Source organism: Quercus suber, unplaced genomic scaffold (genome assembly GCF_002906115.3).
Source record: "Quercus suber isolate HL8 unplaced genomic scaffold, Cork oak 2.0 scaffold_87, whole genome shotgun sequence".
In the NCBI taxonomy this organism is placed as follows: domain Eukaryota; kingdom Viridiplantae; phylum Streptophyta; class Magnoliopsida; order Fagales; family Fagaceae; genus Quercus; species Quercus suber.
The window spans coordinates 1,403,225-1,473,200 of record NW_027069552.1 but is presented as its reverse complement, the minus strand read 5'-3'; the positions used below and the strand labels follow the sequence as shown (position 1 = coordinate 1,473,200).

The following is a 69,976-nucleotide window of genomic DNA, read 5'->3' as shown; positions in this document are numbered from 1 at the left end:
ATAGCTGAGATGACCTTCTTGCTGCTGAGGTGTGCCGAAGACCGCGCACCTGGTCCCTTAAGCTGGAACTGGATGATGCCCCTATTCCCTGGGATACATCCATCAGAAATTATCATAGGGGGAGGGTAGGTTTAGTTGCTGAAGCCTTAGAGCAACCACTTCTTATTCCGAAGGACATGGAGTCTTACAGGCGCTTCAGCTAATATGAACTTTTCTTATCCCTCAAAAGGGATTTAGCCTTGGTAAGTGAATTAATCCACTTCTTTAGTTAAAATATTGATCTTTTTATTCGCTCCTTTTTCTTTGCTTTATATTGAAATTCTTCATTCTACTATGTAGATTACCCAGCAGGTTTATATGGCCGAAGAGTGGAATAAGAGGACTTACAATGAAGCCCAGGCCGAGGCCCACACTCGGTTTGAGGTTGAAAAGTCTCTGGCAATCTGAAGGAAGATTACTCTTAGCTGTCTGAGCAGCTGAAAGAGGTGACAAAGGACAGGAATAGCCTTAATGCTAGCCTGAAGAATGTTACAAAGCAAGCCGAAAACCAGCGCAGCCAGATACACATGCTTGAGACCAATCTGGAGACAGAGAGGGAGTTGGTGCAAGGTCTTCGAGCTGAGCTTTAGAAGGCTAAGGAAGCTGCTTAATTGGCCGAGAAGAATGCCCTGTTGGCCAAGGAAGCAGTGGAGGCTGAGAGAGAGGTAGCATATAAGCTTGGGGGTGGAGGAGATCCAGATCAGACTTACTGAGGAGTTCGCAAAGGTCTGTAGAGAGTACTGTGAAGTAACTTGGGATAAAGCCCTCGATGCTGCTGGGGTCCCTTCAGAGTCCAACTTGAGGCTGCCTGGGGGTGTTTACTATTACCCTAACATTTGCGAACTCCTAGAAAATTCGGAGCAGCGTATAGTCGACTAGATCCTTCCTGATCCTATTGAAGCACCCAAGGAGTTTGGTCAGGCTGGTGGGACGGGTAAGCAATCTGAGGAGGTTCAAGAAGAAAGTAAAGATCAAGCCCCAGATGCTGCTGTTGCTCAGCCTAACTAGACAGTTGACTCTTTGGCTCCTCAAACGAAGACTTAGATGTCTAAAAAAATTTTATTTCGTACTTGAATTAGTTTTTATTTTTTATTTTTTTTATTTTTTATTTTTTATGTAAGGGATTGTAATGTGTTTTCTTTTTAATCAATGGAATTGTTCTTTCATTTTCTATCTTCGTTGTACATGTTATGAAATTTACTATTATTGCAAATGACTGACTTGTAGTTAATATAACATAGGCAAACTTAACAATGATATCATATTAATGACGCAGACAATTTACTCAAATACTGGAAGAAAATGATTGTATAAGAATTATTAACAAACACTAAAGGCAAAGAATGATATGAAGATCTCACAGTTTTGCACGATGAGATTTATCGTAAGCTAGCATTTATTCAGATACTTAAGTTTAAATACTTAGGAGAATTGTAATGGAGTGTTAACTAACCCAAATCGTTTGGTCCGAGGACTTCAGGCAAGATTGGATTTAAGTTTAAACACTTATGAGAATTGTAATGAAGTGTTAACTAACCCAAATCATCTGGTCTAAGTACTTCATGCATGATTGGATTTAAGTTTAAACGCTTAAGAGAATTGTAATGGAGCGTTAACTAACCCAAATCATCTGGTCCGAGGACTTCAGGAATGATTGGATTTAAGTTTAAACACTTATGAGAATTGTAATGGAGTGTTAACTAACCCAAATTATCTAGTTCGAGAACTTCAGGCATGATTGGATTTAAGTTTAAACGCTTAGGAGAATTGTAATGGAGTGTTAACTAACCCAAATTATTTGGTCCGAGGACTTCAGGCATGATTGGATTTAAGTTTAAACACTTAGGAAAATTGTAATGGAGTGTTAACTAACCCAAATCATCTGGTCTGAGAACTTCAGGCATGATTGAATTTAAATTTAAATACTTATGAGAATTGTAAAGGAGTGTTAACTAACCCAAATCACCTGATTCGAGGACTTCAGGCATGATTGGATTTAAGTTTAAACACTTAGAAGAATTGTAATGGAGTGTTAATTAACCCAAATCATCTGGTCCGAGAACTTCAGACATGATTGAATTTAAGTTTAAACACTTAGGAGAATTGTAATGGAGTGTTAACTAATCCAAATCATCTGGTCCGAGAACTTCAGACATGATTGGATTTAAGTTTAAACACTTATCCAAAAACTTTATATAATAAATTGGCATATTGATCAAAGAAAAGATTCGATTAATAATAGTACCTTTTAAGGTTGTTTACATTCCAGGGGCAATTTTTTTTTTTTTTTTTTTTGTTGAGAAAATGGGTCATTTTGATTTTAGTAGCTGGAATTTAAAATTTTTGATTTAATTTCCTTATTGCTATGAATATTATCTTTCCATCTATTCCTACAAGTAATGTTACCTTCGGAAATTATTTTACAATATTTTTACAAATGGTTGATGTGGACAACTTCTTATTGATTTTCATCTAAATTCATCTTTAACATCACTTTTTTCATTTACTAATAATTACTTACCACATCCAAATGAATCATTTTCCAAACTTTATGGCTAGTACTATATGATGAAATCAGAATAAAATGTAGTATATTCTCTAAGTTGGGGTAATTTTGATTTTGATTTTTTATTTATTTATTGAGAAGATGGGTAATTTTGATTTTAGTAGCTGGAATTTAAAATTTTTGATTTAATTTCCTTATTGCTATGAATATTATCTTTCTATCTATTCCTACAAGTAATGTTACCTTCGGAAATTATTTTACAATATTTTTACAAACGGTTGATGTGGATAACTTCTTATTAGTTTTCATCTAGATCCACCCTTAACATCATTTTTTTTTCATTTACTAATAATTACTTACCACATCAATAATTTGTAAAAAATTTTGTAAAAAACTTTGCGCCTTTAGTATTACTCTCATTCCTACTCATGACATGACCATTAAATGCTAATTAAACACAAAATACGCCATGTAATTAATGTCCTAAAATTTGAGCACTATGAAATTACTTTGAAATTATTTATTTACAGTTTATTCCTTGCTTTTAACCTCTTTTTTTTTTTCCTTCCCAATTTCATAACCTATTTCTCTCTCACCTAAAATCCTAATAACCAATGTCTGTTCACAGCCATGGACACAATCCAAGTATCCAACCACCTCCTACAACAACAACTGAAATTTACTTTAACCTTCACCTTAAAAAACTATACCTTGATTACCTTCACCTTCCAAAACCTCCTCTTCCTCACCAAATCACATATCTATCTCCCTCTACTTCTCACCATTATTATCACTACCTTCAAATTTATTGACTTAATTTATTAGAATGTCTTTGTTTGTGTTTAGTTGGTATTTAACAACTGCATTATTTACTAAAAGTCTTAAACAAGCTTATAAGTTATAAGCTTTGTTTATGCAAGGTTGTAGTACACACATAATATTTATACCTAATAAGTAATAGACGTTACACATTTATAATATTACATAAATCTATGATGGATTTGAAATGAGTATTTTACATTTTCTAGGTTTAGATACATGAATTTACCTTCTAAAAAAAGATAATTGAATTTACATATAAAATACTTTACACATAATTAACGTATAATTGGAAGGATACTTGGTGTGAAATGGAGTGCAGTTAAAATATATATATATATATATAAGTGTAGTTAAAAGATAGAAACAATTGGTATCAAATAATAGAAAAATTAAAATGACATTTGGCACAAAATTTGAGTTCAATTAGAATCTAATTATGATTTTTGATTGATCTTTCTCTCAACTTTCACTTTACCGTAATATATATGATGGGCAAAAGGACAACATTAAAAACCATCACAAATGTAAAGGACTAAAATAAAAATTTTAAATTTTAAAAATCCAAAATCAAAATGATCTCAAACTAGAGATTATAATTTGTATTTTAGTCATGAAATTACGACCACATATTGAATTAGTGATTAAGTTTAATAAGTAATCACATCAGTGAAAGTCTTACATGAAGGATAACTAAAGAATTTAAAAATTAAAATAATATAAATGAGTCCAAACCTTTAAAACTCAAGGTTTAAATACATTTTTGCAGACATCATACATTATTAATTAAGACCTTTTATACCTATATGTACAAGATATTTAAAAAAAAAAAAAAAAAACTCTAAGTTTCATTTTTGCATTTCCTATTAGTGCAAGCACTTATCTATTCAACTTTGTACCACATAATTCACATAAGTGTTTTTTATATTAGGAAAACTTATATTTTTAATAGTTTAGGATCGTAATAACAAATTAAACCTTATACCTTAAAAAGTAACAAATTAAACCCTAAAAATTTTTAAAATATCAATTAAACCCTATAATTTGAAAAGTAACAAATTAAACACTAAAATTTCGAAAAGTAATAAATTAAACCTTTAATCCATCTTAAATTACAAATTCAATGCAAATGTTTCATTTGTTACTTTTGAAAATTTTGGATTTAATTTGTTATGTTTCAATATTTTTGAAACTTTAAGGTCATTTAAACTATGGACAAATTAAAGTTTAGTTACAAAATTGGTTGTAAGGCTACAACCTTATTTAATATCTTTTTATTGGAGGTGAGTTTTGACAAATCCACCAATAAATAACATCTTCTTCTTATATCTTCTATGTTCGCAAAATTTCTAAAAAATTAAAGAGTAATAGTTATGTCATCAATAAATTGTTTAAATTGTAAGTTTTTGTAGTTTAAATTTATCCATAAGATATAAACTTATAGATGATATAGTAAACAATATGCGATTGATACAAAATTTGACATGTGTATTAAGAGCATAACGAACATACAATTCAATTGTTAGATTTTCATAATATATAGTAAATTTATTTTATTGAGTAAGATTGTGTTCTTAGGTTACAACTAATTTTGTAGCTAAATTTTATCTTTGAACTATAGAGTTTAAAATATAATTTATCCTTGATAATATTTTTAGTGACCCTTGCCAGTAATTTTCCATTGAAAATGCCTATAAAAGGTAGGTGCATGTGTGGTGCTTGCTAAGAATATAGAATTAAGAATACAAACTTTTTATGGTGCGTTTTACTTTTGCATTGTTTTGGCTTCGTGGTAATTAACAATGGCCAAAGTTTTCATGATAAAATATTTTTTGATGAAAAGGTTTTCACAATATATGTTCTTTAAACTTATACCATCCATTTCATCCTTTTCATAATAATGATCATCCGACACCAAAGAATTTTTTAAAGTGGAATTCAATCATGAATTTGAGTTCCGATGAAATTTACTGATTAAACTAATTGAAATACACAAATTTTTATAAAATAAAAAATAATTAGCATAAAGACACGAAATTCAAATAAGGAGGGTACATTGCCAATAAAGGACTAAATTAAGTTGGTTTATGACTAAAATATCATATATTCCTTTGCTATATAAAAATGTATTAAGCCTTAATTAACATGTGGGGATCAATTAAGTGATAATTTGAAGACCATTATTGCATTATTTTAGTGATAACACTGTGATATCAATTATTCAAGTTAGCAATTAGCTGGCATCCAACTAAATTTAAAATAGGCTTAAAAAATAATACACAAGCTCCAAAAATGTCAATGAGAGATTCCCTTTTCATGGATAAGTACTCTCTTCCAAGGATCATGTCAGAATTGACATGCAGCAAATGTTTTGTAACTTTGTTTGCATTCAATAGTATTATCAGTTCTTCTCTCTAGGTCTCCCTGGAAACCCAGAGGTGAAAAAAGCTTTGCTTGGTGCAAACCTTTTCTCCGGTACGGTAGAATCTTTGAGTAGACATGGATGCGATCACTAATAGGTGTGCTGGGTTACGATTGTCGGCGAAGGAAAGGGCAGAAGTTGAGATACAAACCTAGGAAATGGAGGCTGGACCGATCCTAGTTGGAAAGTTCTACACAAAAAGATGGGTAAACTTGGAATCGGTAGCGAGGATTCTGAAACTAGCATGGAAAACGAAGAAAAACTTTGAGGTGAGTGATTTGGGGGAGAATAGAGCTCTGTTTCTCTTCAAAACGATGGATGATCTAGATAAGGTATTGCTACAATGTCCCTGGTCGTATGACAAGTATCTACTCGTTCTCCATAAACTCCAAACCGGTGAATCTACTCGGAAGGTGGGTCTGGATAGGGTGTCGTTCTGGATTCAAATTCATGGACTGCCCATGATGAGCCAGACCAAGGAAATAGGAATGAGAATCAGGGAAACGTTGGGGTTGGTGGAGAAAATGGACGTGGACGACAAAGGCTTATGTATGGGTGGGTGTTTGTGCATTTGCGCATCGGTAAAAACTACCGAACCATTGTGCTGGGGTCAAAAAATATGATTAGGAAAAGCAGCACCGATATGGGTAGACTTCGAATATGAATGGTTACCCATTTTCTGCTACTGGTGTAGATTGATGGACCATGACGAAAAAGATTGCTTACAGTGGATACGAAGTAAGGAGTCCCTAAGACTGGAGGAAAAACAATTTGGTGTGTGGCTGAGGGCCACACCAGAAAGGTCCCAGAAGGCTCAGCTGATTAAGGTGATGAGAAACGGTGGTCGCAGGGAGGATGGCGATGTTGACAAGACAGGTGATAGGATGGTGAGCATCCCAAGGAAGTCTATGTAGGGGTGGCAGGGGGCTAGTGGACTTCAGGTAGATACATCAGAACCTACCATCCTCGACTGGAACGATGCGGAGAATATGAGGAAACTAGAGATTTGTGCTGAGCAAGTAAAGCTGGGTTTGGCACTGGAAAAAGATTTCAAAAAGCAACTTGTAGAGATTGATGCAGAAATTCATGATAAAGTCGCCAGATTGATGAAAGAAGAGGGGGCTGAGTCTAAGGTGATGGAAAGTAGCATATGTCAGGACTCAATAATCATGCACGCCCCTTTGAATGAGCTAAGTAGTGAGGTGTGTAACGGGCCAACTCAGCAGGCCCTCGTGGGCTTACCTGAAGCGCACAGGCCCAATATGCAGTGGGCCATGGATTTTAATTCTAAACAAGCCCAACTCGAAAATAGTCTTATCTTTGCTTTAGTTAGCCCAGTGCCTATAAAGGACACCAACTCAACAAAAAAGCAGGTAAGGGGCCAGAAAAAAACAAAGACATCGTCTTTGGCAAAAGGAAAAGAGAACATGACAGGGGTGTGTGCAAACTCTTGCATGGCTGTCAAGACAGTTCGGGGCATGGATATGGAGGTTGATAAAGAGGAGGTAGGTAACAAATGAAGATGTCGCACACCTCTGATGGAGCTAGAGAAAGAAAATGGGAATGGTAAGAGAGTGAAAGTGGAAGGGGAGGTTAAGGAGCTTGGAAAAGTTCTGAAACAATATCTTGGATCAGTGGAGGCTGCAGGGCAGCCTCGCCGAACACAATGAGTGCTTTAGCTTGGAACTGTAGGGGGCTTGGGAACCCTTTAACAATTAAAACACTCCAAAAAATCATTAAGGAGGAAGATCCCATTTTAGTCTTTCTAATGGAGACTAAATTTAAGATTACGGAGATGGAAGGAATTAAAAGAAAGGTTGAGAGACAACATAGCCTGATGGTGCCAAGCCAAAATCGAGGGGGTGGATTAGCTTTACTTTGGAAGGAGACTCTACAGGTGGAACCTCTGACTTACTCACAGAGGCACATTGATGTGATAGTTAATGAGGAGGGTAGGAATAAGAGATGGAGGTTTACTGGCTTTTACGAAAATCTGGAGATGGGTAAACAGGAGGAATTGTGGTCACTGATAAGGAATCTCAGTAATAGATCGGATTTCCCTTGGGTGATTATTGGTGACTTCAATGAGCTGCTGCATGCAAAGGAAAAATAGGGGGGTAACGCACGACTTGGGGGTCAAATGAAGCTGTTTCGGGACACCATTAATAGCTGTGGATTACGTGACATGGGCTACTGTGGGTCGGACTTTACATGGAGCCAAAAACTTGGCACAAAAGGGTGGGTCCGTGAATGCTTGGATAGAGCCTTTGTTTCAACGGATTGGACAGGAATGTTCCGTACAACTAAGATTTTCCATGTAGCCAATTCGGTGTCCAATCACAGCATGTTGATTCTCAAGAATGCTAAACCAAACGGATGGCGGAAAAAGAGGAAAAAGCTGTTTAGATTTGAGTCGATGTGGCTAAGGGATGAATGGTGCTCAGGGGTGGTCATTGATGCGTGGGAAAAAGGTAGAATGTCAGGGACTGACTGGCCGCTTCTTTAATGCTTGGAGGAGTGTCGTGCCTCATTGACTGAATGGATCAAACACTCCTTTGGCCATGTAGGCAAACAAATTTCCAAGTTGCAAAGGAAGCTTCAGGTGTTGAAGAATATGAGGGGCGGAGAGTCGACCCTTGAAGACATTCATGCCTTAAAGAAGGAGTTGAATAGGTGGATGTTGGTGGAGGAGGATATGTGGCACCAACGGTCATGAAACAATTGGCTGAAGGCTGGTGATAGAGACACCACTTTTTTCCATACAAAAGCTTCTAATCGGTGGCAAAGGAACCTCATAAATAGGGTGTTGGACTCTGATAATTTTTGGTAGGAAGACTAGGAGCAAGTTGGCAGGACCTTTCTTGATTATTATTATGTGCAGTTTTTTACTTCCTCGCAGCCAGTAGTGGAGAATGAGCTACTTGAGGCCATTCACACAAAAGTCACTGACAAGATGAATGCTTCCTTACTTAGAAATTTTAATGCTCAGGAGGTGGATAAGGCTCTTTAACAGATGCACCCGTTAAAAGCGCTCGGTCTTGATGGTATGCCCCCTCTCTTTTACCAACATTTCTAGCCTACAGTTAAATCTATTGTCATTACTACTGCTTTAGATTTTCTTAATCATGGCACTGCTCCCCCTCACTTTAATGATACCCACATTGTAGTAATCCCTAAAACTAAGAATTCGGAGAGGGTTACAGATTATAGGCCTATTAGCTTATGCAATGTGGCATATAAGCTAGCCTCAAAGGTGGTGGCAAACAGAATGAAATATGTCTTGCAGGAAATTGTTCGTGAGAATCAGAGCGCTTTTGTGGCAGAAAGGCTTATCACCGATAATGTACTTATGGCCCATGAGATGATGACCCACATAAGTAGAAAAAGGAAGGGAAAATGTGGTGAAATGGCTCTAAAGCTCGACATGAGCAAGGCTTATGATCGAGTTGAGTGGGTTTGCTTGCAACAAATAATGAAGAGGTTAAGGTTTCATGATGACTGGATTTCCATAGTGATGAGATGTGTGACTTCGGTGACTTATGTAGTGAGAATTAATGGACAACCTTGCAGTAAGATACAGCCAACTTGGGGGTTAAGGCAAGGTGATCCACTGTCTCCTTACCTCTTCCTTATCTGCGCAGAGGGCCTCTTTGCACTCTTACACAACGCTGTCCAACAAAAGAAGCTGAAAGGGGTGGCTACCTCAGCAAAGGGTCCTAAAGTCTCGCATCTTTTTTTCACCGATGACAGCATCATTTTTGGACGAGCAACAAGGGAGGATGCTGCTGAGATACAACGATTATTACAGGTCTATGAAGCCTCTTCTGGCCAGCAGCTAAATAGAAATAAGACTTCAATCTTTTTTAGTTCTAACACGGAGATGGAGGTAAAGGAAGATGTGAAAAACATGTTCGGTGTTGATGTCATCAAACCCCATGAATCCTACCTCGGATTACCCTCGTTGGTTGGGAGATCTAAGTCTAATACCTTTGCTCACTTGAAACAGAGAGTGGCAAACAAGGTGTCTGGATGGAAGGCAAAATTATTGACTAATGCTGGTAAAGAAATCTTGATTAAGGCAGTGGTACAGGTGGTGTCATCTTACACCATGAGCTATTTTCTCCTGCCAAATAATCTCTGTGATGACCTTGTCGGGATGACTACACAGTTCTGGTGGGGCCAAGCAAATAAGGAGAGGAAATTAGTTTGGCTAAGCTGGAAAAAGCTGTACATGCCAAAAGATAGAGGGGGTCTGGGCTTCCGCGACTTAAAACTCTTCAATTTAGCTCTCTTAGTGAAACAAGGATGGAGGCTGCCAACAAACACCTCCTCCCTATTCTGCTAAGTCTTTATAGCTAAATACTTTCCTCATGGTAGCTTTGTAGATGTTGACATAGGAATAAACCTGTCCTATGCGTGAAGGAGCCTTATGGTAGCTCAAGGGGTGGTGCGAAAAGGCATCAGATGGTAGGTGGGTGATGGAGCTAACATTAGAGTGTGGTGTGATAAATGGATTCCAAGACCGAGCACCTACATGGTGGTTTCTCCTGAAAAGCCGAGTCCATAGGTTGCTCTGGTCAAAGATGTCATAAACAGAGGAGCATTTACATGGGATGTGGAGCTGGTCAAACAATGCTTCAACGCTGAGGATGCTTCAACTATTTTGGGTATTCCGCTTAGCGTGACTGGCAGACATGATAGGTTGATTTGGGCTGTTAATAAATCTGGGAAATTCTCAGTTAGATCGGTGTATGCGTTAGCGTATGAGGAAAAGCTAGAACAGAGCAGGGGAGATTGTTCAAACGCCTCAATGCGCAAACGGGTGTGGAGAAGTATTTGGCAGCTGAAACTCCCTCACAAGTTGAGACATTTTGCATGGAAAGCAGGCCGGAATATACTTGCCACCAAGGACAATCTCATACGAAGGAAAATCACGGAGGATAATACATGTGTCTTATGCGGTCAACCTGAGGAAACAACCTGTCATTTATTATGGTTTTGCAAGCACGCCCATAAAGTATGGGAATCCAGCAAGTTGGCTCTTCCATTCGTCATTGATCAATCATGGACCTTTTTAGATATTATACAGAACCTGCAAGACTAGGAAGTAACAAAGCCCGGTTTGTTAGAGAAGGTCATCTCAGTTTGCTGGGGAATATGGAAGGACCGAAATGAAAGAAGGATGGGGGGCTCAGGCAAACCGGGAATAGTGATTCTGAAAACCGCTTTGCACCTCGTGGAAGAATACATCACTGCAAATGATATTAGATTGGGAGATAACCTGGGTGTGGGCCCAGTGAAAATTTAGAAGCCACCTAATCCAGAACGGTGCAAGGTAAACGTAGATGGTGTAGTTTTCAAACACAGGAAAAAAGTGGGAATAGGAGGGTGATTCGGGATGAAAGTGGGAAGGTAATCGCAGCCTTAAGCAAGATAGTGAACGCTCCGTTGGGGGCTGTGGAGATTGAAGCAAAAGCAATGGAGGCCGGGGTTTCTTTTGCAAGAGACGTGGGCATTAGGGAGGTGGTGTTTAAAGGAGACTCGTTGATCATTTGCAAGGCTCTTCAGGGAGTTGGGGGAGCACCTTCGTCCATTCAAAATGTGCTTGACTGAACAATGGAACTTGCATTAGGTCTTAGGAGCTTTGCTTTCTCTCATTTGAAAAAACAGGGAAATGTCCCTGCTCACTTGTTAGCACAGTATGCTAAAGAGCTTGATAACTATGTAGTTTGGCTAGAGGAATGCCCTAGCTTTTTAGAGCACGCGTGTGCTCATGACATATCTGTAGTTTCTCACTCTTGTCTTTAATGGTATTATTTAGTACTTTCCTATCAAAAAAAAAAAAAATAGTATTATCAGTTTTATCTTATTTGATTTATTCATATTATACAGTGCCCTGGCCCAGTGACCCTAGCCATAAAATTAATTTTATTTTATAGTGATAGTTCTATTTAGAAATAATACACCAAACAATCTTCTTCATTCAACAAACACCAAAAAAATAATTGAGCATAAATCTGTTTTTGCATGAGTTGGAAAAATAAAAATATTGTGTAAGCATAATATTGGAAGATAGATATTTTATTGAGAAATATGAAAATAGATATCCTTATCCAGAATAAGAGTTGTCTCTATAACGACCAGTTTGGATTAAAAGGAAATAGAGGGAAAGTAGAGTTGGAGAGAAGGAGACTCGAGTAGAGTAGAGTTGACCAAATTCGCCCTAAGTTCCATCTAAGAAATATTTATTTGAGATTAGGGAAGCAATTTTTTTTTTCACTTTTTTTTTTTTGATAAATTTTTATTAGAGTAATATCAATAACAACGTAATATTATTTTTTTATTAAAAAATATTCACTAGCAAAAGGAAGCTACACTTCCACTACAAATTATACTCAATGGATAAGGATGAGTGTCCTCATCCTAGCTTGTCCAATGTACAGATGTACTAGACACAATCTCAATCCATATTCAATGTAAGTGAAAAAAGTTATACAAAATTTTATACCCATGAAAGACTTATTGATATTTATCACTTGTGCCATAACACCAATGGCTTATTTACTATAAGCTATAGCTTAGTATTCTCTTTGATTTCAATGTTGTGTTGAAACTTGAAAGTAAAATGTCCCATGCATTAGAAAATGGGATAAGAATATTTCTCAGCAATGTCTTGGAGATGAGCCCAAAGCTCAATTGGCTTAGACATCATGACCATGTGATCGGATCCTTTGATCTCCACCACATCATTGGGTGGATTTCTCTCAATCATCCACAATTGAAGATCTCTCCTTGCCACCTTATCTTTTTCGGATATGATGTAAACCCGTTTAGCCGACCCATAATTCTCAAAGGACAACATTAGCTGCTTTGATAGGTCTTCATCACTAAATAAACGTAATGGTCTCAACAACAAGGTAGCCAGTGTCAAATCCTACAACAATTGTAACATACAATGTTGATCATGATAAGAAAGTTGATATGTTGGTTTCAACAAGAACTTTTGTAATTAATATAATGTATTTTCCATTCTATTTTTGTTTTTAAAAAAATGCAATTCTTACCTCAATTGGGCTAAGTTGGAACACATCTGATGCCAAGTACAAGGGCCCAAAGATGAAAGTGGTTGGAGGATTGTTTGGGCCTTGGTCGTATGTATAGTGACTGTCAAGCAGAGAGCCTTGTTGGCTGAAAGACTATAATAATTAGACATCTCAATGTCAAGATGCAAAGAGTAGGTCACTAACAAAAGCCAATTTAATAGAGTTGATCACTTGATTCTAAAAAAATAAATAAAAAGAGTTGATCACTTGATTCTAAAATTAAAATTAAAAAAAGAAAAGAAAAGAAAAAGGTGTTGATCTCTAACAACTATGAATCTCCTATCATAAATTTATTATTAGACAAATCAGTGTCAAAATGCAAAGAGTAGGTTGCTAACTAAAAGCAATTTAATAGAGTTGATCACTTGATTCTTTAAAAAAAGAGAGAGTTGATCTCGAACAACTATGAATTTCTTATCATGAAATTTATTATTAGACTAATCAGTGTCAAAATGCAAAGAGTAGGTTACTAGCAAAAGGCAATTTAATAGAATTGATCACTTGATTCTAAAAAAGAAGAAGAAAAAAGAGAGTTTTTTTTTTTTTTTTTGATAGGAAGAAAAAAGAGAGTTGATCACTAACAACTATGAATTTCCCATCATGAAAATTTATTATTAGACAAATCAGTGTCAAAATGCAAAGAGTAAGTCACTAACAAAAGGCAATTTAATAGAGTTGATCACTTAATTCTCCAAAAAAAGGAGTTGGTCACTAAATTTCCTATCATGAAATTTCTGATTAAATAAAATTGCAAAGAGTAGGTGGCTAAAAAAAGGCAGTTTTAATAGAGCTGATCAGTGATCACTTGATTCTCAAAAAAAAAAAAGAAAAAAAGAAAAAAAAAAGAGTTGATTACTATTTTTTTTTTTAAATTTTTATACAAGAGAGTTTTTTTTTTTTTTTTTATTGATTCTAAAAAAAAAAGAAAAAAAAAGAGTTGATTACTATTTTTTTTTTTTATACAAGAGAGTTGATTACTAACAACTATGAATTTCCTATTATGAAATTTGGACAGGTAAATAATAATATAATGAAACGTAAATATGGTATAGTAAATTGTATAGCTTTGTTTGGGTCTATATAAAATTATATGACCTATTTTCTTTAGCTAGATTTTATTTATTTATTTAGATGATGGGTAGGTTGAGATGATGGTAGAACCAGGAAGCCTGAATAATTTTTTGACCATCCTAAACATTTGGGACAGCGCTAGCTTTAATAAGAGCTCATCTTTGGGTCTAAACATTTCACAGCATCTCAAGTCATAGTTAAATGTTAACTTGGGCCTGAAAGCTTTAATAAGAGCTCATCTTTGGGTCTAAACATTTCACAGCATCTCAAGTCATAGTTAAATGTTAACTTGGGCCTGAAAGCTCATGATATATATATATTGAGAAGAAAAAGCTTATGAATTTTGTTTTAGAGAGATTCAAATTGCAGGGGTAAAAGGGTTACAAGCAGCACTTACTAGTTAAATCTATTAAACTTAATTAATATTGTACTTTACCATTAAAATGAAAAAAAAAAAGAAAAAAAGTGCATTAAGACAGTGAATACTGATGATATGCTAAAATTATCAGTGAGTTGTAGGCTCCAAGTCATTCTAATGGGTACCTGTAAATAAGAACAAAGTGATGAGAATCAACAAGCATTCAAGGATCTATTGTATGTTCCTGTTGGGCCTATTACTAAAGCAAGATCCAAGAAGATCAAAGAAGTACTTAATGGGCTGATTCTAACGCAGGACATTCCAAGCTTGGCCCAAAGGAAGATGAAGGTGTAATAAATTTAATCCAAGCTATTGAGGGCTAATCTGGCTTGATTGGGTGTAATTTATGGCGTGGATTAATGGCTGATTGACTTTCAGCTCCATATTAGTTAATAGACATTTTTTCTATTTTGGAGATTATAATTTCAAACCAGATCTACCTTAATTTAGGGCTTTTATTATTTAGAACGTTTTTAGCTATTTTCCTATTTTGGATCTGCTAATTTCAGACCAAATCAACTTTTATTTAGGGTTTTTTTTTTTTTTTATTCAATACGGTTTTTTTTTATTTTTTTTTTTTTTATATATATTTTCTATTTTCAACCATGTCTTATAAGTAGCATGCACTTATTGTAATAGAGGATTTATTAAATAAAAATTAGAAAAAGTGAGGCTTTACTCTTCTTTTGGTTCTTCAAGAACTGTGAACTTATCAGGGATTCTTCCTTGTGACGTTCAAACTTTATACCTTTGGTTCGTGATTCAATTATAATCATTGGGTCAAGGTGTTACACCTATACCTTTGGTTTGCGTTTCGATTATAAACGTTGCGTCAGGGTTTCTATCAAAAATCTAAATTTTAGTTTTCTTGGGCAAGTATTCCAATATTTTTGTTGGGTCTCAAAGCGTGACGATTGAGGTTCGCATCACAAAGGGACCAAACAGAAGGCACCGGTGTGGTACCGACTAAAACCCTTCCGAAGGTCAAGTTAGTAAATGAGAAGTCTCTATGAACTCTATAGTGAGAGAGCTAGAGAGTTTTTGCGTACTTGAGGAAAGTGGGGGTCTTATATAGTAGCTGGTGGTGAACCAAGATCCATTGAGAGTGGGGATTTTCCTTTATGGAGAAGATCTGGTACTAGGGTTTTCGAGATTGTAAGCGGTCTTTCCATATGAAGGGGATATGAATCTGTAGCAGTTCATCTTGTGTAACATGCAAGATGTTTCCTAATATGGATTTTCGTGAGGATCAAGTAAGGCTATGCTGGACCCGTCTGCTTTCTATTTTCTCCGTCGACCTTCCATTTGCCCTTCGGGATTTAGTATGGCCTCGTCCCTTTTTATGCCGTCGCTCTAGTCCTTCCATTTACTCCTGCGGCACTGACAGACCCATAGGCATCGTAAGTTTCCCTTGCATGATGTTCCGTGTCATGTTGAAAAACACTCCAATCAGCTGCCCCCACCTCCATGGTTCCGTTGGTTTCAGCTGATGGGCTGTGGAGTACTGTGAGTATTTATGGTCATTCATTATAGTTTTATCGAAGAGAGTGTCATTAAATGGCGTGAGTAGCTCTAGGTTTTAAATGTTAGGTGACATGTGGTGCTTGCTGGTTGGTCTCGTTTCTAATCATGAGTGTCGCTTAGTATACCGCGCCTCTTCTCTCTATAAATAGTTCTTTCCTCTCTGGTCATTTCTTTTACTTTACTTTATTCTTCATCCTTTGAGAGCTTTGAGACCTAAGTATACACGCTGACCCATCTTTCACAAGCACCTATTGCTTGTGCCTCCGTCAGTCTCGCGGATTCCGTCACCTTTATAGAGCCATCTATTTATCTTGTAAGTCTTCTTCTCCCCTTCTATTTTTTCTTTTTATTTATATCTTTTCTAGCTAGTCGTCACCTCTATAGATACCCATCAAATAGGTTCTTAGAATACCTCTGACGCTTATAGGTGAATAGATGTAAGGTGATAGAGAAGCGACGAATGAACAATCATCGTCAATCCGTGAGGGTGTGGGCTACGATGAACTCTACCCGTCAGGTCGTGAGTCTGAGGAATATTTAACCTCGTTCTCAGAAAGGGAACTGTTTGCTCACTCCCCTGTTGAGGAGGAAGAGGAGTATAAAGAAGATGAGGGGGAGGCTATGGGTGACGAGGATGAGGAAGGAGAGGGAGAGGGAGGTAGTGAAGGAAATGATGAGGGCGATAAAGGGGTGGTGGACGAGGAGGGGGAATGTTAAGAGGTTGGTGATGGTTCTAGGCCTTTCATCCTTCCCCTTATACGGACGGTGAGTGACTTCTAACCAACCATGTTACCAAACGTTTTTAACAAACTTCATGACCATTTCCAAATCCCAGATAACATTCCTATCCGTTTACCAAGGAAATATGAGAGGTGTTACTTTGGGAAGACAACAGACGTTGGCATGTATGACGCCATGTTTGCTACTAGTTTGAGGTTGCCACTGATGGAGTTGCACAGTTAGCTCGCTAATTATATTGGGTTATCCATCAGCCAAATAGCCCCAAATGTGTGGAGGATATTCTTAGGGGTTGAGGTGATATGAGGTCAGCTGAGTGGTGGCAATCGTCACCTTACCCTCGACGAGTTCTTTTACTGTTATAAGGCCTTAGCAGATTACCTCGTCTAGAGGCATTTATCATTTCTTAGTGAGGAAGACATCGCTTAGGTTGGTGTCAGACATGCTTGATTCGAATAAAAATTGGAAGAGCATATATTTTTTCATTCAAGGGATGGATTGGGTGTGTAGACTCAAGGAGTGGGATAGCATGCCTAACGGGTTTGATAACACCTGAGGCATTGTTAGGGAGTTAGGTGTGCCGTCCGCCCTTCTTATTTCTACCTCGTTTGTTTCTCCTAATACTTATATATTTCTTGTTGTTTCCAGCCCAGGTTCGGCTGGAGATTACCGACGAGTAGGAGAGCTTCATTAGGCACGTCTTGGAGATTCCCTTCGAGCAGAGGAAGTGGAAGGATCTAGTTACACTTGACACTATCCATGCCTTCTATGGTGGTCCAATGCCGACGCTAGAAGCCTGTCAGTTGCAAGCTTTCTCCCACCGTCATAAGTTCTTTTTGCTTGCTTACCTGTCCAACATATCTACTTTTGTTTTACTCCTTCCATCGTCTTTATTTATTTATTTATTTATTTCAGAGATGGATGCAGGAAGGCAGAGAGCGCTGGTAAGGAAAGCTGCCTTTGCACATAAGCAAAAGGAGCAGGCGTCCAGGTTGGCTCCCAATATGGCCCTTAAAGTCACACTTAAGAGAAAAAATAACATTAAGGATGACCATCTGTCAAAGAAGGGGACGGTTCAATTGATTAGGGAGCAACAGCAGAAGGCTTCGTCGCCTCTTCTTCCCCCTCTTTATGGAGCCGAAAAGGGTTTGATGATCGGGAAAGGACCTGTAGCTCTGAGCCCCGTCCAAAGGTTGGTCACTTATAAGGATTATGTCATTGAGATGGTCTCTTTAATCATCAAGGAGACAGACTTGGATCCTTGTGGTGAACACTCTTTGGAGGACTTGGGGGCTTCTGGCCTCTACAACCTGTCAAGGGTATGTCCCCATCACTTAAATTATACTTCAAAAATTTGCTTTTGATTTTAACCGTCATGTTTTGTTTCAGGCATTAGTGTGTATGAAGGTCCTTTAGGACAGGTGTGTGGCCAATGAGGGGGTAATTTGATGGTACTATAAATGACAGGAGATTGAGAATAAGGAGTGGGCACAATACTTGGAGGCCATCCGTACCCTCAATCAAGAGTTGATGGCAAAAACTAAGGCGCTTGTGGAGGAGACCCATCGACTTGAGGAGGCGGAGAAAACGAAGACCAACTTGGCAATGGAGCTGGCTGCTCTTCGTGAGTAGATGGAGAAAGCCAGAGTTGACACCATGGCTGAGTTCTAGATTTCTCAACCCTTCTTTGATGCTTGTGGCGTCTACTATGGTGACGGGTTTGAGGATTTCTTAAAGCAGGTGAGAGTTACTTATCCCAATCTCGACTTGTCCCAAGTCGTAATAGATGACACAGTCCCGCCGACACCTAGAGGAGATGACACCGTCAGCAATGAGACCGTTGACTCCATTCATATGATTGAGCATGAGGTGAAGGACACTGACAGAGTGGTCATCGCCAAGCCTACCCTTGAGGGTCCTGACGTCATTGTGGTCTCGTCCGGTGAGAACCCGACTACTGTTGAAGGATTGTTCGTTGTGAACCCAACTGCTCCTGATGCCTCTTTGTCTTGATTTTTCCCTTCTTTTGTATTTAAGTTCTTGTAGGATTATTTGTAAGACAGTAATTAATGCCCCCTCCTTTTGGGGTTTTTATGTAAAAACATTTACCTGTTTAGGTTACATTTACTATTTTTATCCGTTGCCTATACTTGTTATATTTTGTCTTCATTTTAACCGTGTATGCTTCTCTTGTATTGGTACCGTTGACGTTTTATTCTATCCGTCCACCTTGTAGGTAGGGCTTAATGTAATTTTGGGATCAGGTACCCGTCAGTATCCTTGGTCGTCTGTCCACCCGTAGGTGGGAGTTAGTAAAATTTTTAGACCAGGTACCTGTCGATATCGTTGGTCGTTCGTCCATCCCTTAGGTAGGACTTAGTAAAATTTCTAAGACCAAGTACCCATCGGTATCCTTGGCCGTCCGTCCACCTCATAGGTAGGACTTAGTAAAATTTCTAAGACCAGGTACCCGTCAATATCCTTGATCGTCCGTGCACCCCGTAGGTAGGACTTAGTAAAATTTCTAAAACCAGGTACCCGTCGGTATCCTTGGTCGTCCTCCACCCTTAGGTAGGACTTAGTAAAATTTTTAAGACCAAGCACCCGTCGGTATCCTTGGTTGTCCGTCCACCCCGTAGGTAGGACTTAGTAAAATTTCTAAGACTAGGCACCCTTCGGTATCCTTGGTCGTCTGTCCACCCCGTAGGTAGGACTTAATAAAATTTCTAAGACCAGGCACCCCTCTATATCCTTGGTCGTTCTTCCACCCTATAGGTAGGACTTAGTAAATTTCTAAGATTAGACACTCATTGGTATCCTTGGTCATCTGTCCACCCCGTAGGTAGGGCTTAGTGTAGTTTAGATGGTCTATTGAAGGGTAGAGAGTAGAGCAACGTTTCTGATAATGCATCCAAGTCTTATTAATAATAAAAAGAGCTAAAAAGAAACTCGACATCCTTAGAGTCTTAACATCTTTTGACATTTAACTTTTGATACAAAAATGGAAAAATGAAAAGAAAGCGATAAAATAAAGTGCATTTGACCACTACTGGTAGTACTTCCTCAAGTGCTTAGTGTTCCACGAGTGATGGAGCTTCTGCCTATCGAGGGTTTCCAAGTAGTAAGTCCCCTTCCTATGGTAGTCGGCGATTTTGTAGGGTTCCTCCCAATTAGGGCCCACCTTACCCTATGAGGGATCTCTGGTAGCCGTCATCACCTTCCTGAGGACCAGGTCTCTGACCTAAAAATGATGAGGCATGTCCTTGGTGTTGTAGTGCTTTACCATAAGGTCCTGATAACAAGCCATCCTCTGTTCTGTTGTTGCTTTAACGTCATCAAGAAGATCTAACTGTAGGCGCATCCCTTCTTCGTTCCTTCCTTTATCATGGTGGGATACTCGATAGCTAGTCAATCCCACTTCTACCAGGATGACGACTTCGTATCCGTATGTGAGGCAGAAAGGTGCCTCTCTTGTAGGTGTGTGAACTGTCATCCTATACACTCACAGGACACTAGGTAACTCATCTGGCCATATGCCCTTTGCCCCCTCAAGTCGAGTTTTGATCATTTTAAGTAGGGATCGGTTTGTGACTTTAACCTGTCTGTTGGCCTGGGGGTGAGCGGGAGAGGAGTAGTGATTCTTGATGCCCAACTATTGGCAGAAATCTCTGAATGCATCATTGTCGAATTGCTTTCCATTGTCAGAGACGATGACCCTGGGGATCCCGAAGCAGCAAATGATGCTTTTCTAGACAAAACTTTGGACATTTTTCTCTGTGATAGTGGCCAATGGTTCTGCCTTGACCCATTTGGTGAAGTAATCGATCCCTACGACGAGGAACTTGAGCTGCAGTATGGCGATGGGGAAGGGCCCAACTATGTCCAATCCCCATTGTGCAAATGGCCAAGGGGCGCTCAATGGTGTAAGTTCTTTAGTTGGTTGTTGTATGATGTTGCTGAAGCATTGGCACTTGTCACACGCCTTCACGTAAGACTAGACGTCCTTCTACATAGTGGGCCAGTAGTATCCAGCTCGTATTAGCTTGTGAACTAGTGAGCGTACCTTTGAATGGTTCCTGTATATTCCTTCGTATACTTCTCTCATGACATAGTCTGCTTCGTCGGGGATCAGGCACCTCAAATATGGATGGGAAAAAACTCTTTTGTAAAGGACATCTCTCATCATGACAAAATGTGAAGACTGCACCTTCAGTTGGTGGGATGCGTTGCGGTTTTCTGGCAATGACCCATCTTTAAGGTAGTATATGATTGGCGTTGTCCAGTTAATTCCTGTGTACTCATTACGAGCATGTCGTCTACGTATACTTCTACATTTCGCCTAATCTATTGTGCAAACATTTTGTTAATAAGCCTTTAGTGCGTCACCCCTGGGTTCTTTAATCCAAACGGCATGACTTTGTAGCAGAAGAGTCCTTGGCTCGTGAGAAATGAGGTTTTCTCTTGGTCTGCTTCATCCAACTTGATCTGATTGTATCCAAAGAAGGCATCCATGAAACTTAGCAATTGGTGGCCAGCCGTAGAGTCCACGAGGAGGTTGATGCGTGGGAGTGGATAGCTGTCCTTCGAGCACGCTTTGTTTAGGTCAGTGAAGTCTATGCACATTATCCACTTGCCATTTACTTTTTTGACCATGACCACGTTGGTTAACCATTCAGGGTAGTAGACTTCTTTAATGAAATCTGCCTTTACCAGTTTGCGTACTTCTTCGGCTATGCCTTTGTCCCTTTCTTGGGTGAAGACCCTCATCTTCTGCCGAACTAGGGGGACGGACGGGAATATGTTGAGCTTGTGTACCATGGTACTAGGGTTGATCCCTAGCATGTCCTCGTGACTCCAAGCGAAGACATCTTGATTGTTCTTTAGGAAGAGGGCAAGCTTTTTGCGAACCGAAAGGTCGACTTGTGTGCCAATACGTGTGGTTTAGCCTGGGATGTTATTATTTAAGGAGACTTCCTCCAGGTCTTCTGTAGGCTCTACTATTGCCCTTCTCTCTTCGATATTCAGCGCCTGTAGGTGATCATCCATTTCTAGCATGGAGACATAGCACTCACGGGTGGCCATCTAGTCCCCTCATGCCTCCTCTATCCCATACTTCATTGGAACTTTACCAACAGGTGGTACGTGGATGTAGCCGCCTTCCATGCGTTAAGCGTGGGTCGACCAATGATTGCTATGTAGGTAGAGGAACAATCAACCACAAGGAAACTAACCTCCTTAGTGAGCTGTTAAGGGTATGTCCCAATGGTTATTGGCAAGGTGATGGTCCCTACGGGGAAGACCTTGGTGCCACCAAAACCTACTAACAATGTGTCTGATGGTAATAGGCGTTCTTTGTCAATCCTCATTTGCTGGAACACTGGGTAGTAGAGGATATTTGCCGAGCTCCCGTTATCTACTAGAACTCATCGAGTATTGAAATCTACAATTGACAGGCTGATAACCAAGGCGTTGTCGCCTAGTGTCGTCTTCTATGAAGCTGATGACGGGGTTGTCAACCTTCGCTACCTTAGGAGGTTGTCCAGAGATTTGGACGCTCTGCATCATACGTAAATATGTCTTCCTTACCTTTTTAGATGATCATGCCATAGTGTTTCCCCCTACGATTATCCTTATCTCTCCGAGTGGGTCTTTGGGCATTTCTTCAACTCGTCAGTTGTGCTTAGGGTCCCTTGGCGGGTTTTCACCACCCCTGACGAATCGCTGTAACTTCCCCTGCTTAATGAGTTTTCCAATGCTGCTGGAGGTTGGTATACTCAGAGGTGTCATGCCTATGGTCCTGGTGGAAACATCAATGCTTGTTTTGGAGCCTTTTGCTTGGATCGTCCTTCAACTTGTCTAGCCATGTCAGTGCCACGTCGTGCCTTATCTGCATGAGGACTTGATCCAGCGGGGTATTTAAGGGGGTGAAGTTTACTATCCTCCCCGACGGGGGTTTTAATCTCCTGTCCTTCATTCTCTCATTCATTCGGGCTACCTTCCTACTTTTGTCTGGATGAAGGTTATCTTGCCTCTGTCTCTTCCTTGGCCCATCCCCCTGGGCTATTATCACGTCTTCGATGTTCATGTATTTCGTGGCTGTGTACAGCATTTCGGCCATCATTTTTGGGTCATTTTTGTAGAGGGAGAAGAGAAACTTCCCCGGCCTTCACCCACGGGTGAAGGCAGTGACAAGGAGTTTATCATCAGCTTTGTTAATCAGGAGGGCCTCTATGTTGAAAAGGGTTACGTATGAACTTAGGCTTTCATCTTCCCACTGTGTAATGCTCAGTATGGTGGCTAAGGACCTTTTGTGTCTTTGTCCCCCGATGAAGTGCGTGACAAAGTGTCCACTCAACTCTTTGACGGTTGAGATAGTGTTTGGGGTAAGTTTATTGAACCATACCCTTGCTGGTCCTTTCAATATGGTAAGGAAGGCCCTACACATAATTTCGTCTAGAACTCCTTACAAGTGCATAAGGGTTTTGAACAACCCCAAATGGTCCAGTGGGTCTCATGAACCGTCATATTCCTCTACCTATGGCATTCGAAACTTGGCTGAAAGGGTGAAAGCAATTACTTATATGGTGAAGGGTGAGTCGGTTTGTTGGACTAGTTTGTCCAAGTTGGTGGATACTCGTCCTCTCAGGGCATTCATCATCATGTCCATTTTTTCTTTCATCCTCTGCATCTCCTGTGCCATGCGCAACACACTAACTTCCAGCTCGGAGGGACGACTGGTATCTTGCTGATCTCTTCTGCTGACGGCATGACTTTCCTCTTGGCCGTTCCTTTCTTGGTGATCATTCGTCAAGGGATGATTGTTGTCACGTTCCTTCTTGTCTTGTCTGTCATTCTGATCGCTCGGCTCCTGATCATTTTGCTGCTCCAGCTGTCGTTCCAACTCGTGGTTTCGCTGAGTGAGCCGTTCAATTGCTGCGGCAAGGGTTTGTACTTGCCTCTCTAATGCGCTGGGCGAGTTCTTGGTCTCTTGGTTGGTAATGGCCATTGATCGTGTTAGGACCATACAACTCTTTGTCTGCGATATGGCTTATCACTCATTTCCAATAGACGGCTCCAACTAATGATATGCTAAAATCGTTAGTGAGTTGTAGGCTCCAAGTCACTCCAATGGGTACCTGTAAATAAGAATAAAGGGACCAAACAGAAGGCACCTATGTGGTACCGACCAAAAACCCTCTGAAAGTCAAGTTAATGAATGAGAAGTCTCTATGAACTCTATAGTGAGAGAGCTAGAGAGTTTTTGCATACCTGAGGAAAGTGGAGGTCTGGTGCTTATATAGCAGCTAGTGGTGAACCAAGATCCCTTGAGAGTGGAGATTTTCCCTTATGAAGAAGATTTGGTACTAGGGTTTCCGAGATTGTAGGGTGTCTTTCCATATGAGGGGTGTAAAGTTGTGATTTACAACTATGTTCTATATTGGCTTTATTCCATGACAAAATGTGTTGTAATTACTTTAATTCATTTCTTTGTATTTTGTGGGATTTAATTGTATTGGGTTTAGTATCAAGTTGGTGAAGACTCAAGTTTTATTGAAGATCAGTGGATCTCGCAGGTGTGTCGCTGGAAGCTAACTCGCGAAAGAGCCATGTGAGAAGCACATGACTGGAAGCTGAAGAGTCGTATCAGGCTGTCGTTTTCGCGAGTGTCTCGCGGGTAAGGCCTTCCCGCGAGATAGTTGCGAAACATTCTGCCTGGAGGTTTTTTAAGAGTAACTTTCTTACCCTTCACCTATACTATATATACCCTTATTACCCACAAATGTAAGAGAGGCTATTCAGAGAGAAAAACCCTAGAGAGGTTTTCTAAAACACACACACCCATCTTTTGAGAGAGAGCTACTCATCCTTAGTGAGAAATCATTATAGTCTCTTCTCCATCCCTCTCCCATTATCATAGCTTGAGAGGAGATTTGTACCCAAACACAACCCACACCTATTCAGAGTGTAGAGAATGTTTTGGAGTTGTTAGGAAGCATTGGAAGAAGCCAAGGATGGCAGATGCAACATGGAGCTTGTTGTGAGATCCAGAGAACTAAGACAAGACACAGTTCCGAGAAGCCTTGTTGGAGTAGGAGCTTGGAGGGTTTAGGTACATTGGGTAGATTAGGCTTGGAGGGTCTCTTACTAACCTATGTATCCCAACTAATTGTCTAGTGGATCGATTTCCGCTTGGAGGGCGGCGGAGAGGTTTTTCGCCAAGTTCTTTGGTTTCCTCTTCGAAAACACATCTCGTTGTTTTCTGTGTTTGCATCCTTCTTCCCTACTCTTTTATATTCCATTATACTACTGTGTTGTTTAGTTTATGGATTAGAGTAGCTTATTTGTTCATCCGCTCGCATTTACACTATTCTGCACTTAGTATTAAGTTAGTGTAAAATCTATCGAGCCGTTATTTTAATTGGGGGTCTAAATTGCTCGTGTTTTCAACACATTTTCGAGCTTTCAAGGGGAATATGAATTTGTAGCAGGTTCGCCTTGCGTAATATGCAAGATGTTTCCTAATATGGATTTTCGTGAGGATCAAGTAAGGCCATGTTGGACTCATCGGCTTTCTAGTTTCTCCGTTGGCCTTCCATTCGCCCGTTGGACACTTTTGCCGTTGGGATTTAGTGTGGCCCCGTCCCTTTTTATGCCGTCGCTCTAGTCCTTCCGTCTACTTTTGCGGAACTAACGGACCCATAGGCACCGTCAGTTTCCCTTGCGTGACGTGTCCTTGTCATGTTGAAAAACACCCCTATCAAATACCATTTGATTGAGGGTGGAAATGTTGAGGGCTGGCCCAGGCATTAAGGCAGTGACAAAAACAGCAACAAAGATCTTACTTGGAAAATATTCCATGGCTTGAGAAATTGCCAAACAACCAAGGCTATGACCAACAAGGATTACTCTTTCATGAGAAGGAAGAGCTTCCATGAACTCCCTCAAGGGCTTGAAATAGTCAAAACTTGATTGGAGATCATTTGCCTGCAATGGATTGATCCCAGAAGCAGCTAAGTCTAGTGCAGTGACATTGTGACCAGAAGATTTTAGAAGTGTCACAAGCTTATACCAGGACCAAGCTCCAAGGCATGAACCATGAATTAGCACAAAGTGTTTGCCGGTTCTTGGTGGCTCCTTACTAGCCTCAATTCCAAGAGATGAAAGAATGATACAGAAAGAAATTAACATGAAATGCTTCTTACTCAGCTCCGTGTTATGTTCTGTTCTTCCTAAGGAGTATGGACAGACAAATTTGTTATGGGGTTTAATGAAGTTATAAAGAGGTAGAACTATTCCATTTGACGTTTGACCTATATAATTTTGTTTCTCTTTGTTTGAATTTGACTTTGAGACCTCTGATAAGGCCTTTTGAAAATCTTGTCACAAAGTACACTTGTCAAACAGGTTTACAAGCACAAATTATTAAATATTTTAAATTTCTTTGTGCAGTTCTCCAGTACACAAATTATCATCAATGTATAAAGGGTAGGTTTTGAAAATGATTATTCTAATGGGCTCTTCTAGCAAAGAAAGAAAGAAAGAATTAAAAAAAAAAAAAAAAAGAAAAGAAAAAAAGAAACCCATTCTAATTGGCTCACGTTTTCTCAATAAAATAAAATATCATGCAACTTAAAACTTTGACATTTAGAAAAAGATTTTGAAAGTCATAGCAAGCAAGTGCGGCTTCTCGGATCTGTTTATTTTTTGAATGGGTAGAAGGTGACAACATTTTGTAACTTTTAATGACATTTTTCAAGTTTAAAACCACCCCTCCTTCACTTATATATATATATATATATATAGAAGAAAAATATTAGGCATACTATAATTTTTACCTTATTCATTGTCATGTATGTTTGTAAGATTACTTTTTTTTCTTTTTTCTTTTTATATCTCATATTTGGAATTGAGTTTGATGCTAAAAGAAAATATATTATTTTTATTAATAAAACACAATGTTGTGAAGAACAAGAATCTAGTTAAATAATTATTTTTGTATTATATATGTCATTCAAAAATGTTAGACTATAGTTTTAGTTAATTTACCACGATTTATAATTTATATTTTGCTTCTCATTATTTTTTGGCAAAAAACAATTTCTTGATATTTGTAGGGATATTGGGCCTAAGAGCTCATTATCTATGCGTATATTAGGCCTGGGGCCCAATTTAGGGGCGTAGAGTCAGCCGAGGAGGAGTAAACATTGTCAGGAGAGTCCGTGTTAATAAATGAAGAATTTGGTTGTGGTCATAAGAGCCCATGAGGATGGTTCGAGGATGAATGCCTCCTCGGCTAACCAAAGCCAAGGTCTAATGGGGTGGTCTGCTGCCCAGGGGAACGTTCCAAGAAATTCTGTTTATACAGATAAACCTTGAACACCCTTGCTAAATAACTATAATATACAAAGGATTTCGTTAGTTGCCCGGTTTGGAAACAATATATAATACTAGCATCTCGAGTTTTTTAAACTCGAGATCCAGTCGCTGATCTGGCCAGAGGGGTTGATGTGGAAATCTTATGAACTCGAGTTTACAAAACTCGAGTTCTGTTTAACCTTTTATTTTACCCTAATTTCAGAAACAGTCTTTATACAATCACTCTCACTCCCAATACAATCACTCTCACACTCTCACTCCCAAACTTTCAAACTTTCAAAATCCCACTCACTCTCACTCCCGAATCAGCTACCCTGTGCTCTCAGTCTCCACGGCCTCTCTTCTCTTCTGTTCCGTCGTTCTTCATCTCGCTGCCGCCGTTCTTCATCTCGCTGCCGTCATTCTTCATCTCGCTTGCTAGGTAGTTCTCCGTTCCTCCTTTGCTGAATTTATGTTATAGAATTAGGCTCTTTGCATTGTGGGTTACACATTGTTAGAAATGTAAATGTTAGAACTTATTTTGACTGAAGGAGTTGTTGTTGCTGTTGTTTTTGTTTCTGGGTTGTGGATTTACTTGGGTTTTCAGTTGCTTTTGATACATGCCCATTTGGGTTTTGTTTAAAATTGGTTCATAGTAATTTTTGGTTACAGCCAATGGTTCATAGACTCCATTGGCTAATCCTAAACGGACCATAAATTAGATATTTGTTGATAAGTAAGATTGTTAGTAAAACCATATAATAATTCATAGACTCCATTAGGCAGCTCACTAAAAGTATTCTGGGTTGTATTTATTTTGGTAAGGATAGTAGAACTAGTGGGTAAATTTGTTATTTGTGAGGGAGATGCACTAAATGTGATTCACGAATTTCAAATCACATCGACTTCCCCACAATGGGTCATTGAAAATAGTACTATTACTACTAGAAGTCTAGAACTATAATTGTTTTAGATTCTTTTGTTGAATGGTCATGTTAATCACATGCTATTTAGAAAAAGCTGGTTTTGTTGCCCATTGTATTGTGTAACTTTGGAGGAAAAATCCTCATATATTCCATCCCTGAATTTTCCCTAAGGATTCATGATTGGGATGATTTTGTTCCCTGCTTTTGTACTTTCTCTTGTAGGTTCCTTTTCTTTTAATGATAAGTCTTATTCACCGAAAATAAAAGGATATATATATATATATATATTAAAGGATTGATGTACTATAATGTTTGGTGTTTTACTAGAGTTAGGTCAATTTTTGTTACTATTTTCAATTGTAGAAAACTAGCCTTAAAATTTATAATTTGTTATTATTATTCAATTAAAAAGTATTAGTTTATTTATTAGTTGAGACTACCCGAATTTAATATTAGTCATAAATTTTATGGAAAATGTCAATTAGGTGATATTCCACCTTCTCATATACATGGCAGATTTTGTTATGAATTTAATTAGTAAATTTTACTATAATATGAGAGAAGATAATACAATTTCCTTATACTGCTAAATACCAAATAATTACTACACTTTTGATAACTTTCTATGTTGATTCATTGAATGTAATCTGTTTATCTGATTTGAACTTTTTTGAATAGTTGATTTTAACTGTCGTGGTCTTCTTACTGTGCACTAGTACCATATCCCTTACCTTATAAGTCATCAATGTTAAAATTTGGCAGCTTGGTGACAAATTTGTATCACAGTACTAGTTTTGTTTTGTTTTGTTTTTTTTTTTTTTTAATCAAATATTACTAGTCTTGTTGTTTAAATGAACTGAAAAAACCAAAAAAAAAAAAGGTGTTGTTGTTTAACGGTGGGCTGCTTGAAAAGTATTAAATATAGCTTGAAATATGGGTTATAAGGAATAGGACAAACTTAAGTATAGTATTTTATGTGTTGTTCTTTAAGTTTATCCCTACTGTTCTCTTATTCTTTCAATTGAAAGCGTTAGGAATTTGCATCTAGAGTGTCATCTTGATCTGTATCCTTTGTTCATATTTGGTAGTGCTATCCTCTCTTATTTTATTTATTTAATTAAATAATTAAAATTTTTATTTATTTACTTAATTAATTAAATATGTAGCACTCTTTGCAGTATGGAGCCTCAGATTCATGACGAGCCACAGATCTTGGAACCTGGTCCTAGTATTGGGTCATTGTTGACGCGACAACGACATCATCGATCAGAGGACATATGGAATGGCGAGGTGAAATATCTAGTTCTAACAAATGCTTTAATTTTTACGTTATCTTTGACTTTTAGTTAGTAAGTTCCTTCAAAGTTGTATTTATAGTTCTAACTGCTATAATTTTTATTGATTCTGCAGGACCCGGGCCAACTTATGTGCCGTGGTCGCACTAAGGAGATGGCAAACGTTCAAATGCGCGATAATCGGGTGATCGACATTATCAAGTTGCTACGGCTTGAAGGATTGTTTAGGGCCCCTTCCAGAGAGATAGATAATTGCCTTATAACGGCCCTAGTTGAGCGATGGCGGCTGGAGACTTATACATTCCATCTTCCACACGGTGAGATGTCAATCACCCTACAAGATGTGGAGGTCATTTTCGGACTTCCTATAGACGGTGAGGTCTTGGTTGGGCCGACTACTGTGTTACATGGAACTTGGAGCACGGTTTGCATGGAGTTTCTTGGTTTTACTCCGGCGAATGACAACAAAACCTTGGTGGGGCAAAGAATTCTTATTAGCCGCCTTGTTCAGGCCATTGCAGCGCCACTGCCTGATGACGCAACGGAAATTCAGATACACAACTATGCCTGGTGCTATATTTTAGCGCTACTAGGGGATAAACTTTTCATGGACAAGTCGGGAGATAGGGTGCATCTGATGTTTTTGGAGCAATTGCAGAACCTCCATGATCCGCCACAGTATAGCTGGGGCAGTGGTTGCCTGGCTTGGTTGTATAGAGAGTTGTGTCGGGCAAGCGAGAAAGGGGCATCGCAGATTGGTGGGGCATGCACCTTGGTCCAATATTGGGCATGGGCAAGGTTGCCATTCTTGTGCCCAAGGATAGAGCCCCCACCTGGATGTGATTACGGCCCGTGGCCGTATGCTCCACTTGCCTTTAAGTAAGTATTTTTTTCGATATTTAGTGTGTTATACAATGTACTCTTCTTAGTAACTAAGTAGCCACTTATCTTATGTTATTCGCTCGTAACTGTAGGTGGGTGCGGGTGCCAGGCTCGAAGAGTAGGCCATCCGGGATGGCCTTGGTCCACTATCGTGAGCAATTAGTTACAATGAAGCCGGACCAGGTAATAATATTCAAATATTTTGTTCCATTATGTTACTTTTCCTTAAGAATATGATTGCTTCATACTTTAACATATCTGCCGTTTTAATTTTTGTTTTTCCTTGTATCTATGTATTCTCCCTTGTTTCACATTTTAAGATGCTATGATAATTGTTTTTTTGTTTCTATTTTAGATTGTGTGGCAGCCATACGAGGCACACTTTGTCCACCTTCCTGACTTCTGCGTTACAGGGAGGGGTACGTGGACAGCAAGGGTGCCGCTTGTGTGTTTTTGCATAGTGGAGACACACCACCCAGACCGTGTCCTTCGACAGTTTGGGTTGGCGCAAGAGCGGCTTGACCATGTTGTGTACGATGATAGGCTACATAGAATAGACTTGCGTGGGAAGGTGGAAAAGAATTGGAGGCAGGAGCATGAACCATATAATTTCATGGAATAGCAGAGCACAACGAGTTTGCCATGCACCTCCTCAAACTGGTGAGATGGCCCGTGATCATGACTATTACAAATGGTACGGTCCGGTCACTCGAAAGTATATCGACCGCAACAGTGCTAGATTACATCAGTTGGTAATGTGTTCTAATTATATTTTATTGCTTGCTTTGTTTTTTCTTTAGTACATGTACGAACGTAGAATCAATTGATTTCTTCTTTCAACAAATTTGGTTGATCTTACTGACGTCCAATTAAAAAGAGTTTTTGTTGCATATAGTATCATAATAAAACTTTCACTTCTTAGTTTAGATGAGTATTTAAGTAGATTAATAAGTACTATATTACGATAATCGGGTGATCGACATTATCAAGTTGCTACGGCTTGAAGGATTGTTTAGGGCCCCTTCCAGAGAGATAGATAATTGCCTTATAACGGCCCTAGTTGAGCGATGGCGGCCGGAGACTCATACATTCCATCTTCCACACGGTGAGATGTCAATCACCCTACAAGATGTGGAGGTCATTTTCGGACTTCCTATAGACGGTGAGGTCTTGGTTGGGCCGACTGCTGTGTTACATGGAACTTGGAGCACTGTTTGCATGGAGTTTCTTGGTTTTACTCCGGCGAATGACAACAACACCTTGGTGGGGCAAAGAATTCTTATCAGCCACCTTGTTCAGGCCATTGCAGCGCCACTGCCTGATGACGCAATGGAAATTCAGATACACAACTATGCCGGTACTATATTTTAGCGCTACTAGGGGATAAACTTTTTATGGACAAGTCGGGAGATAGGGTGCATCTGATGTTTTTGGAGCAACTACAGAACCTCCATGATCCGCCACAGTATAGCTGGGGCAGTGGTTGCCTGGCCTGGTTGTATAGAGAGTTGTGTTGGGCAAGCGAGAAAGGGGCATCGCAGATTGGTGGGGCGTGCACCTTGGTCCAGTATTGGGCATGGGCAAGGTTGCCATTCTTGTGCCTGAGGATAGAGCCCCCACCTGGATGTGATTACGGCCCGTGGCCGTATGCTCCACTTGCCTTTAAGTAAGTATTTTTTTCGATATTTAGTGTGTTATACAATGTACTCTTCTTCGTAACTAAGTAGCCACTTATCTTATGTTATTCGCTCGTAACTGTAGGTGGGTGCGGGTGCCAGGCTCGAAGAGTAGGCCATCCGGGATGGCCTTGGTCCACTATCGTGAGCAATTAGTTACAATGAAGCCGGACCAGGTAATAATATTCAAATATTCTGTTCGATTATGTTAATTTTCCTTAAGAATATGATTGCTTCATACTTTAACATATCTGCCGTTTTAATTTTTGTTTTTCCTTGTATCTATGTATTCTCCCTTGTTTCACATTTTAAGATGCTATGATAATTGTTTTTTTCTTTCTATTGTAGATTGTGTGGCAGCCATACGAGGCACACTTTGTCCACCTTCCTGACTTCTGCGTTGCAAGGAGGGGTACGTGGACAGCAAGGGTGCCACTTGTTTGTTTTTGCATAGTGGAGACACACCACCCAGACCGTGTCCTTCGACAGTTTGGGTTGGCGCAAGAGCGGCCTGACCATGTTGTGTACGATGATAGGCTACATAGAATAGACTTGCGTGGGAAGGTGGAAAAGAATTGGAGGCAGGAGCATGAACCATATATCATTTCATGGAATAGCAGAGCACAACGAGTTTGCCGTGCACCTCCTCAGACTGGTGAGATGGCCTGTGATCATGACTATTACAAATGGTACGGTCCGGTCACTCGAAAGTATATCGACCGCAACAGTGCTAGATTACATCAGTTGGTAATGTGTTCTAATTATATTTTATTGCTTGCTTTGTTTTTTCTTTAGTACATGTACGAACGTAAAATCAATTGATTTCTTCTTTCAACAAATTTGGTTGATCTTACTGACGTCCAATTAAAAAGAGTTTTTGTTGCATATAGTATCATAATAAAACTTTCACTTCTTAGTTTAGATGAGTATTTAAGTAGATTAATAAGTACTATATTATGCATTCTATAATTGTTACATAAATGTGGAAAATTCTGATTGTAATGGTTCTTTCTGTGTTTCAGATTGAAAGTCATTTAGGGTTGTTGAATTGGCTTCCAGTAGGCAGTCGAGAACACAATCATGTCTGGCGCATCCTATATAATGTGGCTGGGCTTGGTGGTGATCCTACAGCCACTGGGCAGGCAAACAACCGTACTGAGACTGAATCAGCAACTACTGCAGCCCCAAGCACAAGTGCAGCACCCGTAACTACACCGACCCGTGGTCGGCGTGATACTAGAAGCCCAAGCACAAGCGCAGCTAGGGGTCGTGGTCGGCTTGCTACAGCAAGCCCAAGCACAAGCACAGCTAGGGGCCATGGTCGGCCTGTTACAGCAAGCCCAAGCACAAGTGCAGCTAGGGGCCGTGGTCAGCCTGCTACAGCAAGCCCAAGCACAAGTGTAGCTAGGGGCCGTGGTCGGTGTGCAACAACCCCTCGGGTTGTAAGTAGTCTTGAGATACCTGCTCCCATCCCGCACGCATCTTCCCAGCCTGAGGTCCCTTCACCCATCCCAGTTGCATCTCCTCAGTCCGAGGTCCCTCCACCCATGGTAGATGTATCTCCCCAGCCTGAGGTCCCTCCACCCATCCCAGTTGCATCTCCTCAGTTCGAGGTCCCTCCACCCATGGTAGATGTATCTCCTCAGCCTGAGGTCCCTTCACCCACCCCACCTTCGCAGCCCAGTCCCTTCACCCCTCCTATACACCCTGAGACACCCTTATACCCACCCACCAGCTCCACTGCACTCACTGTACCCATGGACCCACCCAGTACTGAACCCATGACAATGATCCCCACTCCTGGCCTGTACATAGAGCATCATTACCCACCTACCTCATCCTCATCCGACCCTCTAGGACCTCCGGCAGCGATTGACCCGCTACAGCGAGATATTGATGTACCGGACGAGCATCCCCCTCATCAGCCGTCACCCCCACGAGGTAGACCGCAACGTGCTAGAAGAGCACCCACTTGTGGGACAGGTGGACACAAAATAGGACACAAAGGCAGCTCTATGGTACGATAACATTAATTACGATGTTTATGCCTATTTTGCAATATGCTATTTATTCTTATCATTAAACCGAATATTGATTGTATGCACCTAATGTCTTTGCAGCACGATGATGAGCATAAGGCTGATGCCCCCGCAGCCTCCTCCCCCGCCCAAACATTCCACGAGGGTTAAAAAACGCAAAATTGGTGAACATTGAAAAAGAGGTTTGTTAAAGATGCATGCAGCAAATTAATTTGTGTTATGGATGGTGCATGTGAGATATATGTCATAGTAAATTCTCAAATGTCATAGTTTTTGTATGTTGAATTCAATTAGTCCAATTTGGTTCTCATTAGTCACTTCTAATGATCAGTGAGCTTTTTATTCTTTGGTGTAATAAAATAATTCATCATCAAATGGTTATTCTATCCTATCTCAATTACTGAGTTTTTATTTTGTGCTTAATGGTTTCAGGGGACAAGATGCACTGTTGCCACAGATATCCTCTTGCTACTTGAGGGTTAAGTGAGTTTCATTAACCCCACTTCCTGTTGTCCACTTGTATTATTGGTTTGTTTATTCTTGTCCATATTAGTTATGACAAATAAAAAAATTTGTGGCTGAAGTCATTCTCTACACCATGTTTGTCTGTTTTGGTATAAGTTCAGAGGTATTTTGGTATTTATGAAATATTAGAATGTTATTGTTATGTTACTCTTAATATGTTCTAGTCCAAGTTGATGACGCCTTATTTGGAGCATGGGGTGTGTCTTATCATTTTTCTTATTTTTTTTTCGGTTGATTGATAGGTGCAAGGTTTTGACTGAATACTTTTTTGTCACATTCTTTTAAAAACTTAATACAGTGCAAGTGAAGATTTATTTAGGGAAAAATGACAGATTAGAAAATCAGCATTTCTATAGAATTTTTGTAGTACCTGAAAATCATTTGTTTTTTTTTTTTTTGGCTCTATTAATAACAAATAATCAAAGCAGCGTTAAGAGTTCATTGAAAGTGTAACTCATTTTTTTTTTTTTTGATGGGGAAAGTGTAACTAATTAATAAACACAAATCCTTTTCCACTTGAAGACTGTTCAGGTACATATGTTATATGTTCATTTAATTCTTATTTCACTATATATGTGATGGATACTTTGTTTTTTAAGTGTAACATATGTTATATACTTTGGTTTGGGCTGGAGGATATAGTATATTGCCATTTCCATCAGTTGCCTTAAAATTTCAGAACCATCACCTTCTATGTGTGTTTGCAGCAAGCATGCCATTGACAAAGCACTTGAATGTTGCCATCATTGATAGCAATCCTGCATTGGGGAGTAGACCCTACTTCAACAAAGAAGACCCCCCTGATGCAAGGGTCAGTACAGTGACACTTGCTACTATATCTCTTTTCAAAGGTATCAACTTCGATATTTTTGTCATTCTCAATCATGTTCTGGCCACCCTCTTTTTCTCTTAATCCTCTCAAAGTCGCCATGGGTACTCTTATGGGGAAGTACTTATGTATGCTTCAGCATCCTTCCCTATGGAATATAGATGCTGTTGGGCAGTTTTTTTTTTTTTTTTTTTTTTTTTTTTTTTTTTTTTTTTTTTTTTTTTTTTTTTTTTTTTTTTTTTTTTTTTTTACCCCCCCCCCCCCCCCCCCACCCCAACCCCGGGTCTTCGTGGTTGATTTTCTTCCATCCATTTGTCCATAGCCACCCAACAGGGATTGAAAGTTCAAATCTAGAGTTCATTTTCTATCTATGCTTGTGTGAATTTTTTTTTTGGATGCTTTTACTGCTTCATTGTTTTCATTTCTGTTCTCTTCCGCAATATAATTATTGCTTCTTAAAGATTTCTAAATATATCAAGTCTAACATTGATTTTAATTAATTTGCTTGAAAAATTAGGAGCACAAGGAGACACATGATCTCTCTAATAACATTCAGCATTATGATATTGCTATTGTTGGAGGAGGCATGGTCGGCATGGCTCTAGCTTGTTCCTTGGGTATGTGATGTTTTGTGTTTACTTAATTAACTGTATCCTATGTTGGAGGGGCAGGTCGTTTGACTAAACCTGTTTGAAATCTTGTTACACAATATGACATCTTGTTCTGTTTTAGTCATAAGCCTAATATTATTTTCCTACCTGTAGTTTCTTATATTTTCCACAAGGGAATTAGGTAGCGAAGGTCGGGTGGTGTTTAAGAGAGACTAAAACCTCCCAGGAGATCAGATAACCAATGAATTAATAACAGTGGCATAATGTGTTAAGCAATCAATAGGAAATTAATTGACTTGGTCGGAATCCGCTTGTGGACATCACTCTTAATCCCTAGTAGAAAATAAAATTTAAGTCAGTGAAGCCATGTTAATTCACCTCAATATCTAAATGCAGAACAATGTTTTGGATAAAATTTCATCATGAATTTGAGCACTGTAATGTCTTGTACTGTTACATATTCTTTCATTTATTAAATAGATTTGGTTTGTGCTGGAGGATATAGGATATTGCCATTTCCATCAGTTGCCTTAAAATTTCAGAACCATCACCTTCTATGTGTGTTTGCAGCAAGCATGCCATTGACAAAGCACCTGAATGTTGCCATCATTGATAGCAATCCTGCATTGGGGAGTAGACCCTACTTCAACAAAGAAGACACCCCTGATGCAAGGGTCAGTACAGTGACACCCGCTACTATATCTCTTTTCAAAGGTATCAACTTCGATATTTTTGTCATTCTCAATCATGTTCTGGCCACCCTCTTTTTCTCTTAATCCTCTCAAAGTCGCCATGGGTACTCTTATGGGGAAGTACTTATGTATGCTTCAGCACCCTTCCCTATGGAATATGGATGCTGTTGGGCAGTTTTTTTTTGCGTTTTCAGTTATTGTAATGGACTTGATATGGATTTAAAAAAAAAAAAAAAAAGAGATGGAATTGATATGGTGGTATATCTGTTTTACTGATTGAAATGGCCCTGCTTTAGAGCATGCTTGAAATCATCACCATAGCTGAAAGCAATGCTTCTTTTGAAGGAGACAGAAACACATGTTTTGCATAGTTTTAAACTTAGAATAACAACATTTGTACTTTGTAGATGTTGGTGCTTGGCAATACGTTGAACAGCATCGACATGCATATTTTGATAAAATGCAGGTAATCATTGCTACTTTGTATTTTGTTGTGGCAATGTTTGACTCTCTTCTTTTTTTTTTTTTTTTTTTTTTTGTTTGTTTGTTTGTTTTCATAGTTGATTTCATTTTTTTTTTTTTTTTTTTTTTTTTTTTGTTTGTTTGTTTGTTTTCATAGTTGATTTCCTTTTAATTGCTCAATGTAAAATGATGTACTAAAATACTTGAACTATAAACTTAATGCGTTGATCTGACTCGTTCAATTGTTCACCATTTTCTGTGTCAATGACACATGTTCAGTTGTCTTGTCTCATTTTGTTCTTATGTATGCTGACTCATTGATGTTTTCCATTATCATGCATGTTAGATTTTTAGATTTTTTTTTTTTTTTTTTTATTATAAAATTTTGGATCTTAAAAAAGAATGGATCATTAATACATTTACCAAGATAATTAAAGACATGTTCATTGGAGCCATAACTTACATTCCTAATATATAATTTCTGAGGTAGATTAGAAAATGAAGTTTAAGTTAAAATTAGGAATGATGCATTCTTTGAAGCTAGTGTTAGCTAAACTTTATCTATCATTCTTCTTAAAGGTTTTGGGACCGAAAGTATAAGTGAATGCATGCAGGATAGAGACTAATAACAGTCACAAGTTTTTTTCATTGATAGGGCAAGTTAGTATCAATTTGGTCATGTTCAGGAGGAGAACTGAACATTCTCTGATCAACTGTGAACTAATAGCAAGTGAAGGTGAGATAACCAGTAGATGGAAGAGGGATAAAGATTTAATTTTATTTGTGTTAATAGGAAGGAGCTTTGAATTAGCAGATTTTGAAAAAAGACCAAGAACTCCCGAAGAGTTTCATGAGGTGGAATACAAGGTTTATCTATTCTCAGCTCCCGAAGATGATTCATGAATTGAAGCAAGTGCTATGTGCCAGATTCATGATCCTTCAACGTTTTAAAACTCAATGTCGAGTTTTCTCCAACCAGGGGAGTATAATGTGGGAGTCCAACCAAAATTATATTAGAATTTATATTTTTGTATTTATCTTGTGCAAGATTGGATTATTTTGAACTTTTAGATTTGAGTTTAGATAGCGATTATATTTTAGACGGATTAGTATTTGAGTTCAGTTAGAATTATTTTTCATTAGTTTTTATCTTTTATCTCTTTATTTCCTGAAAGCTCTAGTTCTATATAAGCTCCTGGTTTATTTGTATTTGGAAGACGGTTGATTAATGAAATTTCAGATTGGAGTTTTTCCAATATGTTGGGTGCTAATTCCTGATACCTAGGTGCCAATGCCTAAGTTTCTTGCTTGGTGCTGATTCCAGGCAACTAGGTGCCGATTCTTAGGATTTATCTTTTAATTTTCTTGTTCTTTTTTCTCTTGATTGTCCCGTATCAACTCCTTACTTGCCAAGGAGCTGAAATGGGGAATTTTTATATTTGATTCCTTTTCATCATTTAGGAATTATAAGTGTCTATTTGGCATGATGTGCAGCTGGTGTTACTCGTCTGTGCCCTGCAATTGCTTTTAGGCATTGCATATGCAATTTTTACCACGATAATTTGATTGCTTAGAATATATTCATATTTTCTTTTACTTGAATAATCTGCTACATTTCTTTCTAACATATCCTCTCTCCTAGTGGCCCACTATGTTTTAAAATAAGACTGGTAATGTTTTCTTCTATATTTTCATAATTTTCTGTAGGTCTGGGATTATACTGGCTTAGGATACACAAGATACAATGCACAGGATATTAATAAAGAAGTTCTAGGGTAAGCATACGCATAGGAAGAAGAAAAATATCATTTTGGTAATCTTCTAGTTTTTAATGGCAAATGACTTTGTGCTACAGGTGTGTAGTGGAGAATAAGGTTCTTCATGGTTCCCTACTGTCATGTATAGAGGTACATATTTTTATTGTTAATTTGTCATAAATTCAGTGTAAACCTCTTGTATTTTAAGTTCTGTTTTGGGGAAGTTCTTCCTTTCATTACATTCTTTCTTTTCCTGATGAAAAATATTCCTTGTCCAATATTGGATCACTTATATAGACTTGGCTGAATGGTGTGCGTAATATTTTTCTTAATGAAGTGAAATGGTGGAGTTTTCATCTCCTTTTATGAACTATGGTTGTCATCTGTGCTTGATTCTCAGAGTTTTGTTATTGTATTTTTGTGCGTTGGATGGCTCTTGTGTTTTTTACTTTTGGTTTTAATGATGTATCCAGGGCTCTGTGAGCAATATTGGATAGCATTCTTACCATTATAATAGGTATAGCAATTTAAGAATGAATTTTCTTTTATTATACTTAAGTGGGATTTGATTATCAGGAATTTTCTTTTCTTCATATAAGGTCATTTGTACCTCTTCTTCATATATATATATGTGTGTGTGTGTGTGAGAGAGAGAGAGAGAGAGAGAGAGAGAGTTGTTAATATTGACATAATCAGGTTTATAATACTGTCTTATATAACAAAGAAAAAGTGAGTGAACCCAACCCTAAGGGGTACCACAATCAGGTAGGATCATGCCTCATAAAGCGGAGGTCCTTAGTTTGAAAGGTACTGGAAGCACAAAGCCAATTTTATTTTATTTTAGGTCTTATTATTTAAATAGGTTATTAGCATTTTATTTAATTTCTTAGTCAAGGCTATTTTTGTAAGGGTTTTCCCAAGTCAATCAGGATTAGGGATAAGTCCTAATAGACCATCTAAGAATACTATTGTACTCTAATGGAGACTGTTTATGGTTTCCTTGAGTAATAAAATTTACTATTGGAAATTTTCCTTAAATAGTTTGGTGCTGATTTCAGGAAATCCTAAGTGTTAGATTCCCTGGCTATTTATTTATTTATTTTATGTTCTTCAATTTCAGTGTTGCATCATTTTTGGTTTTGTATCTCTCTTTCCCCCTCCCGTGGGAGCAAACTTGAACATATATATATATATATAAAAGAAAAGAAAAGAGAGGGAAAACAGAAAAAGGAGGAAACCTTGGTGATGCAGTTGTAGGCCCTTCTGGTTTCCAGTATGATGGATATTATCCCCCTGATGGGTTGATAATGAGATTTAAACTTATTTTTTAGAAGTCAAATTTCTTTAAAAAAGCTCAAATGGCACATGTACACAGGGTGTGTACTGTCAGGTACAGCAAAATTAAACACTGAAAGTACATCGACCAAATAACACGATTTAAATTTCTTCCCTAGCACAGCTATTTTCTTTGAATGTGGTGGCAACTTGGTCATTCATTATATATAGCTATTCTTATTCCTTGAGGTCTCATCAATATATAATATTTTGCCAATTTCAATGTGCCTTATCTTGTGCAATGTAATTTTCATTTACTTGCTGTAAATTATGATACTTTTTGCAACTAAGAAAATTGAAACTTTTCTATAGAATACAGATTTCCAGAAGACAATCTATCCTTCCAGGTTATCTTCAATGACTCTACCTCCGAGCCCTTCATCCTTGGGGATGGACAGCACATCATCAAGGCCGCCATTGTCTTCTCAGAGACATTTGGCAAAGCTGGAACTGAGTGATGGCAATAGCCTATATACGAAGTTGGTGGTAATTTTCACTTGTATGTAAATGAAGTTACATTGCCGTTTGATGAATAGTAGGATGAATAATTGCCCGTTTTATTCAGTGGGTAAGATCTGTTTGATAGCATATGTCACTGATAATAATTGGTTACAAGTATTCAAATTTGTTGACATTTATTGCAGGTTGGAGCAGATGGTGGCAAGTCACGCGTCAGGGAGTTAGCAGGATTCAAGACAACCGGATGGAACTACTCACAGAATGCAATCATATGTACGGTGGAACATACTGTTGAAAACGGATGTGCATGGCAACGGTTTCTACCTGCTGGTCCAATTGCACTTTTGCCAATAGGTGATAATTTTAGCAATATTGTGTGGACTATGAACCCAAAAGAGTCAACAAACTCTAAATTAATGAATGAGGATGAATTTGTGAAAGATGTAAATAATGCTTTGGATTATGGATATGGTCCTCATCCTACGTCAAGCTTGTTTGGAAGCGGAGAAATGTTTTCTTGGCCTAGAGCAGGTGTGACATTATCAGCTAATGATTGTTTTGAAGTTCCACCAAAAGTGGTTAAGTTGGCATCTGAAAGAATGGTGTTTCCGTTGTCTTTAAGGCATGCCAGTGACTATGTGTCAAAGCATGTTGTTCTGATTGGAGATTCTGCACACACTGTTCATCCTCTGGCTGGTCAAGGAGTTAATATGGGTTTTGGAGATGCATTTGCTCTTTCTAGGGTCATTGCTGAGGGTATAGCTGTAGGCTCTGACATTGGAGAGGTATGTGTTTTTGCAAAAAATTTCTTATTCTGCAAAGAGGTCTTTTGAATTTCATTGTTGTATTTTGCCTTCTTTTAGGATGCAAGGACACCTTTAATCTAGTATCTCACTTGTTTTAGGTGAAGACATGAAGTTAGAGTGATAGACAAATGGACTGATGGAAATATTTATTTATTATTTTATATTCTCGTAGTTATAATAGAGGGGAGATTTGAACCTGGACATCTTTGTTGGAAATATTAGGTGGTGCCACTTGAGTTACAAGGCGCTTGGCGGACTGATGGATATATCTGAACATGTTTACCAATTAATTGTCCCAAGTCCTAACCACATCGGAATATAGGCAATTTTTTGGCTTGAGAAGTGTCTCAAAACTTGATTAGAGCTATTTGGTTGCCCTGATGATGTAATTGTAATAAATTATTATCTCTGTAACCACATGATGTGTGCATTGATTCGACTTATGCAGGTAACAGTGTTAAAGAAATATGAAGCCGAGAGAAAACCAGCAAATATTATGATGATGGGGATCCTGGATGGTTTTCAGAAGGCATACTCTGTCGATTTTGGACCCCTAAATATACTACGAGCTGCAGCATTGCATGGGGCGCACTTCATATCACCTCTTAAAAGAAGTATTATTTCTTATGCATCAGGGGAACAGAAACTGCCACTATTCACTTGAGAAACACTCTAAATTATTCTTACCAGAGGATATAAATGGACTGGATTTTTGCACCTCATGTAGCAATGAATAATTTTTTTTTTTTATTTTTTTTTTTTTTTTTGGGGGGAAAAATTGTGGGACACAAGAGGTATACTTATCTTTTAATTTTGTTCTTTTAGTTTCAATCTTGAACATTTACCTAGTTATCTTTTATTTAATCTTTTGGATATTATTCTTAGTTTGTATTTTAATTTCTAAACATCATTTATTAGTCATGAATTTGCTTTATTATCCATTATTGCTCTTTAATTGATATATGTTTAACATTATATGAAAAAAAAATGTTTAAAAATATTAAAAAAAAAAAATTTAATAATTAATTAATATACGTATTCCCGCCACGTCTTGTTCTAATTTTTCAAAAATTATTGTGTCGCCGTATTATACCTGTATCCATGTCCACGTCTATGTTTGTGCTTCCTAGCTGCTTATATATTGTTAGTTGTCCTCTGTGCATGTGCGCACAAGTGTGCACCTTTGTGTGTGAGCCTATCTTGTTTACGCTGAAAGTTGGTTTATACTTGCTTGAGTTAATCTTCTTTCTCTTTTTTCCCTTAGCTGGGCAGTTATTGTGCATGCTTAGAGAAATGCTTAGATGTTATTATTTGTAAGCTTCCTTGGGAAGTGCAGAACAAGTTTAACTTTGAGTCTTAAATCACTCAAAGAGGAGCATGGCATGGTCAATTGAGCTCTGCTTTTGTTTTTGACTGATTGCATCTTTTTAATTTTTCCATCAAGGGAAAAATTCTCTATGCAACTGAAATTAATTTTGTAAAAGCTGAGGTGAATGAACATAGAATTTTGAGGTTTACTTTGTCCTTTGTTTTTTTTCCAAACTGTTCCCTTTATTAACCGACTGTTCTGACTATTTTCAGGTTGGAGAAAAATCAGTGTTGACATGACCAGAAAGAATGGTATCGAAATGCATTGTGTTGGGATTTAAAAGAACAGAATGGTGAGCAAAGTTGCTATCTACTGATTGGATTTTTTTCGCTGGTCTAGCCAAATGGTTATGATCCTCATCTAATTCACTATTATGCATTTTACTTTGCACTATATTTTTATGTTTAACTGGGATCTTTTTAAGGATTTATAGTGTGTCTAATGGGTTCGGTATATATCTATTTGGTTCTTGTTGGACACTTGTCAGAAATCTCTCAAATGTTCTGTACATAATGTGTTGAGCTTTCTTTATAAGGGTGAAACAAACTTAACAACGTGTAACTTTTCCAATTTATGATGAGCAACCAGTCAATGAGAAGGATATGTTGTTTGGAGAAATATTGTGAGAAACTTGCAGCTTTCTTGGAACAATGTGCTATTCAGTTTAATAAAGCCATGCTCAAATGCTCATTATGCTTCTTGAAAAGTTCAATGATCTCAATATGTTCAATTATGCTTCTTTTTTCTTCTTCAAATTAGTGATTCCAATGACCATTCTTTGAATTTTATGATATGTGGACCACCAACATAACGTTGAGTATTTTTCTGTGAAGTAAACAAAGAAAATTGACCTTTCTGATATATATTTTCTGCTAAACGCTTTTAGTGTTAGTGTTAGGATATTAATGTATTAGTGAGGGGGGCACAATAGTGATTTTACTAATATATAGCGATTATTGCAGTTAGAATGCTGGCCTTCATTGATTTACAAAGCTATATATCATGATAGTGAGTCACCTATCAGCGAAGTACTTGGAGTGGTGAATGGGGGAATATTTGTAGTGTGTATGATAATGAAGTTTCTAAGAATGGTTTCATTTTGTGGAGCAGGCTGTTAATGTTAGGTTACTTAAAGAGATCCAATGGAGGGGGTCCATTTCATGATAAAGATTTTGTTTTTCATGAATATAAAGGTGTACATGGTGCCGCATCATTTCAAATCTCATTCCACCAAACAAGGAGTGATAACTGATTCTAAAAATGACTTGACATTTGCTCTGCTTTAGATTTGTGAAAAACTAAATCTTCAACTTGATTTAAACCCTCTCCATTTTAAAAACAAATGCTGAGGATCCTTTTCCAACTCAAAGATGGGTTTTCTATTGGATGCAGTGTGGTAGTTTTAGAAAATGAAAGATGAAGGGTTTGTGCCTGTCACAACTTGAGGAAGTGTTATTCATGTTCACTTTACCCAAAACGATTAGTCAAACATGAGTTCCATGTAATTACTTATGGTTATGTAGCCCCGGTCAATCTAGTACACTCTGGATGTTGGACGTAGTTCATACCTGCACAACGCCTTCATAGTCAAAATCTTATACAAATCCACACAATATAAAATATTATAAAGCTAAATTAAATGACTCCATTGAGCAGTCTTGGGTTGTACAGGGGCTTGTCAGGTTTTGGTTTGAGGAGATGGATTAAGGGATTGTTTTTGGAGATTAAGATGAATATGAACTAGTGGGGAACTGACATTAATAGATATGTATGACAAGTGCGGGGATTCTTTAGGGAGAGGAGGGTCTTGGGCACTGAATTAATCACATTGAATGCCTCGATAAAGGGTCAATTTGTTTTCTACTTATATCATGTTATGATGTATTTTGAAGATCATATGTGAACTTGACCTCTTCTTATTTTTGGTTAACATAAACTGGATTAAATAATCTGCTTTTAGGATATTGAAACTATTTTTGTTGCCATAAACTTAGATTTTCATGGGCATATATTCTTATGAACCTAACATCTTGTTTTTACCTCATGCTATGTTGATATCAGATCTACTAATGTGTCATGCTGTTTTTATATCTAATTTTTCTATTTCTCTGCAGTTTCTGTACTTATTATGCTAAGGATCCACTTAAACACTATAAGTGGGGCCTGAGTACCATGTTTATGTTTTTGGATTTGGTAAAGAAACATACTCACCGGGATGGTTTTGGTCAGTCTAGTTTCATATGAACCTTATTTATTTATTTTAGGATTAAATGGGACTCAATAAGATTTTTATATTGAAGTTATCTCTCTGCACACAATAGCCTGCTTGCTAATTCTCGTCTGCAGAATTTTCTATAGTGTTGCTGCATTTCTGTTCAAGTTGCCTTGGAGTGTCTATTACTTGCTCCACTCTTGCACACTTTCTTCAATACTCCAATTTTCATCAGTCTTACATCAATTGACAATATTTTTCGTGGTTTTTCCCATTTGTTTGGTTCAAATGATTTTCAATTTTCTTAGATTTGATACAGAATCTCTTATTTTGTTAATTTGCTCTCTTTTTTTGGATTCTTCTTCTGCTTCAGTGTTCTCTTAAATTTTTTTTTTTTCATATCTCATTTGGTTTCTCTCCTTCCCACATATTTTTTCTGTATGTGAATCATCTCTCCTGTACTCTATGCACGTGCTCAGTGAATTGTTTAAAACGGTTTTCAGGGACAAATGTTGAAGAATAAGAGGAAGTCAAGGCATAATCGTTGATTTCAGATTAGTTTCTTTAGTGAGGATAATCCTTTCAATGTCTAAGGCTTTCAAAGCAAATAAGGTATTGAACTGCTAATGTGGCTGACTTACCAGGAAAAATTATGCTTTAGGACAGCAAAGAGTCCAAGAGCCGAATTTGATAAATGGATCATATGGGAAGAAATTGGCTTGGATTATACTTCTTAAAGGTTAGGCATGGAGTTGACCAATATAAGAAGATGAGAAATTTGAATGACTTAAATCTTTTCAATGGCAGTAGCTGAAGGGGGAAATGGATCCAAGGTAGAGTATGCGGCTACTTTGAAGAGTAAGTTGAGAAAGTAGCAAGGTTAACAGAAAAAGAATTTTAGGCATGTATTAAAAAAAAAAATTGTTAGGACTTTGTAAGAAACTTGGCAGATTTGTCTTTCTTGTAATCGCTCTCTTTTGTGTTTTATATGGCTTTTTTTGTGATGAATTATCAACATTTCTTTTAATCTTTCTTAACTTCTTCAAAGCCTAAAAGTTCTTAAGATAAAAAGCAAAACGAAATCTGTATGCCTCTTTAGAAACTGAATTAGCATCTACTCAATCACAATTTCTGATAACCTGTCTACAAATTAGTTGTTTATTGCTCACGCATACCACAACATTGCTCCCCAGATTGCTCTCAACACCCACTTATCTCTCTCTTGTTTGAAATCTTAGAAGCATTTGTAATTATGGATTCCACAAAGGCAGCAGTGCTACTGTTACAGGCAGTATTGATGGTTGAACCATGTTGTGATAGCCATAGGTTGCCATTCTTTTAGCTGAAAAAAGGTACTCTCTCTTTCTTTTTCTTCAAGTTTAAGATGATTTTTTTGTCATGTACAATCATTTTTTTTTTTTTTTTGAGATAAGTGATATAAATTTTTTTTTTTTAGTTTGGGCAACTCCCCTGTTCAGGCAGAAGGGGTTGCCCTGTTTCCCCTGTTTTTCCCAGTGGCAAATCCCTTGTTCAGGCAGATTGGTTGCCCTTTTTTTTCCTGCACATGCAGGCAAATCAGGAACTGAAATGTGTACATGCAATTGTTGAGAAACATAGATAAAGAAGCTTAGAATGTAATCTAACACCATTGAGAGGCAGAGAAGTTGAGAATGTAAATGCACAACCATTACATCAAAAGGCGTTCTCGCACCAAGCTATAGAAACTGTTACGCTCTATTCATAAAGATAATTTTACAATGCAAATACATTTGCATCACAACAAAAAGGCATTCTCAATATATCAACATTCTAAATATGCGCAACCATCCTTAATTTGAAATTCTAACCGTACTACTCAAATCACAATCTTCATAGAGGTACATTGGGTAGAGAATTATAAGTACATTCAACAAAAACCAAAAAGTTAAATGTGCCAATACAACGTAGTCACTTTTCCTAAGATCAGCAGTTCGCACAACAAAAACGGCGTCCATGGAAGCATGCCTGCAAAACGTAGACTAATCACGTTAGGAGAGAAGTAGTAAAAACAGTAGTTACTGGTAGAATGAACAACAATTATATTTAACCAATGCATAATATTTTTCCATCTACCTACCTACTATGGAACATTACTGCTTGTGGAAGCGCCACGAGACTGCGGACATTTTCTACGGTTATGCCCAGAAGCATGACACAATCCACATGTTTGCTTAGGTTGACTCTCTATCAAATCTGCATCCTCCCTCCGCCATCTTGAGCCTTGATCCTTATTCCTCACCCCATCCATCTCATTCCTTATTCTTGACTTCACTGGTCGACCTTTGGCCCGCAACAATGCTGGATTAGGCAACCACTTTGGCCCCATGGGATCCCTCCACAATGATTGTGACTTAGGAATCACAAATGCATGCTGATAAGTGTTAAGGGCATTGTCCAAACCATAACATGGGGGAATATATGCGGTCGAATCAATATTCAAATAGTCACATACTCTAATTGCATGTGAACACGGGATCCCTATGTTTTGCCATTTCCCACAACTGCATGTTCTTTCCCGTATCCGAACTTCATAACTGTGGTTTCCCCCTCCTGCGCTACACGTGAATGAAGTAACTATCTGATATATCATCTGTTCACTGTTAAATGGCTTGAGATAGTGTTTCTCAGATTTAAGCTTATTTCCTTCCCACTTGTCAAAGGCATATTGACTCCATTTCTTACCCTCTGACAGGCGATTGAGGTATTCTTTGTGCCGGTCGTGGAAATATTCAACAAGTTTGGACCAAGTGAACTCAACCAACGCGGCAATAGGAAGGCCCCGTGCACCTTTAAGTACACCATTGAAGCACTCTGATATATTGGTTGTCATTGCCCCAAAACGTCTTCCACCATCATGTGATTGGGTCCACATATCCACAGACTCGCTCATTAGGTATGTGTATGGAAGATAATCTTGATTCTTTTCCTTCCCATCTTTTCCCGTCACCTTCTTCTTATTCCGAATGGCCTCCATTTCCACTTGCTTAATGGACTCCATTATGGTATCAAATTTAACTACCTGAGTAGCATATCCTGCTTTCAAGCAAGTTGACTTTAGGGTCGAGTTCTGAAAATGTGTGTTGAAGTTGCTAGCAACATGTCGAAGGCAATATCTATGAAATACCCGTGTTTTTCCATCATCCCCTCTAGGCCAGTTTGCAATGGCATTTTTGATACGAGATGTCGTCAGAAATTATGCAAATGCCGTCGTCGGGTATCACGTGGCCAATCGTATCTCTGAGGCATTGTAAAAACCACCTCCAACTGGGTCCTGACTCACAATCCACAACAGCAAAGGCAAGAGGGAATACCTTGTTGTTAGCGTCGGTTGCCATTGCAACCAACAACTTTCCCTGATATTTACCATACAGATGGGTCCCATCAATACTGATAACTGGCTTGCAATATTTGAATCCATCAATGCTTGGACCGAAAGACCAAAACACATAATTCAATAATACGGTGTCATCTTCATCGGTGGATGTCGTACGATAGAACACTTGGGTAGTCGGATCCATATCAATATATGCCATAAGCAACTTTTGCAACCTCTGGTAAGACTCTTCCCAATTCCCAAACAGCTTCCCAATCGCCTTTTGTTTCGCATCCCATACCTTGTAGTAAGAAGGCTTATGGCCCTCATATTTCGACTCTATCATAGATCTGAGATGCTTAATTGGGGTAGTGTGATCCTCACTTAACTTCTTAAGGATGTCTGATGCAATAAAGTTACAATTCATCATTCTACCATCATTTCGCACCCCAGTCCGTATACATGTGTGAGGACCCTTGTACACGGTGACCATCCATAGTCTCTGGAGATTGGGCTTCATGACTGCGCAGACATACCACTTGCATGACTCATCCACACATTTTGCACAAAGTTTTGTCGTCGTCGACCTACTGATCATATACTGTTTGTTTTCCTTGAGGGCACAAATTGTTAATACACGCTGCACCTCCACTTTATTGGCAAAAATCAAGCCTTTGTACAAATTCATCCCCTCTCTCCAAGTAGACACAAATGGTATCTCCATATGTGAAGGATCAACCATATTTTCCCAAGTATTTGCAGAAAATGACAAAGCAGGAGGTGCGTAGCCAGGGATTGTGTCCGTATTGTTTTGGACACTAAGAACATTGTCTGCATAAGGTTCACTATCATCCAATGTCTCATTATCATCAATGTCCCTCTCAAAGTCCCTAAAGTCCCCTCTCTCAATCCTGTCTTCAATCTCATCTTCATCGACAAAATCTTCATCGTCAATGGCAGTACTCCCATCAACATAGTCGTCATCATCATCGTCATCCTCATACTCATCATCATTCTCATCCTCATCCTCATCATCATCATCATCGGCATGAACATTATCATGCTCTACATGTGTAAAATACTCATATTGAACATTTGGAACTGTAACCTGTACACTTGTTTGTGTTTGTTGGATTTCGTCGATACCAACTTCTGCACGCGGCTTCAACTGTATGTACAACTCAATGTTAGTTACTTCAGATATTCTCTCCAACTTGTCAAACATGATCTTCACATGTTTGTCTGTTTCTATCGCCATGTACTTGTAATTAATTCGATGCCTCAGGATTTCATTTGGCATACGATAAGTAATTTCTATGTTGTGCACAGCAGGATTCTCACACAACTCTTCCATAACCATCATCTTCAATTCGTCAAGGGTCTTGAACCTACGATCAATTTGGGTATAATAGCTCTTTATACCCGGCCCTTCAAATGGCAATCCCTTGTTCGCATTGGCATTCTTCAGGGGACCACCGTGGTATAAGATTATATCAATTTCAGCATTGTGAACCTGTTAAAGTCAAGTTACCATGTTAGTTAAATCACATAGTCGTAAACTGGGGGAAAAAAAAGTAATGTGATCTTAAGGCAGAACATATTCAAGCCAAATTTTCATAGGTAATTACTAGTTTTATAGCCATTATGTAACTTGTGGTACCCATGGTTCTAAGTTTGGCTTCAGAACAAAATTTGAAACATATCTAGTGGAGCAACCCCAAAAAATAAAAGGTAAGGAAAATATATATATATATATATAAAGAATACATAGAACAATATGAGAGACTTTACAAAGATGATGTAGCATTAACAAAACATATTAAATTCACAAAACCAAAGTATTCCATATCCTTAAGGATTAAATGTCATTACCAGATACCAAATTGTTTCCAAAATGACCAATTCTTATCCTTTTATTTTTATTTTTATAATGATCAATTCCTTATACAGCCATGTATTGTATAGGTCAGTGCATTTTAAGAATTACTTTCAGGCATTTGATTATGATATCCATTCATTCACTACCCATTTCAAACCCAAAATAATGATGAACAAAGTCAAAAAAACGTGTAAGATCATGCTAAAAATAAAAGCCTAGAAATGATGAATACAATTTTGTTAACAAAATGGGCAAATAAATACCCAAAAAATTAACACTGACAAAACAAAGTTCTAATTCACAANATTATTTTTGATAAAAAAAAAATCTTAATTCCATGTTCACAAGCAGTTTAAAAAAAAGTCTTGAGTCACCTTTGGTTCTTTCTATAGGATTCCTAATACACGTGGTCATGGCTCTCCTATGCTAATGGAGCTTGAGACTGTTCTTAAACTTAGTTACTACCATTTTTCTTAAATTGGGAATTATAGATTGTGGAATTTTTTGATTGGTTGTTGAACAATGGGAGAATGTATTTTGAAAGATGAGTTGCTAGATGATACAGAGATGTCATGTTTGCTTAGTAGGCAACTAAGACTAGCACATATGTTTACTTCAAAGAAGGAAGAAATTGGAGGGACGTGATGAGATTTTTCTTCAATTTATCAAAATATCTAGACTAACAACAATGTTGGTTAGACTTCACTTGATGAGCAAACCAATACGGCTTCTGGTTCTAAATCTTATGGCATTAGACAATAAAGGACCACAACAAATTACTCTTATCATCTCCAAAAGAGTTTTTACTTTTAAATTGTTCAAGATTTATCAAACTTTTTACCCAGTCATTCCGCTTTTTGTCAAAATCTTGACTAAATGATAACTAAGCAAGATAACTCTCATTTTGTCAATACTATTAGAATTGAACTAACCGATGGAATTCTCTTTGTTAGGTGTCTTGCATACATTCTATCAGCTTCATCTTAAAGGCTTTAAATATCATTTGAGAATTTTGTTAATTATATTCTATAATTTGAAGATTAACTATTTATAGAATTGAACAATTGTGGTTGTTTGATTAACTGATATTCATTAGTATCGCACAGGTTAGCAACTAATCTTTTCAATGGATCCGGATCCTCTCCATTTCTATTTGAAATGAAGAGTGTCCAGTTAAGGGTTAGGATCTGCCTAAAAACAATCAAAGTCCTACACATTTAAAAGCTTTAACTTAACCAAATAGCAAACTCAAATTTTGTAACCAGAGTTAACTCTTGTCCAAAACCCAAAAAAGCCACCCTAGGTTCCTAGCAAGGCAACAACCATATCCTCAGGTTCAGATCCTTTCAATCTCAAGCCCGAGTGCCCATCAGCCACCAACAACTGAAGTGATCAAACACTGATTTGGCTTGCTCTAAATTTTCAGTTTGATTATTCTTTTTCATTGATAGAATAATCACTACTTTTAATTCCATTTTTGACCAAAAAAAGGGCCCAATTATAGTTACTGGAATCTGAAAATATTGTTGGAAATGGAATGAACAAGACCATGATTTACACTTCATGTGGAGAAACAATGGCATGGGGTTTGGAAATATGAGTCTATAAACCATTCTAGGAATCAAGACAGAGGAACAGCTTCAGTGCTCACAATTTTGGAAATTTGTTTCTGTGGAAAGTGGAACTTTTTGGTAGATATTCTTTAGCTCATCTTGTTCGTTAGTAACCACTTTCAACAGTGAGAGCATTGAAATTTCATCCTTGACATCTCTCTTTTCAGCCTTGGACTCAGAATCATCAAGGTAGTGCTGATAGAAATATGAAATAAAGCCCCAAATAGCCAACAAAATGGAAATCGCCTTTACCCCATTCATTTTTTCATGGAAGAAGATTATGGCTAGAACTGTTATAACAGGCATACCTAACACACTTATGACATTGGAGAACAGGGAAGACACTTGTTGAGATTGAAAGGATCTGAACTTGAGGATATGGTTGTTGCCTTGCTGGGACTTGGGGTGGCTTTTTTGGGTTTTGGACAAGAGTTAACTTTGGTTACAAAATTTGAATTTGCTATTTGGTTAGGTTAAAGCTTTTAAATGAGGTGGAATGTTCTAGGCCTTTGATTGTTTTTAGGCAGATCCTAACCCTAAACTCGACACTCTCCATTTCAAATAGAAATGGAGAGGATCTGGATCCCTTTTCAATGGGGTAAGTTGACAAAGTAGCAAGGTTCACAGAATAAGTAAGTTCAGTTATGTATTAAGAAAATCTGTTAAGAAGACTTTTGTAAGAAGTTTGCCATGATTTTCTTTTTCTTTCTTGCAATCAGTCTTTCGATGTTTTATAAGGCCTTCTTTTGCGATGAATTATCAACGTTTCTTTGAAGCCTTCTTAAGTTCTTAAAAGCTTTTAATAAACTAAACAGCTAATTGAAAAAGTTTTGTTTGCATCTTTAAAAGCCGTAGCGGCATTCAATCACAACTGATGGTTGCACCTTGTGCTGCACTGCATCTGCTACCACATTTCTTGCTCTGAGATTGAGATTCACATTTTTGTTGACAACCTACGACTTTCTGCTATCTTTGCAAAATTCTTGTCCATGCAACTAACTTCTGTACAATTAGAGCAACTTGACCACTTAAGGATTACTGTACAGGTTTAATGGGCCCAAACCTGTTAAATTTTATGAATCACACAAGGCAGTAACTTACGTTCAAATTATATAAAACCACACGAGGCAGTAACCAGTTAAATTTTGGGCAGTAACCAGTTAAAACCAGTTAAATTTTGGGTTTTCTAAACCACATAAGGCAATGCCTATACAAATACTTAATACATGAAAGTAAACAACTAGCAGCACAAATTTGCAAACCAAGTGGTAAACCTGTTCTAATTATAAGCATGACAACTCCACACAACAAACCTGTTCACATACTACAATTAAAGACTGAATAATACATAATTTCATTTCATATCTCAATTCCCAAGTGGCACATCCAGGCTCATATTATGATAAAACCCCATTCAAAACATAAAAGTTAAGTAGGAAGTAAGAACCAAGAAAAGTTTTGGAATTGGCTCAACAAGAGTCCCAACTCAAGGACATCACCATATGATGTCATTAGTGTTAGTGAGTATGAATGCATCTACTTAACTACATCTTACACCGTTTATTGTCAATAAATGACAAAATAAAGATAGAAAAATAATAGAGTTACAAGCTATTTTACAACATTTTTTACAAATTGCTGATATAAGTGGTCTCTTCCATTTTTGATTTCCTGCATTCAGTTAGGCTTTCTTCTTGATGTATGTTAGTTTTTCAAGATGTACTTTTCATTCAATAAAACTTTTATTTATCAATAAAAAAAAATTGAAATACATACCTTTAATCTAAAGCTAAGGTTTTATAAAGTTCTCAGCAGTGAGACCTGTTTAGGATAAAGTAATACATATGAGACATCTTATGATACAGTTAGCAATAAGAAGAGATGTCAACAAACAACTGATAAGAGATATTAGACATTTTAGGTGTGTGACCCACATGTCATTGAGACATAAGTCACATCAGAGCGTCTCATACAAGAATTTTCCGTCAGTTCCTCCTTACTCTTTTTTTAATTTTATTCTTTTAAAGTTTTTTTTTCTACCCTAATTTAATAAGCTCAAGTGCATCTCTCCAAGGCAAACACAAAATTTTCTTTATTTTAGAGAGTTTAACCATAAAATAGTGCTCCAACAGCCTTTCTAAAATTCAATTTTTTTAATGAACAGTTACACTCTTCTATGTGCTACAATTCATTAGCAAAAGAATAAAATAGAAAGAAAATTAGCACAACCAATCAAAATATTCAACTATTATTTCAACGGATACAAGAAACTGAAGTAGCATCTACTCAATCACAATTTCTGATAACCTATTAGTTGCGTATTGCTCAGGCTTACCACAACATTGCTCCGCAAATTGCTTGCAACACCCTCTTATCTCTCTCTTGTCTGAACTCTTAGAAGCATTATTTACTAAAGATTCCAGAAGGCCAGCAGTGCTACTGCAACAGGCATTATTGATGGTTGCACCTTGTGCTGTACCACATTTTTTGCTTTGAGATTGAGCTTCACATTTTTGTAGGCAACAAACGCTGCTACTACTACTACTACTACTTTGTGCTATGTTAGCAAACTTCTGGTCCTTGCAACTAGCTTCTGTACAATTAGAACAACCTTTATCACTTGGGGTTTCCACATCATGAATGAGTTTCTCACAGCATCCATCATTGCATTTTATTGCCTCATAGTCCCATAATCTCCATTATAACCACCTTGCCATCCACAGGATTTATGCTTTTGCCTTTCCATATAAAGAAGGCATGGAGAAGTGCCAATCTTGATCTGAAGACAAAACAAAGTTCTAATTCACAATATTGGAAAATTAACTAAGTTATGTCAACTATCTACAAAATAAATAGTCAAAATCTTTAACCCACACCCATAGACAACTAATACCCAACTACAATGATAATCAAATTATGCAAACCCTTACCTGAGATCTGAATTTGTTGAGAGGAAAGAGCAGTGAAAGAGGCAGTGTGGTGAGTGAGAGGCAATGTGGTGTGAGAGTTATGGGTGAGTGAGAGTTAGTGAGGTTGAGAGACTTAGTGAGGCTGAGAGACTGAGGATGCTCTGTTTTTGGGTGAGCTGTGTACTGAGCGTGTTTATATATGGCTAAGTGTTAAATTTTTTTAAGGGCTCAGCGTGTAATGTATGGAACTCGAGTCTATAAGACTCGAGTTCCTTGAAATTTCACTATACCTGTGTTATTAATATTTCCAGTAAAACTCGAGTCTTTAAGACTCGAGTTCTTTGTAATCACATCTCGATTTTTAACGACTCGAGATCTAAGTGGACAAAATTAAGTCCAGCTCACCAACTGGTCTGCGACACGATGGAACAGCATCTCGAGTTTCTAAAACTCGAGATGCTAGTTTCCATTATACTTTCAACCGATGCTTAACTAACTATATACAACTATATTACACTGGTATTCTGCACATTTCCTCGATAAACCTTACAAAAACATAGGATAGGGGGGAGTCTTAAAATATCTAAGGAGAAGACTGCTACCACCGCATTGAATGTTTTGTAACTAACTTTCTAGCTGCATTAATGTAGAGAAGACCTTTGAATAGTACTACATTGGCTGCCCCAACACACAAAGGGCCTGAAAGGGTGCCCGATAGGACAAATACTCAAGTAGTAGCTTGGATGATTAACAAGTAGAGAGCCAAGATTGTCTAAAGAGAACTATATAATGGAAGAGAACCTCCACGGGAAAGGGGATCGAGAAACGAAGAGAAAAACACTTTAGCTATCAAGAACTGACTTTGTAATCAAATTTGAGAGAAATATATAAGAACGGATCTCCTCGGACTGTGCCAAGAATGATTTTCTTTAGTTTAAATTAGTTTATTTTCCTTTCTTGTCACCTGAATCCATTATTCTTGTCATTCAACTCGTTAAAGCCCAGTTTTCCAACCCACTCTCTACAAACTCATTATTTTGGGCTTTTTGGGCCTAAGTCCATCCACTTTTTGGGCTAGGGACTTAAATTTGGTTCTTACAATTGGCGCCATTTGTGGGAATTATTGGTGATATAATGAGTCCGTCGTTCAACGATGGTAGGTTTGGGTCCAAACTAGGCAGAATCTATAGGGTCTCAGCGTCAAGATCACTTCCGTGACCTTGAACAAAGAAAGGACCGGGAGGGGAGTGTGCCACCTATACTAGTAGGAGCCATTCTCGGGGTTGTAACCACCTCTCTCATAAGAGAAATACCAAAGAAATGCAGCTGGAGATTGATCAGTTGAGGAGAAGCTTATGCCACAAACGGCGAAAGCGAGCTCCTTCCAATTCTAACTTCTCTTCCGATGGTGAAGAGGATGGTAGCTATAGGCATAGATCAAGGACCCCTCCTAGTGAGTCTTTCTCGTATGATGAAGACTACCATCATGAGCACAGAAACAAAAATTCATCTTCGAGAGGCCTGGGAAATGATGCTATGAGTAGAGCACTCAACCAAATTTTTAGATCACCTTTCACGCGTAGAATTGAGGGAGGAAGACTTCCTCGACAGTTCACTTAGCCCACGTTCACCATATATAATGGTCGAATAGACCCTGTGGAGCATGTTACCCACTTTAATCAAAGAATGGCTGTGCACTCCAAGAACGAGGCCTTGATGTGCAAGGTATTTCCATCTAGCTTGGGGCCTATGGCAATGAGGTGGTTTGATGGTCTGGGTGTAGGTTCCATTGATTCCTTTAAGGAACTCACTCAGGCTTTTGGATCCCGCTTTATTACGTGCAGCAGGGTTTCTCAGCCCTTAGATTCCTTATTGTCCTTGTCCATAAGAGAAGGGGAGACCTTGAAAACATATACGGACAGATACTGGTAGATGTTCAATGAGATTGATGGTGACTTTGACGACGTAGCCATCAGGACTTTCAAGGTCGGCTTACCTGCCAAGCATGGCTTAAGGAAGTCTTTGACTGGGAAACCTGTTACCAGTGTACGCCAGCTCATGGATCGGATTGATAAGTATAAGAGGGTTGAGGAGGACCAACAATAAGGCAAGGGAAAGGGTAAGGTTATCTCTCAAGAGATGAGGGATTTCAGGTCGGACTGCTACAACAATAACAGACTCCGGAGGGATTTTGCTAGGAAATCTGGGCCTACAGCTCCTTTAGTGGTTAACATTGTGTTCCGAGAACCGGTGCATCAGATTTTGGAGAAGATCAATAACGAGCCATACTTTAAATGGTTGAACAAGATGAGTGGAGACCCCTTGAGGCGCAATCAGAGCCTTCATTACCAATACCACCAGGAGCGAGGGCATACCACTGAGGACTGCAAAACTTTGTGGAACCATTTGGAGCAACTGGTCAGAGAGGAAAGTTTATAACAGTTTTTGTATCGGCCCAATGGGTAAGAAGACCAATCAAGGTTAGGGGCTCAGGGGAACGCTTCTTTAAGGCCTCCGTTAGGCACAATTAATGTCATCTTTGCTACACTTGGGAGGTCTGGTTCTCATCCCTCCAGGGTGATGTCTGTAGCTTGGCTACCAATCAAGGACTCTAATTCTGAGCCGAAGAGGGCTAGAGTAGAGATCCAATTGACTCTAAGTTTTTCGAATGAGGACAAGATGGGAACCATCCAGCCACACAATAATGCTTTGGTGGTCACCCTTAAAATAGAAGGGTATGATGTAAAAAGGGTGATGGTGGATCAGGGCAGTGGGGTAGAAATTATGTACCTGGACTTGTACAGAGGGTTGAACTTAAAGCTTGGAGATCTGACAGCATATGATTCACCTTCGGTGAGTTTTGATGGGAAGGTTGTCATCCCAAGGGTTCAGATTAAGTTGCTTATGCAGGCAGGTTCAGAGGTGGTTGAAGTGGACTTCATTGTGGTGGATGCATACTCTCCCTACATGGTGATTATGGCCAGACCCTAGCTTCATGCCTTAGGGGCCATTTCTTCAACTCTACATTTGAAGGTGAAGTATCCATCAGGAGACCAGATTAAGGAGCTTGTGAGGAGTCAATTTATGGCTAAGCAGTGTCTCGTGGCTGCCATCACGCATCAGCTTGCGGCGGAGTCCTTGGCCTCTACTGAAGGGTGCTCATAGCAATCAAGGATTTTGGTCCTACCTATGGATGCAGTGTCAAGAGAGGCAAAGTGTGAAAGGTTGGAGGAAATTGCTATAGACGGTGATCCGGAGAAGTTTTTTCAGGTCGGAGCTCAGTTGCCTCTTCAGGAAAAGGAAGAACTATTGGCATTTCTTAGAAGAAATATTGATGTGTTCACCTGGAATGCCTATGAGGCTCCTGGGGTAGATCCTAAATTCATTTTCCACCATTTGAACGTCAACCCAGCTGCCTTCCCTAGAAAGCAACCACCTCGGCACTCCTCTAAAGAGCATTCTAATGTTGTCAAGGAAGAAGTGAACAAGCTTAAGCATGCTAGGGCTATCAAAGAAGAATTCTACCCTGAATGGTGGCTAATACAGTGCTAGTAAAGAAGAAGATTGGGAAGTGGTGGGTGTGTGTGGACTTCACAGACTTGAACAAAGTCTGTCCAAAGGACCCCTTTTTCATGCCTCGGATTGATCAGCTAGTGGACGCAACCGTGGGCCATCCTTGGTTAATCTTTTTGGATGTCTTTCATGGATAGCATAAAATACCTTTAGCCTTGGATGATCAGGAGAAAACAGTTTTTGTCACCCCCATTGGGAATTACCACTACAAGGTGATGCCCTTTGGTCTAAAGAATGCGGGATCTACTTATCAGAGGATGATGAAAAGGATGTTTGAGTCACAGTTTGGGAAGAACATTGAGATTTATATAGACGACATGGTGGTCAAGAGTAAGTTGGAATCTAAGCTCGTTAACGACCTTGGGAATATCTTTGAGATCTTGAGGAGGCATAAGCTGCGACTCAATGCTTCTAAGTGTTCTTTTGGGGTCAGATTAGGGAAGTTCTTGGGGTACATGGTTACACACCATGGAATTGAAATTAACCCTGACCAAATCAAAGCAATCAACAATCTGCAACCACCTCGAAATCACAAAAAGGTTTAGAAGCTAACAGAGATGATCGCTACTCTAAACCGATTCATCTCTTGATTAGTAGACAGATGTAGACTTTTCTTTCAATTTTTGAACAAGTAGAAAGGATTTGAATGGACTGAGGAGTGTGTCTTGGCTTTCCAGCTGTTGAAGAAATATTTTTCTCGGCCACCCATTATGTCTAAACCTGAGGTAGATAAAGTTTTGTTTGCCTATATTACTGTGGCTTCCCATGCGATAAGTCTGGTACTTGTACGGGTTGATAGTGGTTTACCGAGGACGGTTTATTATGTGAGCAAGTCATTGCATGAGGCTGATGTCCATTACCTATCACTAGAGAAGGCTATTTTGGCAGTGGTGCATGCTACCCGTAAACTCCCCCACTACTTCCAATCACACACAGTTGTTGTCTTAACCCAGCTCTCACTCAGATCTCTACTTCAAAACGTTGATTACATGGGGAGAATTGCAAAGTGAGGTACGATCCTAGGGGCTTTTGATATCAAGTATATGCCTCACACCTTTGTCAAGGGTTAGGTTTTAGCCGATCTGGTGGCTGAGTTTGCTAAAGCCCCATTAGAAGAGAGAGTAGAGAAGCAGAACATGGATGAAAAATCGGTTGGTGCAATCTCCTTACAAGAACCTTTGTCCTAGAAGGTATACGTTGATGATGCGGCGAACCATAGAGGATCTAGAGTGGGGCTAGTTCTGATATCTCCCGAGAGGATTATAATTGAGAAATCCTTAATATTGGGCTTCTCGACCATAAACAATGAAGCTGAGTATGAAGCTCTACTGGTAGGAATAATCATGGTTCACAAATTGGTTGGAAAAGCAGTGGAGATATTCTCTGATTCAAGGCTGTTTGTGGGCCAAGCTCAAGGAGAGTTGGAAGCCAAAGATCTTAGAATGCAGGAGTATTTGAACCAGGTTAGACACTTACAGTTTGGATTTGAGTCTTTCAATTTGTCACAAATCCCTAGAAGTAGAAATACATATGCTGACTCTCTGGCCATGCTGGTAACCTCCTCGGCACAAAGTTTACCTTGGGTGATCCTTGTGGAAGACTTGTGTAAACCTACTAAGGTAGGGGGAGATGGGGTTCATATTCATCAAATAAGGGTGGGTCCTAGCTAGATAGACTCTATTGTGCTATTCCTTAAGAAAGATGTCTTGCCCAAGAATAAGTCCAAGGCCGACAAGGTACGAAGGAAGGCTCCTCGGTTTTGGCTATTTGAGGACCAAAAATTGTATAAACGCTATTTTTCTGGACCATATTTGATGTGCATACACCTTGAAGCAGTTGAGCTACTCCTAGAAGAATTACATGAAGGGATTTGTGGAAGCCACACAGGGGGCAGATCTTTGTCTCACGGGGCCCTCACTCAAGGATATTGGTGGCCAAACATGCAAAGGAAAGTACAAGAGTACGTGAAGAAGTGTGATCAATGCCAGAGATTTGCCCTAAACATTCACCAACTTGGAGGGGTCCTTAATCCTCTGTTTAACCCTTGGCCCTTCGCTCAATGGGGCTTGGATATTGTTGGACCTTTCCCTAAAGCAGTAGGAAATAAGAGATACCTACAAGTCGGCACGGATTATCACTAAATAGGTTGAAACTGAACCATTGGCCAATATCAGGGACATGGATGCCAAAAGATTTGTCTGAAAAAATATTGTTACTCAGTTTGGGATCCCCCATATACTCATCACAGACAATGGACTTCAGTTTGACGGTAAAGCTTTCAGAAGGTATTGCTGCGACTTCAGAATTATGAATAGGTATTCCACTTCGGCTTATCCACAAGGAAATGGATAAGTCGAGGCTGCAATAAGGTCATAGTGAGTGGACTCAAGAAAAGTCTGGATGATACAAAGGAAAAATAGGTGGAAGAGCTATCACACGTCCTTTGGACGTATCAAACCACCTCACGTAGGTCAATAGGGGAGGCCCCCTTTTCAATGACTTAAAGGGCCGAGACAATTATTCCTTTGGAGACTGGATTCCCCACATTGAGAACAAGTTCATTCACCTCGAGCAGCAATGATGGGCCACTGGAGAAGAGTTTAGACCTAATTGAAGAACGAATAGAAAATGTTATGGTCCAATTGGCCTATTATCAACACAAGCTCAAGTAAGGGTATGATGCCAATGTGAAGCTGAGACCACTGGCACCTGGAGACTTGGTGTTAAGGAAGGTTTTGGGTACTGCAAAAAATCCAGCCTAGGGAAAGTTAGGGTCCAACTAGGAAGGACCATATCATATCACATTAGTGGCCGGAATATGTGCATATTACCTTGAAGATCTAGAGGAAAATGCTATACCACGCCCCTGGAATGTAAATAACCTGAGAATGTATTATTATTAATGAAAGCTTTCTTCACCATGTTTGGATTTATTATATTGTGTGTCGTATTTTCTACCATTTGTTTGAATATCAAACAGAATCTCGGTCATGCCGGTCTCCTCGGACCACATACCTTGGGTAAATTGATATTCTAAATTATGTTTCTTAAGTATCAAACAGAATCTTGGTCATGCTTGGCTTCCCGAACCACAAACGTTGGGTAAATTGATATTTTGGGTTGACTATCAAAGTATTAAACAGAACCTTAGCTATGCCTAGTTCCTCAAGCCAAATGCTTTAGGTAAATTAATACTTCCTATCATTTTTCTAAGTATCAAACAGAACTTTGGTCATGCCTGGCTCCTTGGACCACATAACTTGGGTAAATTGATATAGTAAATTATCTATCAAAGTATTAAACAGAACCTTAACTATGCCTGCTAGGGTTTATACCCTAAGATCTAATTTATTGGTATGTCATAAATAATTAAATTGTTTAATTATATGAGACTATCTATTTATGAACTAATGGGACATTATCTTAGTCCATGAGATGTATAGTATGTGATTTATGTGAAAAGTTATAGAATATATAAATCACAAGTTCTTTGTAAACTCAGAATTTTAGTTCGTAGTCGGTGATGAAATTGGGCATTTCATCTATGAAGATTATAACATAACAACTAAGATGATTTGTCTTGATTATGGAAATTGAGACTTCTAGTTGGTATGTTGATATGTTTTAAGAGTTAAGACATATTGAACTGGACCGCTGTGAGATTTATTATTCTCCTAACGACTGTCAAATGAATAATAAATCTCACGACTTCTATTTACATCAACTCTAAATCCTGAGAGAATAATGGACCTGATCATGAGATGCAGGTTGCTTTGATATATCAGGAGTGAGATTTATAAGTCACGGTCAAAACCTCAGTTTGTTGGGTAATCGCATTTAGTGTTGATGGAACATATATTCTTAAGATGGAATTCATAATCTCTTAACGAAGATATAAAATATTCTCTTGAGATAAGTTTAATGGGTTTGGTTATTTAGAGTGTTGGGCCCAACCACTTTAATAGGGAGTTACTAAAGTATATATTTATGGAATCGAATTTCATAAATATATGATGAATAACATAAAAGATTAAACCGGATACTCAAGAATTAAGATGTAGTAATCTTCAAAGTGGCAGTCTATATTCATGACTTTGTATTACTACGAATATTTTTATGAAGGAGTTGCATGTATAATAAAGTCTTGGGATATAATTTATTAATAAGGCCTAAAGTGCAATTATATTCTTATAGTGATATTGAATATAATTAATGGTAACTTAGGATTTGTTAAGAGTTGACAAAAAAGCCTAAGGCCCATTAGAGTTAGAGTCTTATTTGTTCCCTTTGGTCCCATCTTAAGCCACAAACTAAAGCCCATTTGGGTAGGCCCAAAAGGCTAACCCAATTAGATAATCAGTTTTTTATTTAATAAGTGTTATTAAATAAAGTAACTACCAAGGTAGTTAGTACATACAAATAATAAAAAAGAAAAGAAACCAGTTTTTCTCTGTAAGGAGAAGAAGAAGGATTTTTCTTTGAGAATCTATGTACAAAAGGACTGATTGAGAGACCACACATCTTGGGCACCATGTGGAATTGAGATGAAGATTAAAGGTATTCTCAAGTTTTTTTTTTTTTTTTTGTTTTGATTTTCATTGCACCAAGGTATGTTTTCTATTATCTGTTATGTAATTCAAGGTTACATGTTATCTCTTATGAATGAAGTAGATCCATGTTTGTTACTTTCATTGTGTGTTTTGTATGAGATGCAAAACCAGTTTTTCCAACAATGCTTGGTTCCTCGGACCATATGCTTTGAGTAAATTAATACATCCTATCATTTTTCTAAGTATCAAACAAAACCTTGGCCATGTCTAGCTCCTTGGACCACATACCTTGGGTAAATTGATATAGTAAATCATTTATCTAAGTATTAAACAGAACCTTAGCTATGCCTGGCTCCTCGGACCACATGCTTTGGGTAAATTAATACTTCCTATTATTTTTTTAAGAATCAAACAGAACCTTGGCCATGCCTGGCTCCTCAGACCACATACCTTGGGTAAATTGATATAGTAAATCATCTATTTCAGTATTAAACAGAACCTTAGCTATGCCTAGCTCCTCGGACCACATGCTTTGGGTAAATTAATACCCCCTGACATCTATTCCAGCATTAAACAAAACCTTAGCTATGCTTGGCTCCTCAGACCATATGCTTTGGGTAAATTAATACTCCTTGACATCTATTTAAGTATTAAACAAAACCTCAGCTATGTTTGGCTCCTTGGACCACATACTTTGGGTAAATTAATACTTCCTATCATTTTGCCAAGTGTCAAGGCAAAACCTTAGCTATTTCAGAGTTTTTAGACTACATATTTAAGGCTCAAATGGATGCTTATGAGCATCACTTAAAGAATTTGTAGGAATACCTATATTTATTTGAGAATTGATTATCCCTTAGGTCCTTTAAACTTACTAATGAATAGGGGACAGTGTAAGTTTAAACCTGTATGTATGCTACATTACTGTGTATGTTCTTGAAGTTAAAGTCATACTTTGCGGATGGAGGACTTGGTAAGTTTGACATGTTTTGCTACTAATCATGTGATATGCGAGAATTATGCTGCCACTTATGCAAATTAGTAATTCAAGGTATACCTAGCTATCACATTTTTTCTCAAGTGTTGAATCAAACAAAGGTTAAGTTTGGATCAGTATTAACATCAAAATCATAAGGGAAAGACTTGCAATTTTCATTAATATTGGGCCTTTGAAAAAGGCAAGTAGATTACAAAAGATTGACATGATTACAAAGCTTAGGAAAAAAAAAAAAAAAAAAAACAACAACAACAACCTAGGGCTTCATTTTTATTATAAGTTTATCTTTTGGATTCTTAGGAGGCTGAGTAGATGCTGCCATGGTGGACACTTGGGTCTTGCCTTTGGGATCCTCCTTTGAATGTATGGGAAGGGTCGCCAGGACAAGCTCCATGCTTTGAGAGGCCTCTTTTTCCTTTGAAGGATTTTTGGGGGCAACTGGAGGTAGGGTAGCACATTAGACCACTTTTTTATTAATATCTCCTTGCTTTGTAGTGTCCTCGGCCTACTCTACTTCCTTGGGAAAGGTGTTGGCTACAGGAGGAGCTTTGGAGAGGCTGGTTGGACTTTCATCTGCCTTCGAGGAGACTGGGTCGGCCTTAGAGCCCAAGGAGCCTGAGGCGCGTATGGCTGGGGGGTAGTACACGTTCTCTGCTCTCCTAAGGGTAGAGGAGGCCTCAACCCCAGCTTGGTTGAGAGCCTCGTTCCACACTTGGGAGCAATAGAACCTGCACACAGGCATGACTTCAGCCTTAAGGGCTTTTTCAGTCTCAGCCACCCCCATATTGTAACCCTCCTGCTCGGCTTGCTCTTTGGCCTTCTCGGCCTCCTCTAGCTTTTTGGTTAATACCTTGATCTGGCCTCTGACAACAGCAAGGTCATCCTTAGCTTGGCGGAGCAGCTTGCGCTGAGCCTCTGCCTGCCTCTCCGCCACGTCTAAGGTAGCCTCAACACTCTTTTTATTCTGATTTACCTCGAGTAGCTTAGCGTTAAGTTATTGAGATTTCTTCTTTGCTAGCTTGAAGGCTTTCACGGTAGTATTGCACCGACCTTCCTCATCCTTCATCATCCTGTGAGAGTTGATGACTATCTCCTCAACTACATGGGTGGCCTAGAAGGCTTATTTCAGAAGAGAAAAGAGAGAGAATAAGTTATCAGTTAACGCACAAAGTGTAAGTACAGATAAAAAAGAAAAAAGAAAAAGAAAAGAAGAACAAATTACTACTGTGATCAAAGAAATGTATAAGTAGGTAGTATGCTTACCATAACAAGGTCTCTTTTTAAACTTAGAAAGACCTCATGCTTCCTCAATGACCTTAGGTCGGCCTTGTCTTCGGGTAGCAATAAGGCCTACTCCACTGCATTAACTTTGTAGCCAGCCCTCCCTTGCTAGAAATTCCTGATCAAGGCATCAACAGGGAGAGGGGCTCTGTCATGTACCATTGTTGGAGTCCAAGTAGGTGCCTCAGTTTGAGCTTTAACTCTCTTGTCTACTGGAGTTGATCCTAGCCTGGCCTGTCTGGCTCCTCTCTGTACCTTGGCCTCTTTGGGTAAGGGGCCCTTCCCCCATTCTGCTACTTCTTGGCCCTTGTGGTCCCCTTTCCTCTTGTGATCAGTAGGATCAAGTCAGGGGGGTTGAGTGGGTGGAGGGGGAGGAAGTTGGGCAGGGTGGTTTTCTCGGATGCCTTGCTTCTCATTGAGGACTCCATTACCTCCAAGAGACTAGTCCTCTGCTTCCGTTTTATCCACATGTCTTCTGGTGAGGAGGAGTCTCCTTGAACTTGGCTTATTTGCCCGAGAAAGGGTTGGTTGAGGTCACCAAGTAGGATTTTAGGAGATGAAGGTTGGTTGAAAATTTCAAAGTTGTCCTCGGAGTCTTCGGAACTAGAAACTTCAACAAACTCTTCCTTTTTCTTAACTGTAGGCTGAGACAGGTTTGCCTCTTCCTCGGTAGATTGTTGCAACGGTGGTGCTACCTTGGGTATGCCCTTTGGGATAGGATCAGTAGTGAGGGTGCCTTCTGGGATAGCGCCGATGATAAGGAAACCTAGAACAGCAATGCTGATTCATTGCAAACACGAGTCCTTGGCTTTTATAACTCACTTCGGTGCTTGGAAGGTCTTGGATATGGAAGTGTAGTCCAAGATCAGATGGGCCGCCCTCAGTTGGCTGTCTGTGTGGAAAAACACTTCGACCTTCAAGATCTTGTCTAAGCTTTACTGGTTTACAAAGCTAAAGTTGGGAATGGTAGCGTTCTTGTTTGCAAAACCATTAAGAAAAAAAAAAAAGATATTGTCAGCAAAAAATAGCGCGAATTAAAGGAAAACTAAGATACAAATATATCACCTAGACCTAAGACCCCACCTGGTGTCCCCTTTCTTGTCAGGCAAGGGAGGCCGTCATGCCACTCCCCGGACATAATCAAGAATTCCTTGTTTAGGCCCTTGTTGGAATCGGGGAGGCACTGGATAAGCCTAACCTCAGGGTACCTAGATTTTAGGTAGTATCCCTGCCCCTTTAGGTGGTGAAGGTTGTAAATCCAGTTGACGTCGTGATGGGTCAACCCTAAGCCCATCTTTTCATTAAGGGCATCTACGCTCCCTAAGATTTTGAACATGTTTGGGGCACATTGGGTGGGAGCCAACCTATGTGTTGGGTTCTAAGACTTTAGGTTTAAATGTATGAGAATTTCAATTTGTCATGTTAGCAAACCATGATCAAAACGTTTAGTTTTGTTTTAGACTTGCTCAAAGTATGTTTAAGTGTAAAGTTGGAATCGAGTGTATTGCAGAATTTATAGTGTAAATCTGCCTGGCTCAATCGATCAAGAATTAGACTCGATTGATCGAAGCTCATGCAGATTGTTTTTCTACAGAATTTTTCAACTCAGCCCAAGCCTGTTTGACATGTAGGGTTTTATGTTTTGCCTTAAGTATAAAAGAAAAAACCCTAGCCACGTTTTGAGGTAGCTCTTTATGCTGTGTGTGTGAATCTCCTGTGAGATCTAGAGGTTTTTGCCTTCATACACACTTAGGGTTTCCAATCTCAAGATTGATATTGAGAGCTTAGTGATCAATTCAGTTGCAGTTTTAAGAGCTTAAAGATACACAAGCAGGAGTGCTTGTACTTGCTGTGAATCCAAGAAAGAAGTAGTTCGTGGCCTCGGAGCTGTCGCGTGGTCGTGGTAATAAGTTTCCTACTCGAGATAGCAATAGGATGTTAGTGGTCTAAGTCGCTATTGTGTAAATTTCAGTTCTTTTATAGTAGATTTGTTTTACCTTGAGGATAACTAAGTTAAATCCTCCCCAGGTTTTTTACCAGTTTGGTTTTCCTAGGTTATCATATTGTTGTGCTATTTATTTTCTGCACTGTTTCAATGATATGATTTATCTGTGTTAACCTAGATCTGAATAATTTATCTAAATTAATCACTTGGCTAAATAACTAGGTTAATATGTTTGTGTTTAAGGGGTCTAAAAACAAACACTATGAGCCCTAAGGTAGTCACTGGTTATGGTGTCCATGAGAATCCTCATCCCACCTTCTATAAAGACAATCATTGGGATCACCACTTCTCCCTCTTGCCTTTTTTCATGCCACTCTCCCTCCTTACAGTACCTAATATACACCCCTAATGGGATCCTATACAGAGCTCTAAAGCTCTCTATTCACTCCTCAGAGTCTACCAAACTTTTGAATCTACCCATTCCTAAGAGAGAATTGGATGTACTAAGAAGATAATGAGAAGGAAGAAGAGCCAAGGAGGAAAGGACACATAGAAAAGAAAAGTATGTGGAAAAATAAAGTGAAAAGGGTTTATGAAGACTTACAGAAAGAAGAAGAGTATTCTTGGACAGACTTTTGGTACTTGTAAAGGCATGAGTGAGTTGGGAAGGTTTACAGGTTCAGTGTATGTGTGCTAATGTGAAATGGATTCTTAAGTAAGATGAGTAATTGATTTGAGTGGTATTTATATCAAAGGGAAAGTTACCAGTGGGAAAATTCCCGTCCGGATTCCAATGAAATCCTCAACCATTGGATCTTCATCGCGTTGTAGAACGTGGGGGACATGGAGCCGTAAGAGTTTAATGAGAGCGCGTCTCGTATGCCGAAGCGCCAGGAGAGGGCCTTGGGTAGTTAAAAAGACACCTATACATTAAGAGTTGATGTGTGATGGGTACGGGGTAATTAGGGTGACGTCGAAATCCTCTATTCTTCCCAAGAAGCTAGAAAGAAGAATCTCAAAGGGCTATTGTAGGGATATTGGGCCCAGGAGCTCATTATCTATGCGTATATTAGGCCTAGGGCCCAATCCAGAGCGTAGAGTCGTCCGAGGAGAAGTAAACATTGTCAGGGGAGTTCATGTTAATAAATGAAGAATTTGGTTGTGGTCACAAGAGCCCATGAGGATGGTCTGAGGATGAATGCCTCCTTGACTAACCAAAGCTAAGGTCTGAAGGGGTGGTCTACCGCCTAGGGGAACGTTCCAGGAAATTCTGTTGATACAGATAAGCCTTACAAAAACATAGGACAGGGGGGAGTCTTAAAATATCTAAGAAGAAGGCTGCTATCACCGCATTAAATGCTCTTCAGCTAACTTTTTGGCTGCATTAATGTGGAGAAGACCCCTGAACAGTGCTACATTGGCTGCCCCAATACACAGAGGGCCTGAGAGGGTGTCCGATGGAACAAGCACTCAAGTAGTAGCTTGGATGATCAACAAGTGGAGGGCCAAGATTGTCTAAAGAGAGCTATATAATGGAAGAGAACCTCCATGGGAAAGGGGATCGAGAAACGAAGAGTAAAACACTGTAGCCATCAAGAACTGACTTTGTAATCAAATTTGAGAGAAATATATAAGAACTGATCTCCTCGGACTGTGTTGAGGATGCTTTCTTTAGCTTAAATTAGTTTATTTTCCTATTCTTGTCACCTGAATCCATTATTCTTGTCGTTTAACTCGTTAAAGCCCAGTTTTCCAACTTACTCTCTACAAATTCATTGTTTTGGGCTTTTTAGACCTAAGTCCATCCACCTTTTGGGCTAGGAACTCAAATCTGGTCCTTACAATATTGTATTTACAAATGTAATGATAATTTGAGAAAAATAAATAATTACTATAAGATTCTTAAGAATCAACCAAACATAACAATTTCATATTCCTGTGAATCTTATTAAATTCCTAATCAAACCAAACATAAGAACAGTTAAATTATCAAGCATCCAAATTACTAGGAATCACTTCTCAAGAATTTGAATTGGTTGTTGGTGGTAACGTAGATGCTGGTAACATGTTGATATAATTACTAGTCCAATTAGAATTGATACTATCCCTATATTGGAGCTTGTATGTGTTTGAAGGCTTTTATTACTGTCCAATTTCACTTTGGGAATGGAAATTGTTTAGGTTTGGAGCAATGAGAAGTATGAGAGTGTGGAGCACAGGGTGATAGTGAACTTAGAGAGGGAATAGTTCTCTATTCCATTTTTTTTTTCCTACTAGCACTCTCCACCATGATTAAGCCCTTGGAAGAGCTGACAAATGAGCAAATCCTACTAAATATAGAGCATACAACTGGGTTGAGTTTATAAATATTAAAATGCGAAGTAATGTCCAAAAATTCAATGATGACAACTTGCAAATTAATCATTTCAAGATATCAGAGTAAGCTAGTAGGAGGTAGTATTATCTATTGGGACCAATAACCTTTAGAATTCATTAGAGTACTACTTTGTACACACAAATAAGCAATTCTATGAATAAATATGATTCAATCAATTTTCCTTATATTGTAGAAGGTTAGAGATACAAATTTTATTATTATTAAAACAATATCATTTTCATAGAGAGCCTTGTGCCATAATACCAATGGCTTATTTACTACAAGCTATGGCTTATAAATTATAATTCTCTCTCTCTCTCTCTCTCTCTCTCTCTCTCTCTCTCTCTCTCTCTCTCTCTCTCTCTCTCTCTCTCTCTCTCTCTCTCTCTCTCTCTCTGATTATAGTACATTGCTATTGAATCAATGTCCCATGCATTGAAAGTGGATTAGGAATATTTCTCAGCAATGCCTTGGAGATGAGACCAAAGCTCTATTGTCTTAGACATCATGACCATGTGATCTGATCCTTTGATCTCCACCACATCATTGGGTGGATTTCTCTCAATCATCCACAATTGAAAATCTCTCTTTATCACCTTATCTTTTTCAGCTATAATGAAAGCCCTTTA

The 69,976-nt window shown here is 38.5% G+C and overlaps 7 protein-coding genes, 2 long non-coding RNA genes and 1 other non-coding gene across 12 annotated transcripts in view; 7 read left to right on the top strand and 3 right to left on the bottom strand.

Moving 5' to 3' along the window:
- Positions 1 to 7,926: 7,926 nt before the first annotated feature.
- On the top strand, positions 7,927 to 8,502 carry LOC111991860 (uncharacterized). Its single transcript, XM_024023670.1, has 2 exons — positions 7,927 to 8,257; positions 8,354 to 8,502. Exons 1-2 carry the CDS (start codon positions 7,927 to 7,929, stop codon positions 8,500 to 8,502), a joined length of 480 nt encoding a protein of 159 aa, XP_023879438.1.
- Positions 8,503 to 12,080: 3,578 nt separating this feature from the next.
- LOC112035621 (methyl jasmonate esterase 1-like) lies at positions 12,081 to 25,829 on the bottom strand. Its single transcript, XM_065774192.1, has 3 exons — positions 25,407 to 25,829; positions 12,851 to 12,982; positions 12,081 to 12,720 (listed from the first exon to the last, which is right to left on the bottom strand). Exons 1-3 carry the CDS (start codon positions 25,827 to 25,829, stop codon positions 12,424 to 12,426), a joined length of 852 nt encoding a protein of 283 aa, XP_065630264.1. The 3' UTR covers positions 12,081 to 12,423.
- A 4,169-nt stretch (positions 25,830 to 29,998) lies between these two features.
- Positions 29,999 to 30,685, top strand: LOC136067834 (uncharacterized). The gene is made up of 3 exons (XR_010629246.1): positions 29,999 to 30,096; positions 30,192 to 30,282; positions 30,455 to 30,685. It is a non-coding gene; the product is annotated as an uncharacterized LOC136067834 (long non-coding RNA).
- A 389-nt stretch (positions 30,686 to 31,074) lies between these two features.
- Positions 31,075 to 32,174, top strand: LOC136067833 (uncharacterized). The gene is made up of 3 exons (XR_010629245.1): positions 31,075 to 31,765; positions 31,861 to 31,951; positions 32,124 to 32,174. It is a non-coding gene; the product is annotated as an uncharacterized LOC136067833 (long non-coding RNA).
- A 261-nt stretch (positions 32,175 to 32,435) lies between these two features.
- On the top strand, positions 32,436 to 34,331 carry LOC136067849 (extensin-like). The gene is made up of 4 exons (XM_065774191.1): positions 32,436 to 32,522; positions 32,798 to 33,793; positions 33,896 to 33,996; positions 34,247 to 34,331. Exons 1-3 carry the CDS (start codon positions 32,436 to 32,438, stop codon positions 33,962 to 33,964), a joined length of 1,152 nt encoding a protein of 383 aa, XP_065630263.1. The 3' UTR covers positions 33,965 to 33,996; positions 34,247 to 34,331.
- A 1,330-nt stretch (positions 34,332 to 35,661) lies between these two features.
- On the top strand, positions 35,662 to 42,037 carry LOC112018019 (uncharacterized). Of its 2 annotated transcripts, none has more exons than XM_065774166.1 (8): positions 35,662 to 35,785; positions 36,350 to 36,493; positions 36,879 to 36,937; positions 38,641 to 38,708; positions 38,789 to 38,840; positions 40,338 to 40,511; positions 40,670 to 41,269; positions 41,513 to 41,728. In XM_065774166.1, exons 1-8 carry the CDS (start codon positions 35,755 to 35,757, stop codon positions 41,561 to 41,563), a joined length of 1,179 nt encoding a protein of 392 aa, XP_065630238.1. In that variant the 5' UTR covers positions 35,662 to 35,754; the 3' UTR covers positions 41,564 to 41,728. The 2 variants fall into 2 exon arrangements, with proteins under 2 accessions (XP_065630238.1, XP_065630237.1); XM_065774165.1 differs by lacking the exon at positions 41,513 to 41,728 and adding an exon at positions 41,739 to 42,037 and having other exon boundaries at positions 35,663 to 35,785.
- A 314-nt stretch (positions 42,038 to 42,351) lies between these two features.
- LOC112033172 (uncharacterized) lies at positions 42,352 to 45,879 on the top strand. 2 transcript variants are annotated; one of them, XR_010629244.1, is made up of 3 exons: positions 42,352 to 42,779; positions 42,872 to 42,951; positions 45,375 to 45,879. It is a non-coding gene; the product is annotated as an uncharacterized LOC112033172 (transcript). The 2 variants fall into 2 exon arrangements; XR_010629243.1 differs by having other exon boundaries at positions 42,352 to 42,951.
- Positions 45,880 to 48,056: 2,177 nt separating this feature from the next.
- On the bottom strand, positions 48,057 to 49,887 carry LOC112010632 (uncharacterized). The gene is made up of 2 exons (XM_065774190.1): positions 49,852 to 49,887; positions 48,057 to 49,736 (listed from the first exon to the last, which is right to left on the bottom strand). The coding sequence occupies exons 1-2, from the start codon at positions 49,885 to 49,887 to the stop codon at positions 48,057 to 48,059; spliced, it is 1,716 nt and encodes a 571-aa protein (XP_065630262.1).
- A 7,317-nt stretch (positions 49,888 to 57,204) lies between these two features.
- LOC112035618 (uncharacterized) lies at positions 57,205 to 57,789 on the top strand. Its single transcript, XM_024068454.1, has 2 exons — positions 57,205 to 57,594; positions 57,658 to 57,789. Exons 1-2 carry the CDS (start codon positions 57,205 to 57,207, stop codon positions 57,787 to 57,789), a joined length of 522 nt encoding a protein of 173 aa, XP_023924222.1.
- Positions 57,790 to 69,511: 11,722 nt separating this feature from the next.
- The window catches only part of LOC112035634 (methyl jasmonate esterase 1), a 2,553-nt gene continuing 2,088 nt past the window's right edge, over positions 69,512 to 69,976 (bottom strand). The window contains 1 exon segment of the mRNA XM_065774162.1: positions 69,512 to 69,975. Within this exon segment, the coding sequence (XP_065630234.1) occupies positions 69,794 to 69,975 (182 nt within the window). The 3' untranslated portion in view covers positions 69,512 to 69,793.

Bases quoted from the DNA above. Each gene is read 5' to 3' on its own strand.
- LOC112010632 (XM_065774190.1), bottom strand. From the start codon at position 49,887: ATGGGTACCACAAGTTACATAATGGCTATAAAACTA. The intron at 49,737-49,851 runs GTAATTACCTAT...TGACTTTAACAG, and splicing joins ACATAATGGCTATAAAACTA to GTTCACAATGCTGAAATTGA.
- LOC112035621 (XM_065774192.1), bottom strand. From the start codon at position 25,829: ATGTTAATTTCTTTCTGTATCATTCTTTCATCTCTTGGAATTGAGGCT. The intron at 12,983-25,406 runs GTATTTGATAGG...TAATTATTATAG, and splicing joins TTTCCACCCTCAATCAAATG to TCTTTCAGCCAACAAGGCTC. The intron at 12,721-12,850 runs GTAAGAATTGCA...CAATTGTTGTAG, and splicing joins TCCAACTTAGCCCAATTGAG to GATTTGACACTGGCTACCTT.
- LOC136067849 (XM_065774191.1), top strand. From the start codon at position 32,436: ATGGCCTGTGATCATGACTATTACAAATGGTACGGTCCGGTCACTCGA. The intron at 32,523-32,797 runs GTAATGTGTTCT...TCTGTGTTTCAG, and splicing joins GTGCTAGATTACATCAGTTG to ATTGAAAGTCATTTAGGGTT. The intron at 33,794-33,895 runs GTACGATAACAT...ATGTCTTTGCAG, and splicing joins GACACAAAGGCAGCTCTATG to CACGATGATGAGCATAAGGC.
- LOC112035618 (XM_024068454.1), top strand. From the start codon at position 57,205: ATGTCTGTAGCTTGGCTACCAATCAAGGACTCTAATTCTGAGCCGAAG. The intron at 57,595-57,657 runs GTGATTATGGCC...CTACATTTGAAG, and splicing joins ATGCATACTCTCCCTACATG to GTGAAGTATCCATCAGGAGA.
- LOC111991860 (XM_024023670.1), top strand. From the start codon at position 7,927: ATGAAGCTGTTTCGGGACACCATTAATAGCTGTGGATTACGTGACATG. The intron at 8,258-8,353 runs GTAGAATGTCAG...TTGGCCATGTAG, and splicing joins CATTGATGCGTGGGAAAAAG to GCAAACAAATTTCCAAGTTG.
- LOC112018019 (XM_065774165.1), top strand. From the start codon at position 35,755: ATGGTCGGCATGGCTCTAGCTTGTTCCTTGG. The intron at 40,512-40,669 runs GTAATTTTCACT...CATTTATTGCAG, and splicing joins GCCTATATACGAAGTTGGTG to GTTGGAGCAGATGGTGGCAA. The intron at 41,270-41,738 runs GTATGTGTTTTT...CGACTTATGCAG, and splicing joins TAGGCTCTGACATTGGAGAG to GTAACAGTGTTAAAGAAATA.